Source organism: Bubalus kerabau, chromosome 9 (genome assembly GCF_029407905.1).
Source record: "Bubalus kerabau isolate K-KA32 ecotype Philippines breed swamp buffalo chromosome 9, PCC_UOA_SB_1v2, whole genome shotgun sequence".
NCBI lineage: Eukaryota > Metazoa > Chordata > Mammalia > Artiodactyla > Bovidae > Bubalus > Bubalus kerabau.
Window position 1 is genome coordinate 79044591 of NC_073632.1, and position 71820 is coordinate 79116410.

The 71820-nt window shown below is 40.2% G+C and overlaps 2 protein-coding genes and 3 non-coding genes across 8 annotated transcripts; 4 read left to right on the forward strand and 1 right to left on the reverse strand.

The window, feature by feature from the left end:
- Positions 1 to 4495: 4495 nt before the first annotated feature.
- SLC18B1 (solute carrier family 18 member B1) lies at positions 4496 to 38969 on the reverse strand. 3 transcript variants are annotated; one of them, XM_055535663.1, is made up of 16 exons: positions 38818 to 38969; positions 38297 to 38634; positions 37116 to 37459; positions 36577 to 36716; positions 26917 to 27012; positions 26527 to 26600; positions 25646 to 25793; positions 23227 to 23383; positions 16524 to 16660; positions 12434 to 12535; positions 11034 to 11125; positions 9463 to 9558; positions 7298 to 7372; positions 5616 to 5709; positions 5468 to 5520; positions 4496 to 5243 (listed from the first exon to the last, which is right to left on the reverse strand). In XM_055535663.1, the coding sequence occupies exons 3-16, from the start codon at positions 37174 to 37176 to the stop codon at positions 5177 to 5179; spliced, it is 1392 nt and encodes a 463-aa protein (XP_055391638.1). In that variant the 5' UTR covers positions 37177 to 37459; positions 38297 to 38634; positions 38818 to 38969; the 3' UTR covers positions 4496 to 5176. The 3 variants fall into 3 exon arrangements, with proteins under 3 accessions (XP_055391638.1, XP_055391639.1, XP_055391637.1); XM_055535664.1 differs by lacking the exon at positions 37116 to 37459; XM_055535662.1 differs by having other exon boundaries at positions 37116 to 38634.
- Positions 38970 to 49729: 10760 nt separating this feature from the next.
- RPS12 (ribosomal protein S12) lies at positions 49730 to 53213 on the forward strand. 2 transcript variants are annotated; one of them, XM_055535666.1, is made up of 6 exons: positions 49730 to 49820; positions 49942 to 49992; positions 50177 to 50293; positions 51440 to 51542; positions 51984 to 52085; positions 53126 to 53213. In XM_055535666.1, the coding sequence occupies exons 2-6, from the start codon at positions 49979 to 49981 to the stop codon at positions 53186 to 53188; spliced, it is 399 nt and encodes a 132-aa protein (XP_055391641.1). In that variant the 5' UTR covers positions 49730 to 49820; positions 49942 to 49978; the 3' UTR covers positions 53189 to 53213. The 2 variants fall into 2 exon arrangements, with proteins under 2 accessions (XP_055391641.1, XP_055391640.1); XM_055535665.1 differs by having other exon boundaries at positions 49771 to 49834.
- Positions 50513 to 50585, forward strand: LOC129620272 (small nucleolar RNA SNORD101). Its single transcript, XR_008698465.1, has one exon. It is a non-coding gene; the product is annotated as a small nucleolar RNA SNORD101 (small nucleolar RNA).
- On the forward strand, positions 51826 to 51902 carry LOC129620278 (small nucleolar RNA SNORD100). The gene has a single exon (XR_008698471.1). It is a non-coding gene; the product is annotated as a small nucleolar RNA SNORD100 (small nucleolar RNA).
- LOC129620277 (small nucleolar RNA SNORA33) lies at positions 52880 to 53009 on the forward strand. Its single transcript, XR_008698470.1, has one exon. It is a non-coding gene; the product is annotated as a small nucleolar RNA SNORA33 (small nucleolar RNA).
- Positions 53214 to 71820: the final 18607 nt, after the last annotated feature.

Here is a 71820-nt window from a genome sequence, read left to right on the forward strand (position 1 = left end):
ATGTTTGAATGAAAAGTATTAATATGATGTTTGCAAAAATTTAGTAAACAGAAATTTCAATTAAATAGAGTTGGGAGATCAGAGGGGAAGCTCTCATACCCTGCAAGGACCAATGGGAAAAAGAAAAATTCATCTTCTTTCCTGGCAAGGACTCTCCCAATGAAATCCTAAGGCCTGTTTGTTTACCAGTGCCCTTCCAACTTCCTTTTTCCCTTTATAAAAGTGTTCTCCTTCCCTTGCTGTGTGGGGACTTGTGCATGGCTCACCATGGCTACAAACCCTGAATTGCAGTTCTCTGTTGATTCCAAATAAACCCATCTTTGTTGAAGAAATATCTGGCCATCTATTTGTTTCGAGTCAACGTGTTCAAACAAAATATTTACCTACACTGGCTTTAATTCTCTTAAAAGAAAAAAAAAAAGCTCTTTTCAAATTCTGATTTGAAACTGATTTCATGCCAACAAGAAACTGAAATCAGCCAACAACTGATTTCATGGCTGTAATTTTTGAAACATATAACAATGGGACTTAGCTGATTTGGTGTTCAAACTTATCTTGAATGACAAAAACTTAAAACTGATAATCATGTACTGCTTTTTGTATTTGTTGTGCTACTGTTGACCATGATCAGTAAGAAATAACATTCCAGACTATTTTTGTACTGCTGATGCAATGGCACTAAACTATAAACTGCAAGCTATTACTGAACATCATGTTTCTTAGATTGTCACCTATAAATAAACTGGGATTCAAAGTGGATCTGTCGATTTTCTGAAAGAAAGGTCAACTTAAGAAAACGCACAACATGGAAGTTGCTAGTTAAGTTTTATTTTGGGCAAAATGAGGACTGCAGCCTGGAAGACTGCACTTCAGTATATAGCTCTGAGAAACTGCTTCAAAGAGACAGATGGAGGAAGGTCAGTATATCTATGATTTTGGTGAAGTGGGAAATACATGCAATCAAGCACATATTTTTCCAGAAGTTGCTGCTAGTCAGGAGGAACAGTTTCCACCATGAAGGATTTTAGTGCTTTTCTAGATATGAGGAGATACAAGAACTGGCCTCATAAAATAGGCTCCTGAAAATGTCTAACGATGTGAAGACCTGTCCTGCCAGTTTTTTCCCCCTGAGCACAGAGTGCCTCACTTTTGCTCTCCACAGTGAACTCCTTTCAGAGGGTGTTGAAACTCAGTAGAGGAGGCAGCAAATAATTTAATCTTCGTAGAGATAGAGGGTAAGTGCCCATGGCAAGTGCCAATTTGTAGTTGACAGAAAATAGTGCAAATATTTTAAGAGTTGCAGGTTGTTCTTAATGGAAAACTGAATATGTAAAGTTTTGTTTCATTTGTTAATACTTTAGATAACATTTTACTTTTTCTAAGTATGCTGTTTCAGAGTCTTACTTTCCTGCATATTTATTTCATAAATTGAAGACATATGATACTGATACCAAAGGAAAAAAAAAACATCATAACTAGTCTTTAGATCATTCCCTTTTGCAATGATTGTTTATAAATAAAAGATACCAGCTCTTCACTTCTCACTTACTAATTGTATTTAGTGAAAATCATTTGGCAGTTCAGTATTTGTTACCCACCTCTCTTGCCAGCTAGATATGAGAAGGTATGTTTAACATATTTAAATCTGGATAACTTAATAAGCAAGTAAATAGACTATTTCATTGATGTGTAATATTTAATATTTGTTGTCCAAATCTAATCTCCTATGTAAAATATATGGGTTATTTGGGGGGGAAACTAATCATGCAATTACCTTACAACTCAACAGCTGTATTCCTGGGCATTTATCCCAGAGAAGACATTTTCACACAAAAACCTGTACATGAATGTTAATAGCAGCTTTGTTTTACCTAAAAACTGAAAACAACCCAAATGCCCTTCAGTGGGTGAACAACCCAGCTGTATGCCCATATCACGTAATACTACTCAGTGAGAAATGACCTACTGACACATGCAACAGTGTGGATGGGTTTCAAGAATCTTATGCTGAGTGAAATACGGCAATCCCAGAAGATAACATACTAAATGATTTTATTTATGCAGCATTCTTGAAATGACAAAATTACAGAAATGGAGAACAGATTAGTGATTGCCAGAGATTAAGGAAGGAGTAGGTCTGAAAGAAAAGTGGCAGCCTGGGCAATCTGAAGACTGGGAATCTTTCTTTATCTTGAATCTACCAATATAACCTGGTTATAATATTGTACTATAAGAAGGCAATGGCAAGCTACTCCAGTACTCTTGCCTGGAAAATCCCACGGATGGAGGAGCCTGGTAGGCTGCAGTCCATGGGGTCGCTACAGGTCGGACGTGACTGAGCGACTTCACTTTCACTTTTCACTTTCACGCAATGGAGAAGGCAATGGCAGCCCACTCCAGTGTTCTTGCCTGGAGAATCCCGGGGAGGGCAGAGCCTGGTGGGCTGCCATCTATGGGGTCGCACAGAGTCGGACACGACTGGAGCGACTTAGCAGCAGCAGCATAAGTGTTACAAGCTGTTGCCTTTGGGGGAACCTGGATAAAGAATAAGATGATCTCTGGGTATTATTTCTTATAACTACATGTGAATCAACAATTATCACAAAATTTTTTAAATTTAATTTCTAAAAATCTGTGATTTTTATTTATTTGTCCTGTTTATTTTTTCTTTGGATTAGTCTATGTCATATATGTATATAGGGTGCAATATGATCTTAACATAAAAGATATTTTTTACTTATATTCTACATTCAGCCTCATTAAAAAAAAAAAGGAGTTCTTTTAAACTGGGTAATTTTGTTACATTTAGAAGACCACAACTCAGTCGATAAATTATCTGCCTCAATACAGGAGACCTGGGTTGGGAAGATCCCCTAGAGAAGGAAATGGCAACTCACTCCAGTATTCTTGCCCGGAGAATTCCATGGACAGAGGAGCCAGGCGGACTACAAACCATGGGGTCGCAAGAGTCGGACATGATTTAGCCACTAAACCAACCAACCATAAACACAAACAAAGATTCCCCTTGAAAGTTTTGACCTACTTCTTGGTTTCATTGTTCAAAGTTCTGCTATCATTTCTCATACTTCTAACCTTTCTGTCATTTACTTTAATATTTCAAAATCATAACATGAGGAAAGTGCAAAGTTGGTTTGGTACAAAGTGGCTTTAAATACACCAGGACCCACAGCACGTATGGACAGCTGTGTTTGGGGAGTGGGAACAAAAACTTCTGTCGCCGGACAGCCTGGAATCTTTGCGCTGACTTTGAACTTCTCTCCAACAGTCAGCAGCGCGCTAACGGTAATAGGCCGACAGTCCTGAGTGACGTCTGGACGCCAGGTCGGGGCGTTTCAAGCTACAGCGCCACTGCCCTGCTTTGAGCCGCTGACGGATCCCGGCGGTGCTTTAATAGCGGCCCTACGTGGCAGAATTGGGAACTGCAGGCACTCGGCGGCATCCTTGACCCCTGCGCGGAGGAGCGGCAGCTCCGTATTTTCCTCTAGCCTTCGCCAAAGGAAGAAAAGCACTGGAATGGAGCCAGGATGCTCTGGGCCTGGCCCTTTCCGCACTGCACACGAGTGCAGCGGGCCGGGGTCACAGTGGTCCTAGAGCCGCTCCAGCAAGCGGGGGAGGAGTGATAGGCCATTTGTGCTTGGCTTGGCACTCCCTGGACCACGTCCTTTTCTCTCTACATCATCACCTTCTTGCTTGGTACTATTAATGATTTTCTCAAAGCTTCCAAGATCTCCCTCTACCCCTAGTATGCAAACACAATGAGCTTCCTGAAATATGAATCAAATTCTGGCATCCTCCATTCAAAAGCCACTCCCTCCTCACCTCTCCAAATTCCTGTTTACTGGTCTCCAACCTTGTGGACCACGGCCGCCTTCTCTTTGACCATGTCAAGCCTTTTTGTGCAAACTGAGGAGGGCTCTTCCCTGTCAATGGCTGCCTCATTGTCATCCTTCAGATCTCAGTTCAAAAGCCCCTCCACAGACAGGCCTTATCTAAAGGAGGATGCTCACACCTAATCAACTCCAGCCAATTACTCTCTCATATCACCAGGTTTTTTCTGTCATAGATGGAGGTTCTGGTATTTATTTATCGTTTATCCCTTCCACTGAAATATTAGTTCCATAAAGGCTAGACTGTTTATCTTGATCACAGCTAACTTCGTAATACCAAGCACAATGTCTGCTTAGAGAAGGCATTCAATATGTTTGAATTACTAAATAGATGAAAAACCATTTAGTCTACTAAAAAATTGGGGGTGGTGGTAAATGTGGCTATGAAAATGGATCAGGAGGTATGAGAGTTGCACAGCAGAGATTCACTCAAAACAATGACATGGATTTTACATGAAGTCAGAGGAACCCCTTCCCTAACACAGAACAAGTATTCCTGTGGACTCACTTGCTCTGGAAATGGGATACATCTATTGGAAATATTTAATTTTTTTAATGATAGAACTAAAACAGAGACATTAAGAGAAATGAATAACATTAAACCAAGCATTACTTATAAGTCAAGATCCTAATTCACAGTATGTTACAAAATTGGAAGTGCTAAGTAATACTATTCTTGTATCTTTCACACAAACAAAATTTTTAGAAGAGCTGATGGCCATGATATACAATAGAGTTTTTACACCATAGGCTGGAAATTGCTTTTTGAACAAAAACAAACAAATAAAAACTCAGGACACAGAGAAAGCAACTACTTTAAAAACTGATTTCACAGTAATTTTTCTGTATATTTTGAGTTATCTTTACATTACCTATAGGCATGTCAAATAAATTCATTTCTTTTCCTGTTAATAAAAAAGGTACATTCACAGAATCAGTGCACTCAATCAAGTAAACAGATGAAACAGGACACCTAGAGTCAACACATCTTCAATCCAAGTCTAGCCACTCAAAACCACAAACTTCTGTTCATTTTCAATGAATCCTCTCATCTTTAAGATTTCAAATATGACTGTTCAGTAGGCCAGTTCTTCAGGACGACAGGATGTGTAGCCCAACACAGGATCACCCAAAACTATGTTAACATTTCCAGGATGCTCATGTGGAGTCCACGGAGTTTTGTGCGTAAAAATTAAGAAAGTCAAACACTAATGTTCAAGGCCAGGAGCATCCATCTTCTAGTCCTGTACTGCTTGAAATTCCTAAGGCTACCTTTCATCAGACAAGAGAGCAGTCCGTTCCTCCTCTGTTCCAAGGATATTTTGAAGTTCAGATCTACATTGAAGGAAAAAAGAAGCCAATCTCAATATTTCTCACCTTAAAAAAAAAAACTCAGTACCTACATCACTACCCAACTATTTCCATATATGTGTCTATCAGGTAATGAGGCACAGAGTGCCCAGAGATCTTCAGACTGGAAGAATGGGTATAAAATGTTGTTTTGCACTCCCACAAGCCAAATTTTAAAGGGAGGAAAAAAGGTCCAGAGTTGACCATACCTCCTCCTTCTCCTCAAGTGCTCCAACAGATAAAACAAGCCCATCGCTAGTCCCTTTAACACAATGAAAGATGTGGTTAATGTCAATTATCCAAGTCATGTTTCTCCATAAACATAAGAAAAATGAAAGGAAAAGACTAATTACTCACACTTGTCAGAGCCCAGAGACCCTGTAGAGCAGCTGCCCACTCGAAACCAATTTTCTCATAGAGAAATCCCCCCAGCGTTGGTCCTACAAAAGCACTAACAGTGGAAAAAAGAAAGAGAATTAAATAGAGCAAAAAAAAAGTTACTTCTTATGGGCTACATGACCTCTTCAATTCATCATATTGAAACTATGTGTGCATGCATGCTAAGTCGCTTCAGTTCTGTCTGACTATTTGTGACCCCATGGACTGTAGCCCATCAGGCTCCTCTGTCCATGGGAGTCTCCAGGCAAGAATACTGGAGTGGGTCGCCATGCCCTCCTCCAGGGGATCTTCCCGACCCAGGGATCAAACCCTTATCTTGTCTCCTGCTTTGTAGGCGGATCCTTTACCACTAGCGCCACCTGGAAAGCCCTGAACAGGGCACTGCTGCTGCTGCTGCTAAGTTGCTTCAGTCATGTCCGACTCTGTGTGACCTCATAGACGGCAGCCCACCAGGCTCCCCTGTCCCTGGGGTTCTCCAGGCAAGAACATTGGATTGGGTTGCCATTTCCTTCTCGAATGCATGAAAGTGAAAGGTGAAAGTGAAGTCGCTCAGTTGTATCCAACTCCTAGTGACCCCATGGACTGCAGCCTACCAGGCTCCTCTGTCCATGGGATTTTCCAGGCAAGAGTACTGGAGTGGGTTGCCATTACTTTCTCCAGAACAGGGCATTAGGTGTAAGAAAATAGAAAGTGAAAGTCACTCAGACGTGTCCGACTCTTTTCGACCCCGTGGACTGTATAGTTCATGGAATTCTCTAGGCCAGAATTCTGGAGTGGGTAGCCTTTCCCTTCTCCAGGGTATCTTCCCAACGCAGGGATTGAACCCAGGTCTCCCACATTGCAGGCAGATTCTTTACCAGCTGAGCCACAAGGGAAGTAAGAAAATAATTCTACCTGAAAAGGATGATGTTTTAAATGTTTAAACAATCCTAAAATTATGACTGCCTCTGAAAAGTTGGTGCCTTATATGAGAATTTTAAAAAGATGGCATGCATTCAAAAGAGTTTTTATTATATTCTCTCCAGGTATTTGTATTTAAAGTAACTCAGTACATACTGATTGATGATAGCTACGCAGCTAGCATATAATTATCTCTCTGGTATAGTACAGAGTGGGCTCCCCTGGTGACTCAAAGGAAAAGAATCCGCCTGCCAATGCAGAAGACACAGTAGATGTGGGTTTGATCCCTGGGTCAGGAAGATGCCCTGGAGGAGGGCATAGCAACCCACTCGGTATTCTTGCCTGGGAAATCCTATGGACAGAGGAGCCTGACAGGCTATAGTCCATGGGGTTGCAAAGAGTCAGACACGACTTAGCAACTGAACAACAACACAGTACAGAGTAAAAAACAGATACAAAAATGAATGAATAAATGAATACATCTTTAAACCTGAGACATGCTCCTGTTAAAAGAACTTTAAAATATCACTTAAATAAGACAAAGTATATGAGAAAACTGTTGGTATAACCACTTATCTTGAAGTCAGATAGCATGAGTCAAAACTGCAGCAATTGCCCTAAGAGAATTATGCACCTTCTTGCAGCTCATCTGACCTCTCAGTGTTTGAATTTCTCCATCTGTAAAGTGAGAGTAGTAGTCTCCAACTTACAAGCGTGAATTAAATTCCAAAGCTACTCACCCAACTGACCACATTGCACCAAAGAGACCTGACACAAGTCCCAGGGTACTTAATCCTTCTTCAAATCCATTTTCACTGCAAAAAGAAACAAGAGTATATTCATGATTAAAAGGGAAACTTTCATGAAACAAAGGAATAACGTATGGTAGATAAATTAAACCAAACCAGGGATAATCTGGACAAACCCGACAGCAAGAGCACTCCATTTCTAAAATAAAAAGTTAACCTAATTTGAAGATATTCTCCTAGTTATGGTTACTCCAGGGTTTTCTAGAAATGCTTCTACTGTATATATAGGATATTATTATACTGTATATATAGGATAATATTAAGAATCATGACCCACATACATTACATGTTTATTAAAGTTTACAATTAAGAAACCTTGAAATGAACATGTAAAGAGAGCAATGAGCAACTTTCAGAAAGTACAGAAGCAGCTCCTTATTCCTATGAGGACTGTTGAATTGGCACATCAGAACCAAGTTATTTTCCCGCTCAAGTTCACTTTGTGTTCTTCATCATCACATCTACTAAAGACTGACGGCCAAGTGACAAATGCCTGATGTGCTATTCAGTTCAGTTCAGTTCAGTCGCTCAGTCATGTCTGACTCTTTGCAACCCTGTGAATTGCAGCACGCCAGGCCTCCCTGTCCATCACGAACTCCCAGAGTTCACTCAAACTCATAGTACTTCATAATAAAAAGATATATTTGGTCTTCTTCCCCATTCCTGGCACAGAGCTCCTAAAATTTGTGGACTTTCCTAAAAGATGAAAGCCATTTAAAAAAAAAAAAATTGTCTTTTGTTGTATTAATGAAATAATTTTGGGACCAGCACCCAGGTGGCATGGAGAATCAATATGGATTAGAGGGTTGGAACTTTCAGCCCCCACAAACTTCTTCCTCATAGGGATGGGAATGGGGCTGGAGATTAAATCAATTGCCAATTGGCCAATGATTTAATCAGCCATGCCCATGTAATGAAGCTTTCATAAACATCCAAAGGGACTGAGTTCAGAATGCTCCCAGCTTGGGTAGCCAGAATGCTTCCACGTGCCACAGTGCTGGGCCCAGATAGAGGCTCCATTGCTTGGGACCTCAGTGCCCTTTGTGTCTTGTCATCTGACTGGTTTCCTGAGATCTATGAGCTAGTCTAGTAAATTAATCAAATCCTAGTCATGGGAACTGCTGATTTACAGCCAGTGGGTCAGAAACACAGGTAACAACTTGCACTTGAAATTGGCTTCTGAAGCAGAGAGCAGTCTTGTGGGACTGAGCCCTTAACCTGTGGGATCTGCTGCTATCTCCAGCTAAGTGGTTTCAGAATTAATTGAATTGCAGGACACCCACCTGGTTTCAGAGACATGCTTGGTGGTGTGAGGGAGGAAAACACACACACTGGAATTGGTACTAAAATCATTTTACCTGGTCACTCTGTGTCCTTGTATGGACCTCCACTGTGAGAAGGAAATGATGCTGAGGTCTTTCCACTGTGCTTTGGCTTTATTTTAAAATTTATTGAAGTATGATTTACAATGTTGTATTCATTCCTAACTGGAGAAGGCAATGACACCCCACTCCAGTACTCTTGCCTGGAACATCCCATGGACAGAGAAACCTGGTAGGCTCCAGTCCATGGGGTCGATAAGAGTTGGACCCGACTGAGCGACTTCACTTTCACTTTTCACTTTCATGCATTGGAGAAGGAAATGGCAACCCACTCCAGTGTTCTTGCCTGGAGAATCCCAGGGAGAGAGGAGCCTGGTGGGCTGCTGTCTATGGGGTTGCACAGAGTCTGACACGACTGAAGCGACTTAGCAGCAGCAGCAGCATTCATTCCTACTGTACAGCAAAGGGCTTCAGTTATGCATATACATATATATATGCTTTGACTTTTTAAAAGTAAATCTGTACCAAGGTGTAAACCAAGCCAAGCTTCTATCCACAACCCATTTTACCTATCACTGTATTAATATTACTCTCTATCATCATTTATATTATTGTATAGTTGCTTATAATATTTATAACTATATTGTGTGACATGAAATCATGAAGATTTAGTAATGTAAAAAAATATCCAACATCCTACAAAATTGAGAAATTCAAGAAAGCTTGTGATGTTTACTGTTAATTACAACAGTTCAAGCAACGGAAGTAACTTACTGTGCGCAACTGAGAATCTCTGGGAAAGTTGGAATCAAGCCAATTCCAGCAGAGATACCATTTATGACTAATATCAGCACCAACAACCAGAGCTGACTGCAAAAAAGTTTTAGAGAAAAAAAAAATTAACATTGAAAGAGACAACAAAGCTTCATACCAAAAAGGGCAGGCAGGATCTTGGGAGAAGTTCCTTTCACAGATTACAAGACTAGTCTGATTCTTATTCCCATCTGATCTTTACATTTTGATGGAAAAAAAATCAATTCATTCTGCTATCCCAAGGTCTTTGGCCAAACATGTCACATGCCTGGAGTCAACTTGCCTTATCACCATATAAAATCCTTTCAAAGTTGATTAAAATGTCAATATTAACACCCCTCCTTCAAGCACTTAGTTTTAAAATTCCATTGACTGAAAAAGGGCACAAAAGGGATGTGGTAAAGGAAGTGACAGGAACCTGCTATTCCTTCCATGCCAGGCCCTATGTCAGTTACTTCATATCCACTGCTCTTTTGAATCCTTGCAGCGACCCTGCCATGTGAGTCTGTTAAAACAATTAAAGAAGACAATCTAGGTGATAGAAGCAAACTTTACTTAACACTTCATGAGGTGTATGGTCTCCTTTCAGAGGACTGCAAAATGGGATGGAAGGCAGGAAGCTTTTACAGGTAAAGAGTAAAGAACAAGGAAGAGAAAATCAGAAAATATCTGATTGGCCAGGGCCACACAGTCTATCTTGTCTAGGGTGAGAAAGCCAGAGCAGGGTTGGCGACTGGGGGGTGACTGGCTGACTGGATATACTGCTTTCTGGTCAGGAGGGACATTTACAGGGACATGAAAGGTTTGTAAGCTTTGGTTTGCTGATATGGCACCCTGGGCTGGAGTCACTCCATCCTGAGCCTAGAAAGCTATTCCAGTGGCATAATTATCACCTGTTTTGTGTGTGTGTGTGGATAAGAAGACCTAGGCTCTTCAAAGTTAAATGAGTTACCCAAGTTCACACACCAAAGAAGGCAGAAAGTCCAAATACAAACCCAAACATGAAGGACTCTGAAATCCTTGCTTTTTCCATGTCATGTTTTGTCCCAGAGGTACCTAAAAATCTCTAAGTAGCTCACTTTATTTTAGCAAAGAAATTATAATAAACAAGCTTTAGTAAGCAGCTACCACATACTAACAATGACACAGAAACAAAAACAATTTAGTTCCTACCTCAAGGAGCAAGAAGTGGTGAAAAAAAAAAAAAGAAAAGGCATATTCTAAGAACAATCAGCTAAAGGTAGATAACAAATGCTATTTTTAAAATAAAGTACAAATTGCAACTGAAACACAAAGGAGAAATAAGCATTTTTCTCATTTGATATAGATTTTATGCACTGATGTTTGCTTAGACCATTGCTAGCATCCAGTAATACTGTCAGTAAAACAAATATTTCAGTATAGTCCTAAATCTCATAATTATTTAAATAATAGGATTCAAAGATACTAAGCATATCAGTGTTACACCAAAATTTTTAAAAATAATTCTTAATAATATTTGGCCAAAAATTTCAAAGAAGAAAAAAGATTACCTCTTAATGTGCAAGAATGGGGCAGGTCCTAAGAGCATATAGCAACCTGCTAAGGTTACGTTTCCAAAAACCAGAAGCCATTTCCTCAGGTGCTGAGAAAGAAAGTCCAAAGAGACTTAAGAGGTTAAAAACCTCCCATAATCCAAGAATATAAAGAAATCATCAAGGAATACAAGTCATGATATTAAAAAAAAATCAGTACATTGAAGAAAACAAAATTTTACATGTAAGAGAAAACAGGGTAGATGGTAAACACAAAAGCAAGTACAATCAGTATACCTCAAGACAGGGTGTGAGCAAAGGACAAGATCCCTTGGAAAGGGAGTATATTCTGGATTTTGCAAATGATGAGCTGTTTCAAATATAACAATTTTAAAGAAGCAATCACCACAAGAAACAGCCAAGTAGATGCATTATCTAGAAAAATTCACATTTTAAAAAGTATCAAATGTTTTCTTATAAACTACTGAAATGCAGGCTAAACATTACAAGGGTATGATATCCGTTCAGTTATATATATGGCTACATCTTAAAACTAAGCTCCAAACACTTTAAGACACTTGCTTTTTGTCACCTGGATTACCAAGTAATCTCCACATAATCAGTCTTCATAAATATATACCCACGTGCAACGAAGAGGGAAAACATGAAAATAAGCACCAGTATCACAGAAGCTTGAGACTTGGTGAATAGTACTAAGCCCTCTATACTGGTCATCTAGACTGAATCATTTAAACCTAGTTAAAGGAGAATAGAAGAAATTTTCTTTCAGGATGGCTCTGGGATAACGATGCATACTGACATGACCAGTCCTTTCAGTCTCATAGAAAAACTACATTTTATCCTTTCAAGTTGGTCAAGTCGTAAGTACCTTTGAGCTCTGTCCTGATTATTAACATCAATCCATTTTTTTTCATTGAGGGAACTTTTTCCTTTAGAAAGTCTAATCCAGGAGTTTTTCAACAGTTTTGGCATAAGCTTCCCCTTTTCCCAGCTGAAGCAATTAAAAAGTGAATCTGCTCAGGGTGATGACAAGTTGGAAGATACTGAGACCTCATACTGAAACCTCTCCATCAGCTCAAAGAAAAATGAATATTTAAGAATTTAAATGTTCTCACTGCTCCCCCTCCCCCACAAAGATAACTGTGGGGATGGATATATTAATTAAGTAGATGGAGTGAATCCTTTCACAATGGGTAGACATACCAAATCACCATGATGTATACTTCAAATATCTTAAAGTTTTATTTGTCAACTATACTTCAATAAAGATAACATTTTAAAAAATTTGAATATGTTCATTCTGATCAGTAGCCCTGCAGAACTCCAGAAGTACAGTTGGACAACCACCAGTCTAAACATACAAAAGTCATTCGTAAATATCAATGAAGTGTACATACTGGCATTTTATCACTGAGTAGGCCCACCAGTGGTGAAGAAATGGCATAGGATAATGCCAAACCCAGGAATACCAGTCCCACATATCCAGCTGGTAAATTAAACTGTAAAAGAAATCCTGTGTTAAAGTTACATGGTTAAGTCATTTAAAAAAAATAAACATCTATCTTTTCCTTCTACATCTCTTCAGCTCTTATCACCTGCCATGAGGCTACAACTAACACTTAGCATCCTTCGTGATTTTTGTCTTATGCTTATAAATGGATTATTTTTTCATTATGGGAGAAGAAACCTAACCAGAGGTCAGAAATACAGGATGTTTTTGCTTTGTTAGCATTTGATAGTAAATATTGTATAATTACCCTTCTATGAAACACAGCATTTTTACATGTCAACCTGTGCTTTGCAAACATTGGTATACACAAAAAATTACCTGGAGAACTTGTTATAAGAGGTTCGTGAACCCCAGCCCAAGAATTTCTAATTCAAAAAGTCTGGGAGAAGGCCTGAGAATCTGCATGTCAAACAACAATCCCAGGTATGCTGTCTGTCCACAGACTAAAGTGCATTGCTGTAAAAAGCACTGATGATAATATCTACTCTATCCACCTCAAAGGGATATTAATATCTAATTAAAGAATTAGATGGTATGACACTTTTAAAAAGACTTTTATAATAGTAAGCTACCTCATAACTCTGTTACTGTTACCAACATGATATAAATGCCTTTATTGGTTATCTGAGTCATTCTCATTTTCCTTAATCTCCTTCAGTTCAGTTCAGTCACTCAATTGTGTCCAACTCTTTGCAACCCCATGATTTGCAGCATGCCAGGCCTCCCTGTCCACTAGCAACTCCCGGACTTCATTCAAACTCATGTCCATCAAGTCGGTGATGCCATCCAGTCATCTCATCCTCTGTTGTCCCCTTCTCCTCCTGCCCACAATCCCTCCCAGCATCAGAGTCTTTTCCAATGAGTCAACACTTCGCATGAGGTGGCCAAAGTACTGGAGTTTCAGCTTTAGCATCATTCCTTCCAAAGAACACCCAGGACTGATCTCCTTTAGAATGGACTGGCTGGATCTTCTTGCAGTCCAAGGGACCCTCAAGAGTCTTCTTCAACACCACAGTTCAAAAGCATCAATTCTTCGGCACTCAGGAAATGGGAACCCACTCCAGTGTTCTTGCCTGGAGAATCCCAGGGACGGGGAAGCCTGGTGGGCTGCCGTCTATGAGGTCACACAGAGTCAGACACGACTGAAGTGACTAAGCAGCAGCAGCAGCCTTCTTCACAGTCCAACTCTCACATCCATACATGACATAGCGTTGACTAGACGGACCTTTGTTGGCAAAGTAATGTCTCTGCTTTTGAATATGTTATCTAGGTTAGTCATAACTTTCCTTCCAAGGACTAAGCGTCTTTTAATTTCATGGCTGCAGTCACCATCTGCAGTGATTTTGGAGCCCCCAAAAATAAAGTCTGACACTGTTTCCACTGTTTCTCCATCTATTTCCCATGAAGTGATGGGACAAGATGCCATGATCTTCATTTTCTGAATGTTGAGCTTTAAGTCAACTTTTTCCCTCTCCTCTTTCACTTTCATCAAGAGGCTTTTTAGTTCCTCTTCACTTTCTGCCATAAGAATGGTGTCATCTGCATATCTGAGGTTATTGATATTTCTCCCGGCAATCTTGATTCCAGCTTGTGCTTCTTCCAGCCCAGCGTTACTCATGATGTACTCTGCAGAGAAGTTAAATAAGCAGGGTGACAATATACAGCCTTGACATACTCCTTTTCCTATTTGGAACCAGTCTGTTGTTCCATGTCCAGTTCTAACTGTTTTCCTGACCTGCATATAGGTTTCTCAAGAGGCAGGTCAGGTGGTCTGGTATTCCCATCTCTTGAAGAATTGTCCACAGTTTACTGTGATCCACACAGTCAAAGGCTTTGGCATAGTCAATAAAGCAGAAATAGATGTCTTTCTGGAACTCTCTTGCTTTTTCCATGATCCAGCGGAATTTGGCAATTTGATCTCTGGTTCCTCTGCCTTTTCTAAATCCAGCTTGAACATCTGGAAGTTCATGGTTCACATATTGCTGAAGCCTGGCTTGGAGAATTTTGAGCAATACTTTACTAGTGTGTGAGATGAGTGCAACTGTGCAGTAGTTTGAGCATTCTTTGGCATTGCCTTTCTTTGGGATTGGAATGAAAACTGACCTTTTCCAGTCCTGTGGCCACTGCTGAGTTTTCCAAATTTGCTGGCATATTGAGGGCAGCACTTTCATAGCATCATCTTTCAGGATTTGAAATAGCTCCACTGAAATTTCATCACCTCCACTAGCTTTGTTCATAGTGATGTTTTCTAAGGCCCACTTGACTTCACATTCCAGGATGTCTGGCTCTAGGTCAGTGATTACACCATTGTGATTATCTGGGTTGTGAAGATCTTTTTTGTATAGTTCTTCTGTGTATTCTTGCCACCTCTTCTTAATATCTTCTGCTTCTGTTAGGTCCATACCATTTCTGTCCTTTATTGAACCCATCTTTGCATGAAATGTCCCCTTGGTATCTCTAATTTTCTTGAAGAGATCTCTAGTCATTCCCATTCTGTTGCTTTCCTCTATTTCTTTGCACTGATCGCTGAGGAAGGCTTTCTTATCTCTCCTTGCTATTCTTTGGAACTCTGCATTCAGATGTTTATATCTTTCCTTTTCTCCTTTGCTTTTCACTTCTCTTCTTTTCACAGCTATTTGTAAGGCCTCCCCCGACAGCCATTTTGCTTTTTTGCATTTCCTTTCCATGGGGATGGTCTTGATCCTTGTCTCGTGTACAATACTACTCTTTAATTAAGCACATGGGATCTACTTAAGTCAGTATATGTTTTAACAATTTTTATGACATAATTCAAGCTAAAAATTAGCCTTTTAAAGACAGTAGTGAGATATAAAAGTCAGAAATATCCTCTTCTGATTTTAAAACAGGGTGGACCCCTTCCTTCCCTAAAAGACTGGTCGACCAATAATGGGACAGTAAAAAGCCAATTCAAACAACAGATAAGGCAGAAGAAGGGCAACAGGAAAAAAAAAGTGATAGAAAAACAGGGAAGTACATTTCTAAAGATTTTTATAAGTTATACATGAGCAACCTGGGTTTATGAAAGATTGTTAAAATTTTTTTCAAGGTTTGGACAGAGTTCTTAAAAGGAAGAAAAATGACTCTTAAGCAGACTCGTTGTTGACAATATGAATGGAATGTGTCATTGAAAACACAAGATATTTCTCTTATGCATTACCTCATAGATGCTCACTGCTTAATTGTAATATTATATTATTTTCCAAAACTTAGGCCTGACAGTAAAATTACAGTCCCCAAGTTTACCCGTAGAATACCCTAAACTGTCAAGTGACTTGAAGGGGTTGTGTTTCTGATAATGGTGCTTTCTTCATTCTAGGGCCTCAAAGTGAACACGGGCTGCAGCTAGTAGATTTCTGTCTTTATAAACACAGCTTAACTCTCTAGTATAATTACCTATCAGACCCAGTAATATACTCTATTGCATTATTTCTTAATAATCTTTTTTCAAAAATATCAAAGAACAAATTGCTATGACATCAAACTTTAAAATTCAGTCATTTTCAGCATTAAAAAAATAGAGTCTCCTGGTTCCTTTCTCCCATTTCAGATCAGTATAGTTCATAGTCTTTCACATATATGCAATAGACTAAAAGTAAATGGACCCAGAGGGGATCCATTAGAAAAGAAGGACATCTCACATTAAATGAGCCACTCAGAACCTCAAATGCCTCAATGGAATTTAAAACAGGAAAGTATCCTTGTTAAGCAGTCAGGATGCTGCCCAAGCCAGACCTATGATGACTAGAGCGAGGCCTAGGAGAAAGAGACCATTTACACAAATCAGACCCCTAGTTCTAGAGACATCACAGAGGGAAGGTACAGGCTATGTTGATGTATAGATTTCATTCTGCCTCCTCCTTGCAGCCACACCCAGAACTTTCTAGCAAGCAGGGCCTGAGAACAAGCAATTATGTGCACCTACCACAATGGGGAGTTTTCATCACCAGGCTACTCACCTTCTCCAAAACAAAGAGGGACAGTGTAGGATCAAGGAAGCCAAAACAGGAGCTGAATGAGGTGATGACAAAGGATAAAAAGGCAACCTTGGGTAAAGTGATGAGTTTCCAGAATGAGTGTTTCCCTTTATCAGACTCTTTGGGGTAAAAATTTAAAAAGAAATTAGAGTAATTAACATTGCTGAACTTAATCTTTCAGTCTACTTTCAAAAGTAAAATTGGTAGCGCCATCTTTATCCAGTAATTAAAACAACCATGCCTCTGAGTTTGCCTAAAATTGCACATTATCAACATTTGCATATAAGTTATTCAAACCTAGAGGCCATTTTCAGGTACTTAAAAAATAATTTCTCAGATTCAAAAAAAATCAACTGGAATCAGAGTATGAGGAGAAGTGGTCTTGGTTATAGTTCATAATCTAGAAGGCTTTCCCCAGATGGGAGAGAGAACACATAAAGTTGCCCTTGGTGGTAGGAAAAACCAGACACTTTATCAGCCAACAATGTGTGTGTGCTGAGGAGGAATCTGAGTCAATCAAAGAACACAAGACAATTTTTTTCTGCTTATGGAAAAACACTGGATTGAAAGGGACGCCAGTGAATCACGAGTACATTCAATTTGGCATCAAGGTCAGCTAAGAGCCAACCTCGTGTCAGTCGCTCAGTCGTGTCTGACTCTGCAACCCCACAGACTGTAGCCCACCAGGCTCCTGTGTCCATGGGATTCTCCAGGCAAGAATACTGGAGTGGCTTGCCATTCCCTTCTCCAGAGGATCTTCTCAACCCAAGGATCGAACCCTGGTCTTCTGCATTGCAAGCAGATTCTTTACTGTCTGAGCTACAGGAAATCCTTTGAGCTATAGGGAAGCACCAACCTCAGGTGCTGCCATTTCCCCAACAGCAACACAACTACTGCACTGTCCCAGGCACCAGGCACGGTTGCTCCCAAGCCTCCAATCATATCCTATAACTCCCTTCTTTTTCCCCTGCTAATTTTTCAATCTCTAGCCACTCTGTAAAGCCTCGTTCTGGTCCTAAGCATCCTGCAAATTTTACCTCCATTACCATGTAATTGAGCAACCTAAACTGCGTTTCATCTTACATGGTTTATTGTTTGATCACTTTCCTATCTTCCACCTAATGCGCTCAACAAAATCTTTGCTGAGTCAGATACCATGCCAAATCACTGGACACACAAAGCCAAAGAAGACAAACTCAGATCCTGACCTCACAGAGAAGTTACAAAAAGGTGTGGTGAGAGCCAGGATGGAGGGTAGCAATTGGAGCATATGAGAGGCTTGCCTAATAAAGAGGGAAAGCTATTTAAGAGAGAATTTATGAAAGTTGTAATATCTAAATTACTCTCTAAACGATGAGCTTGAGATGAGCAAGGAAAGAAGGAGGAAAGAATAATCCAGGCATATTATCCAGGAATGGCTCATTGTGAGACTCAAAAGTGAGGGGAAAGTATTCTGTTTGAGGAAATAAAAGAGCAAAAGTAAAGAAGGAGGGTGGAGATTGGAGTGTCGGGAGGAGAGATCATACTGCAGAAGGATGTAGTGATAAGATGATGCAGGACTTTGTAAAGTAGGCTAAGAAGCCCAGGAAATCACTAGAGTTTTCAAACAAGAAGTGAGAATCAGATTTGCAGTTCAAAGAGCTACACTTGTGGTCTCCTGGGAAATAGAGACAGGAGGCGAGTTAGGAAACTGTGCGGTGAGCTAGGCCAGGAAGCTCTGAGGGCCAGAGCAGCACTGACATATCCTCATTTCAACAGAACTCATTATGTAATAAATTCTTGGTAAATAATGATTTGGTAGGAAGCAAAGTACAAAAGAAGCATCAAGTGTGGTCCAGCTATATTTGTCAGGATAAGAGGGATACAGTTAAACTGTGATGTTGGTTTCTTAATTATTAGCCAAATAGTCAATGATGAAACAAACGCGAACCCAACCTGTTTCACTACAGATTTGACTTAGAAAAGGGCTAAGCCCACCATGTGGCTCAGTGAGGCAGGCCAGTAGGGAGACTTCATTGGTTATGGATTTTGGATTGTATATTACCAATGTTTAAAATAACAATGATAAAGGACCAACTTTAATCAATTACATTTATTGTGTATATAGAAGTATTACGGGTCTATGGCATAAGACAAACTATTATGAAATAAATAGTCCCTTTCTCTGAATGCAAGGTGGGAAAGGGGATTATCACCATAAGAACATACAGGAATGTCCATGAAAATGAACACATCATGAGTTTAGCTAAGCTGTTGAAGAAGCCCAAGTAACGAAAACTTAGGGTGATACCTGTTTCCAGAGACACATAGCAGAATTACCCAGGGAACTTTTCCAACCTCCTTAAAGAACTCTCTGCTTCCTCCATTTCTGATACATTCTTCTTGGAGGACATGACTCCATAGTTGACAATGCCTGCCACAGGAAGCTGCTCTGAGAGGTAAGGAAGCGGAGAGGCCTTCAGGTATGAAGGGACAGGAAAAATGCAGAGCACTGCGGCACTACCAACTCAGCATTTAGATCAATGATTGAGAGGGTTCAGGGAAACTTTCCAGAAGAGGTCATACAATTAAAAGTTTTGAAGGATGAGTCAGAGTTAGGTAGAGTGGAAGTGGGAGACAGTCCAGCTCATATGACTTGCCTGAGAAACCTCTAACAACAGCTTCTACTGGCTTTCAAGGTAAAGCTCACAATTCATGGATTCAGGAATTTTTATTAAGAGGATTGTCATCCCTACAGGGGGCTTCCCCAGTGGCTCAGTGGTTAAAAAAAAAAAAAAAACATCCACTGGTAACACAAGGGACGCAGGAGATGTGGGTTCGATCCCTGGGTGGGGCAGATTCCCTGGAGGAGAGCATGACAACCCACTCCAGTATTCCTGCCTGGAGTATCCCATGGACAGGGGAGCCTGGCAGGCTACTATCCACAGGGTCTCAAAGAGTGAGACATGACTGAAGGGACTGAGCACCACACACAGGCATCCCTAGAGGGGTGGGAGGAGGAAGTGGTGGTGGGAGGGAGACTCAAGAGGGAGGAGATAGGTGCATACTAATGACTAATTCACATTTTTATATGGCAGAAATCAGCACAACATTCTAAAGCAATTATCCTCCAGTTAAAAACATACATTTAAAAAAATTAAATTAAAAAAAGAGGATTGTCATGTACATGACTGTGTTTTAAAAATATTTCTTTAGGGACTTCCCTGGCAGTCCAATGGTTAAGACTCCGCATTGCCACTGCAGGGGGCATGGGTTCATCCCTGGTTCCCTGGTCAGGGAACTAAGATCCCACATGCCAAACAGCATGGCTGGGGCGGCGGGGGCGCGGGATTTTTCTTTAGCACAATACAGAAGAGGAGACTTGGCAAGCAGATATAAAGGATGAGAGACAGCGAGGGACTGAAATCGACTCTTAGTAACCCAAATCCACAGTGTTTATGGGTTTAAAAGGAAGTAAACGAGTGGAGTAGAAGTTACAGAACACAAAATTCTGCCAATATCATCAAAATAAAAGGAAATTTAACTTTCCAGCCTTACCTATAAGCTTTCCTAAAACCATAATTTTTAAAAGTACTCCTTAATGGGAACACCTAAATCTATATTTATAGCTTTAACATTATAAATTGTGAGATTTAAAAAAATATATATCAGGTTTTCCCATTCAATCTAAATACAAGATCCTTACTTAGATAAACAGAAAGTCTGCCAAACCATTTTGTTCATAAAAACATAGCAGGCCTTAGGAAGCAAAAGAAAGCATAGTGGGCCAAACAAAAGCTAGTGGAGGTGATGCAATTCCAGCTGAGCTATTTTAAACCCTAAAAGATGATGCTGTGAAAATGCTGCACTCAATATGCCAGCAGATATGGAAAACTCAGCAGTAGCTACAGGACTGGAAAAGGTCAGTTTTCATTCCAATCCCAAAGAAAGGCAATGCCAAAGAATGTTCAAACTACTGCACAATTGCACTCATCTCACACGCTAGCAAAGTATTGCTCAAAATTCTCCAAGCCAGGCTTCAATAGTACGTGAACTGAGAAATTCCAGACGTGCAAGCTGAACTTAGAAAAGGCAGAGGAACCAGAGATCAAATGGTCAACATCTGTTGGATCATAGAAAAAGCAAGAGAATTCCAGAAAAAACATCTGCTTCTGCTTCACTGACTACACTAAAGCATTTAACTGTGTGGATCACAACAAACTGTGGAAAATTCTTAAAGAGAAGGGAATACCAGACCACCTTACTTGCCTCTATACAGATAGAGATATCTGTATGCAGGTCAAGAAGCAACAGTTAGAACCAGACATGGAAAAACTGACTGGCTCCAAACTGGGAAAGAAGTACATCAAGGTTGTATATTATCACCCTGCTTATTTAACTTATATGCAGAGTACATTATGTGAAATGCCAGGCTGCATGAAGCACAAGCTAGAATCAAGGTTGCATGAGAAATATCAATAACCTCAGATACACAGATGACACCACCCTAATGACAGAAACTGAAGAGGAACTAAGAGCCTCTTGATGACAGTGAAAGAGGAGAGTTGAGAAAGCTGGCTTAAAATTCAGCATTCAAAAAACGAAGATCATGGCATCTTGTCCCATCACTTCATGGCAAATAGATGGGCAAACAATGGAAACAATGACAGACTTTATTTTTTTAGGCTCCAAAACCACTGCAGATGGTGACTGCGGCCATGAAATAAAAAGATGCTTGCTCCTTGGAAGAAAAGCTATGACCAACCTAGATAGTGTATTAAAAAGCAGAGGCATTATTTTACTGACAAAGCTCCATATAGTCAAAGCTATGGTTTTTCCAGTAGTCATGTATGGATGTGAGAGCTAGACCATAAAGAAGGCTGAACAATGAAAAACTGATGCTTTTGAGCTATAGTGTTGGAGAAGACTCTTGAGAGTCCCCTGGACTGCAAGGAGATCAAACCAGTCAATCTTAAGGGAAATCTATCCTGAATATCCATTCAAAGGATTGTTGTTGAAGCTGAAGCTCCAATTCTTTGGCCACCTGATTCAAAGAGCTGACTCATTAGAAAAGACTCTTATGCTGGGAAAGACTGAAGGCAGGAGAAGAAGGGGACGACAGAGGATGAGATGATTGGATGGCATTGCTGACTCAATAGACATGAGTTTGAGCAAGCTCCGGGAGATAGCCTGACATGCTGCACTCCATGGCGCTGCAAAGAGTCAGATACGACTGAGCAAATGAACAACAACTGGAGCTTTAAGTTAATTAAAGATGCAGGAAATTTTTAATTGAGGAATAACAGGAACAAAGAAAAATAAGTACCAAGTAACTAGGCTGACAGTGATTAGAGGGGCTTCAAAAGATACCATGTTGTGGGAGTGAGGGGCAGAGAGGAGGAGAGCAGGCCAGGACTCAAAGAATTACTGATGCTGGGGCCAGTCCAGCACCTAATCACAGAAGTTCTAAATACCACATCCCACAATTAACTAGTAAGCCATCTTTTTTCCCTATATGATGTTATTGATAAAGAGTAAACAGAACTCTTTCCCCTATTGCAAGAGAATCTGATCTGGTGTCAGTTTCTTAGTTGACAGCCAAGTGTTCACCTGTGAACCCAATAGGAGGCCAGTCTGGGATGCCTGACTACAGAAACAACTATCACTATGCACAGAAAGATGACAGGCTCTCCTCCAGCTCTCAAGCTAACTCGGTGGCTGTGTCACAGTAGGAATCTGATAATGGTAAAATACCGACTCCATTACTAGGCAATCTGGCTTATAATGAAAATAATCCCTGACTCATAAATTTCATCTGTACAGAAAGAACTATAAACCAGCCATCAATACTCGATGCTTTGTGCCTCCCTGAGCTTGGGGACTCTTGTACCCAGAACGTGCCTTGTGGAGACCCAGGCAGCTGTGCCTATGGAGTTGTTATGGGATAGGTTGACTCCTACAGGGCATGAAGCTTCAGAGCCAAGATGATTCCCATTACTGCCTGATGTGGCCCTGAGTCCTCACACTTGAGCTATGCTGCACACACAGCTACAAGAAATCTGCGGAAGGAAGGTCTAACTTTGTCCTCCTGTCACAGTGCCTTTGGAGAAGACAATGGCACCCCACTCCAGTATTCTTGCCTGGAAAATCCCATGGATGGAGGAGCCTGGTGGGCTGCAGTCCATGGGGTCTCTAAGAGTCAGATACGACTAAGCGACTTCACTTTCACTTTTCACTTTCATGCATTGGAGAAGGAAATGGCAACCCACTCCAGTGTTCTTGCCTGGATAATCCCAGGGACGGGGGAGCCTGGTGGGCTGCCATCTGTGGGGTCACACAGAGTCGGACACAATTGAAGTGACTTAGCAGCATAGTGCCTTGTAATGGAAAGATTCTTGACATTAAAAGATGTAAAGAATCTTTAATTTAGAATTCAGGAAGACATCTGGTGGGCATTGCATATGTTTTATGATAAGAAATTTAATATTTGCTAATTTTATAGGTCAGAAAGAGTTTATGACAATTTATATAAACTAATTGCCTATTGCAACATTTCTGAAAAGAGAATTGATTCTTTCAGCATGCACTACAAATCTATTAGTGATTATATAAAATGAAAGTGAGTATATGTTAAACTGGTCTCCTACAAAGGCATAAAAATACTTAAATTTAAGATTCTTAAAATGAGCAATAAATGAGGTCTTACCATAATTGGGTAAAATACACATGTTGAGGGGAACCATCAGCAGAACTATGCATCCCAGAAAAATGAAAGGCACCTCATAGCCAAAGGACTGATACAAAAAGCCACCCAAAGGAGGCCCCAGCACTAGTCCCAGTCCAGAGAAAGTCTCAAGACTTCCCTAAAAATGGGAAAACAAAAGAAAATTGAGTTAATATGTTTCATTTGAAAAATGGACAAAGCATTAATGGAAAGTTCTGAAAAAAATTCTATCCACTTTACAATTTATACACACACCACCCACCAAGATAGACCAAAAATTTAAACATGCACATTGAAATTATAAAAGTACTAGAAAAATAAAATATGAGAGTTTTTTCCTAATCCTTACAGTGAAGCAAATTTTCTAATTATGACATAAAAACTCAGAAGACACAAAAGAAGACTGATAACTCTGATTACATGAATATATGAAAAACTATGGACAGCAAAAAAAAAAAGACAAACGAAGAATGGGGAAAAGTACTGACAAAAGACTAATTTCCCACAAGCACCATGACAGCAACTATTAATGAATGAGACAAATCAGCAGTACTATGGGGAAATGGGCAAATGTTATAGTCTATGCTATGCTATGCTAAGTCACTTCAGTCATGTCCGACTCTGTGTGACCCCATAGACGGCAGCCCACCAGGCTCCTCTGTCCCTGGGATTCTCCAGGCAAGAACACTGGAGTGGGTTGCCATTTCCTTCTCCAATGTATGAAAGTGAAAAGTGAAAGTGAAGTTGCTCAGTTGTGTCCAACTCCTAGCGACCCCATGGACTGCAGCCTACCAGGCTCCTCCGTCCATGGGATTTTCCAGGCAAGAATACTGGAGTGGGGTGCCATTGCCTTCTCCGATGTTATAGTCTGTTCACACATAAAATGAAAACAACTCATGCTAATGTGAACTGACCACCTCTAACTTGCAGGACAGCAAAGCCCTACTCCAAACATGTTCAGCCACAAAACCTTGTTTTACAGAGCATGTCAACTGACTAGCATCTTTCTGAACCCCTCTGAAAAATATACTTTATGGAAATGGAAATAGTATATCTGTTACAGTGGCCACCATGGCATGAAAAATTGCCATAGAACCTAAAGCGAATTTATCCAGATATACAATACATATACAGATATATGTACTTACATTAACTGTATAAATACATATGGGTATATGCTTAATAAAAGTGTGGATATTTATATTTATACAGCAAATAGTTTACCTGATGGTCAAAACTTTCAAACTGTAGTATTAATACAGGTAAATGAGGGAACATGGTACTGAGCTGATTAGATCTGAGGTCTCTGAAAGTGAAAGAAAGAAAGAAAAGGAAGTGAAGTCGCTCAGTCGTGTCTGACTCTTTGCGACCCCATGGACTGTAGCCTACCAGGCTTCTCCGTCCATGGGATTCTCCAGGCAAGAATATTGGAGTGGGCTACCATTTCCTTCTCCAGGGGATCTTCCCGACCCAGGGATTGAACCCGGTTCTCTCGCATTGGAGGAAGATGCTTTAACCTCTGAGCCACCAGGGAAGGTGAGGGTGGTGCCTATTCTCATATACAAACCAGGAGTCCTTCAGGAATGCCTGGCTCCAGAGGAGAGAAGGCAGCAGATAAAAGCTGGGACAAGAATCTGCTATGTCACTAATACTCCGTGTCAAGGCATCTGGGCAATATATGAGAATGTATGTCAATATGATGCTACCAGGCCCTGGATTTTTATGGTAAAGTAAGTTGGAGAAGACTCTTGAGAGTCCCTTGGACTGCAAGGAGATCCAACCAGTCCATCGTAAAGGAGACCAGTCCTGAGTGTTCATTGGAAGGACTGATGCTGAGGCTGAAACTCCAGTACTTTTGGCCACCTCATGCGAAGAGTTGACTCATTGGAAAAGACCCTGATGCTGGGAGGGATTAGGGGCAGGAGGAGAAGGGGACGACAGAGGATGAGATGGCTGGATGGCATCACTGACTTGATGCACATGAGTTTGGGTGAATTCTGGGAGTTGGTAATGGACAGAGAGGCCTGGCATGCTGCGATTCATGGGGTCATCCTTTCCATGACTCTGGGAAAAGTGGAAGCAGGACTCTAGTATAAATCTGCTTCAGACAGCCCAGCCACAATCTAGGCTACAGAGAGATAGCAAATATTACTATGGAGGCTTTTTTTTTAAGAGGTAAAAAGGAGTATTTGGTTTTGCCATTTAGGGGCTTGTAAGGCCAGGAAAAGCACATTTATTGACAGCCTGCTGCTGAAAGTAGAAACTAGGGTAAAAGGTAACAAACACAGAGAGTAGAAAAAAAGCAGGTCTAGAAGAATGGGCCCCAGTTTTGGCTTGAAAGGTCAAGCAAACATTTTAGCTACACTAAAAGGAAAATAGGAACAGTGTATAAAATACTTACTAATACTGTAGCCACATTGTTTGGAAAAGCCTTTGCAACGATAGAAGAAGAGGCAGTTATTGCTGCCTCGAAACTTATTGCATCAGTTATTCTCAGTAGAAAACACATAGCAATAAACACTGGTCCTTCTGGAACTTGGTCCAAGAGACTAAAAGAGAATAAAACAATCCTCAAATGCCAAATTGATTTTATTTTTTTTTTCAACTGTACTCACTGAAAACAGTAACACCTCAATCATAGTTATTAAAATAAGTCACTTTAGAATACAAATTTTTAAGAGTTTCTTTGTTATATTTTTAGTAGGAGGAATTTGAGTCATAATAACAGCCTGATTGTCCTTTTCTACTGACATATTTGATGGCTTAAATAATAATACTAAATAGGCCTTTTGAAAAATGTAGAGTCAATCTAACAAGAACCTATGCAGAAAGACTTAGATTTAGGTCTTCCCCAAACAACAACAACAAAAAAAGCAAAATCAGGAACCTGAGAAAGACTTCTGATACATTATCTTAACATCTATATTCTGATCTTCTTTAGCTGATTGTTTAGACAACAAACTCACCTTTTTGCTTGAGCCAAAAAAATTTGTGACTCAGAAAAGTGAGTTAAGTTTCTGTCACTCAAGTCACAGAAGTCCTAAAGAACAGATTCAGCAGCCAACTTAATGGTGATCCCCTAGAGGATTTTTTTCTTAAGATCAATGTCATTCATTTCATTCTCCACACCATCCAACTCCCTTCACCATTAGTCATATGCCAGGCATTTGATAATCAATGGTAATGACTGATTTAAAGAAACCATTAACCATTAACCATTTTAAACTGAAGATAAATTAGGAAATCTGTTCAGGCTCCCAAACGTATCAGAACATGACTTACCCAAAGAGAACTGTAACTGCTCCTGAGACAAACATTCCTGCTACAAACATAAATTTTGCTCCAATATGTACAAGCTATAATAAACGTAAAAGAAAAGTGGTAAATTGATGACTGCTACAAGTCTATACTGACATAAACAAATCCACTGTATCAGAAAACAGAAGATTTGGGGAAGATATATACAGTTAACAAAATGTAATTCTTTAGTGGAATGACAACACGCATTCTTACAAACATGGAAGAAGTTAAAAATCAATCAACCATAAGAATGGAACTGTCAACTGAAGCACAGTTCATAACATACGATGCTGGTTATTTCTGCATCAGTGGAAATTTTAGACTTGTAAATTAGAATAACTCATTACACCATTAAAAAAAAATAATACTTACATATTTTCCAAATACCAAAGATGCCAGAAAGTCAAACAAAGCATAACATCCAAAGATGGTACCAATAACTGTATTGCTGGCTCCTTTCTTTTCAGCCTTTAAAAAAACAGAAAAGAAAAAGTTTGAAAGATAAATTAGCAATAGTATGGGGAAAAAATGGAGCTACTAGATCAGAGGATCATCCTCCTGTAACCTTTATCTGTAAAGCAATTTCAAAGATTATTATTTCAGAATAAACAGGCTAAGAAAGGAAAGGAAACTGTAGTAAAAGTTCTCTGACATGAAAATAATTCACTCACCAAGCCTAAAACAAATTGTTAACTTTATGATTCTGAGAAAAAAAGAGCAAAACTGGAGGTATCACACCTCTTGATTTTGAAAATAGATTACAAAGGTGTAATAATTAAAACAGTACAATACTGGCCTAAAGACAGACATATGTATCAATGGAACAGAACAGAGAGCTCAGAAATAAACCTAAACAAATATGGGCAATTCATCTTCCATGAGGGTGCCAAGGACACACATTGGGGAAGAGATATTCTCTTCAACAAATGATGTCGGAACAACTGGACATCCACATGCTAAAGAATGAAATTGGATCCCTATCTTATACCACTCACAAACTAAACTCAAAGCAAACTAGACTTAAACATAAAATCTGAAACTGTTAAACTTTTTGAAGAAAATGGAGGATGGGGGACTTTTTAAAAATTATTTTTATTGGAGTATAGTTGGTTTACAATGTTGTGTTAGTTCACTGTACAGCAAAGTAAATCAGTTATACATATACACATGTCTACTCTTATTTAGACTCTCTTCCATATAGATCATGACATTGATCTTGGCAATGATTTCTTATATTTGACACCAAAAACCTAAGCGACAAGACAAATCAAACAAATGGAATTACACTGAACTAAAAATCTTCACAGCAAAGAAAACGATCAACAGAGTGAAAAGGCAATCTACAGAATGGGAGAAAGCAATTTGTAAACCATCTCCATATAAGTAGCTAATATCCAAAATATGTAAGACTCTCCTACAATTCAATAATCTATTAATAAAAAAACACCACAAAGAACATGACTTAAAATGAGAAAAGGATTTCAACAGACATTTCTCTAAAAAAGAGACATACAAACGGCCACCAGGTATAAGAAAAGCTGCTCAAGATCACTAATCATCAGGGAAATGCAAATTAAAATCATAATGAGATATCATCTCACAGCAGTTAGGATAGACAGCAATAATTGAAAGCACAGAAGATAACAAGTGTTGGTGAGGAGGTGAAGAAATCAGAACCCTTATACATTGTTGGCAGGAATGAAGAATGGTGCAGCCTCTATGGAAAACAATATGGAGGATCCCCAAAACATTAAAAACAGAACTACCGTATAATCCAACAATCCCTCTTCTGTGTATATACCCAAAAGAATTGAGAGCAGCATCTCAGAGATATTTGCAATCCCATGCTCACTGTGGCACTAGCTAAGATAATACAGAAACAACTAAGAAATAGCTAAGATAATATAGAAATAACCCAAATGTCCATCGACAGATGAATGGACAAAGAAAATGTGGTATATACATAACACAGGATATTATTCACCTCAAAAATAAGGACATCTTGGCATCTGCAACAATATGGATGAAACTTGAGGAAATTATGCTAAACAAAGTAAGCCTTCATAGAACAAACACTGCATGATTCCGCTTGTATCAAGTATCTACAATAGCCAAATTCATAAAAGCAGAGCTTAGAATGGTGGTTGTCAGGGACTTTGAGAAGGGGGCAGTGGGGAATTATAGCTCTTTGGATATAAATTTTCTGTTAAGTAAGATAAACTCATGTTATGTCCTCACCACAAAAAGAAGAAGAAGAAGAAAGAAAAAGTCCACAAGAAAACCCAAGGGATTTTTTGGAGGTGCTGAATAAGTTTAGTATTTTGATTGCAGTGATGACATCATAGATGGTGTGCATATGTCCAAACTCATCAAGATAGATATATTAAATAAGTGTAAATTTTTGTATAACAATTATACCTCAATAAAGTCTGCCCCCAACCAAAATAAGAATTGTTAGCTTTAGCAGGCCAAAATCAAAATTAGAGTATAAACAAAACAAAAAGCCTTGGTTGAGGAAAGGTAAGCTCTGCTTCTCCTGTAGAACTAAGCCAACAGTTGATCTTGAAATGCTTTCTTTTTGGTATCTTTAAGTTCATAGAAAATATATTTATTGGTCTCTGCCTCCAGTTCTTGGCACAGAACTCTGACTATCCTTGTAACTTCCTTAGTGATAAGAACCCTAGGAGTAATAATGTTCTAATATTTGGTCTTTGACCCTGGTTCCTGACACCAAGCTCCTAGTCCCTTGGCATCTCCTGGGTGACTCTTGGTGATTCCTGCTTGGGGATTAGTCACCAGAAAGACCAAGCCATGATTAGAAGCTTAGAACTTCTGGTCCCACACCCCATTCTCCAGAGAAGGGCTAGAAACTGAGTTAATGATTGATCGTGCCTATGTGATTAAGTCCCCATAAAAATCCCTAAGGTGTGGAACTTGGGGACCTCTGGGGTCAGTGAACATATGGAGGATCTGGGAATGTGGCTCACCTGCAGGGGACATGGGAGCTGCATGCCCCTGCTACATACCTCCCGCTCTGTATCTCTTCCATCTACATGCCCAGCTATATACTTTATCACATCCTTTTATAATAGTGTTAAGCAAGTGTTTCCCTGAATTGTGGAAGCCATTCCAGCAAGTAACTGAATCCTAGGTGGAGAAGTGGGAGGGTCATTGTGTCTTGCCTAAAGTTTTACCTATAAGTTCAAAGGATTTGCTAACAAAAGAAACCATTTGTTACACACAAATAAATAATTTCAATTTTTTATAGGTTTGACTTAATTTCAACATGCAGTCATTAAAAAAAAAGAGAAAGAAATAGAAACAAGAGAGAGAACTAACAGACAATACACCACCAAACTGAGCCAACAACCTACATCCAGATTTGAACAGTGCTGGGAAGTCCCTTGTTAATAGCAATCTGGAGTCACAATGGGAAAGGGTCCCAAGTGGTGTGTCCACCCCATGGGTGAGACTTCAAATTGTGGTTAGGGGCTCCCACTCATAATCCCAGGCCTCAAACTGATATCATCATCAGTTTGCATGCAAAGCAGCAGCTCTGGTTTTGGGGTTCTTTGTTAACTTTTACACTGCAGTTTGCTTCACTTTGTGAGTCATAGGATTTTGTTAGACCCCAGGGACTGGCCAGATCTTCAGAGGCTCAAGAATTCCAAGACCCACTCCTTTTCTTATCTAAGCACTAGCTGTGCTTGGAGGCAGGATCCACGGTGTCCAGGCAGGTCAGAAGTAGGTCAGAGGCCCACTGTCCTGCTTCTGAAGCCTGAACAAGGTTTCCTCCATTTTAATTTCCCTAACACATGGGAGGGCTTCCCAAGTGGTGCTAGTGGTAAAGAACCTACCTGCTAATGCAGCAGACAAGAGGCACAGGTTCAATCCCTGGGTTGGGAAGATGCCCTAGAGAAGGGCATGGCAACCTACACCAGTATTCTTGCCTGGAGAATCCCATGGACAGAGGAGCCTGGCGGGCTACAGTTCATAGGGTCGCAAAGAGTTGAACATGACTGAAGAAGCTTCACACACACACACACACGCACACACACATACACACACACATGGGAACCTGTAACTTGTAGCCACGTTGGATGGAAGTTGGGGGTAACATGGAGACCTACTACTTGCAATTGGCATCTGAAGTGGAGGGCAGTCTTGTGGGACTGAGCTCTTAATTTGTGGGGTCTGGGCTAATACAGATCAGCGTCAGAACTGAATTGAATGGTAGGACATCCAACTGGTGTCACAGAGAATTGCTTGGTGTGGGGAAAAGACCTACACATCTGGTGTCAAATGTGTTGTGAGTGTGGTAGCAGTGTGAGCATAAAGGTGAAACACAGGGGAGGAAGGTTTTCCAACTCAATATCACATTTAGTTACAGGATCAAATGCCACTAAAAAAACCAAAAAACCCCCAAACAACCACTTTACTTTGCTGGTCAAAAAAATCTAACATAAAGTTCCTTAAGCTAGTACATGAGTTATCCCAAGGACCGTTCAGACCATTCAGTTCTCTATTTCTGATACCAACTACCTAACAGTTCGCAGAAGATAAAGTTTCCTTTCCTGACATCAATGACACAGATGAAAGAAGCTCCCTCTCCTCCCAACATGCTGCTGAAACATTTGGAGTAATGTATCGCCCATCAATGATTCCTATGATTGTTTATAGACTGCTCTATCATGGCTCCTAAATTTGCTACAGGTGGTGCTGCTGCTGCCGCTTTAGTCACTAAGTCGTGTCCGACTCTTATGACCCCATGTACTGTAGCCCGCCAGGCTCCTCTATCTATGGGATTCTCCAGGAAAGAATACTGGAGTGGGTTGCCATTACATTCTCTAATTGCTATAGATGATATAGTGTTTATTCTAAAACTGCTTCTTTTGAACTTCAAATGCTACTATTAGCTGTGTTGTACAACTGAACAGACAGAGGTCTGAAACCCTTTCTAAAACCTTGGAATTATGGTGGATCCTTAGATCAGGTTCGAGCTATAATCATTTAAGGGGTTAAAATATGAGTTTAATTTTTTAAGATAAGATTGGCAACTTGGCAAACCATGAAGCACTAAGTCTGAAACACACATCTGTCCTCTCGGGCAGTCAGTGGTCATTTATCCAGCACCTTCTATGCCTCACACAGGAGCCAGCAGTGAATATTTATAGTTAGAAGATGTGACTTAGATTCATCCTTTGCCAGAGCTTCAGCTTTTCCACAAATCACTCTACTCTGAATACAGAAATGTATGTGTACACACATACTCCCTTTAAAATATGTCATCCACAACAGCCTTAATTCTATTTATTTATCTTTTCACTCTAACTACATTTTTTAAGATAAAAAATAAGTTTATCACTTCCTATAGGAAGTTATGATAATCATTCAATCCTTGTCTTTAAAAATATATATTCTTACATTGTGTTTCTCAATAAACCCTACATTTCTCAAAGCATCATACCACAGGAATCCAGATAGGTGAACTCTTATCTTTTTCTAATTGTGGCCCTATCACATGGCTTGTGAAACTTCCAGACCAGGGATTGAACCTGTACCCCCTGCAGTGGAAGCACAGTCTTAACTCTTAGACCACCAGGGAAGTCCAGGTGAACTCTACTTTTCATTGCTAAACTACAGGAAGGAAAGGCCCTCTCACTCTGGGAAGCACATCCTACCCCTGAAGTACAGTCCCTAAGTGCCTGGTTGTGGGATAGAGTGGAGAAGTTGAACCTAGAGCATTCTAGAAACTGCTTGGGTGGGATTTCGGCCCATAATTTGATGAGACTCAGGATTAACCATTCCTTTTCCATCACTAATCATCATACGAGATAACGGTATAGAGAAAAGAGAGCTCTCACTATGAAAAATGTCTTCACTGGTATCCTAGCCAAAGGTTATGCTGTATGTAGACAGGAACATGGAGTCCATGTTTCTACCACACCAAGCGTCAGGGGGTGCCAGGGGGCTCACTGTGTCCCTCAAACTTCTTATGCTGATGTCCTAACTCTCAGTACTTCAGCTGTTGTTGTTGTTGAGTCACTAAGTCATGTCCGACTCTTTGTGACCCCATGGACTGCAACATGCCAGGCTTCTCTGTCCTTCACTATTTTCTGGAGTTTGCTCAAACTCATGTCCATTGAGACAGTGATGCCATCCAACCATCTCATCCTCTGTCACCCTCTTCTCTTCCTGCCTTCAATCTTTCCCAGCATCAGGGTCTTTTCTGATGAGTCAGTTCTTTGCATCAGGTGGCCAAAGTATTGGAGCTTCAGCTTCAGCATCAGTTCTTCCAATGAATATTCAGGATTGATCTCCTTTAGGACTGGCTGGTTTGATCTCCTCACTGTCCAAGGGATTCTCAAGAGTCTTCTCCAGCACCACAGTTCAAAAGCATCAATTCTTTGGCACTCAGCCTTCTTTATGGTCTAAATTTCACATCTTCACATGGCTACTGGAAAAACCATAGCTTTGACTATATGGACCTTTGTTGGCAAAGTGGTATCTCTGCTTTAAATACACTGTCTAGGTTTCTCATAGCAACTTAGAAGGTGACCTTATTTGGAAAGAAAGTCTTTGCAGAAGTAACCAGTTGAAAGAGGTCACGAAGGGTGGAGTCTAACCCAGTATTACTCGTATCTTTGTAAAAAGGGGAAGTGTCTTCAGAGAGACACATGTAGAGGGAAGATAATGTGAGAAGACACAGGGAGAAGTTGCCCACCTACAAGCCAAAGACAGAGGCCTGGGACAGATCCTCTCCTTATAACCCTCAGAAGGAACTGACCCTACCAATGACAATGATTTTGGACTTCAGAGCTGTGAGACAATACATTTCTGTTGTCCTCAGTCTGTGGTACTTTGTCATAGCAGCCCTAGTCACATAGAACAGGTAACTCTAAGGGAAGGTGTTATCAAAGGGGTCGATTGAGATGTGGAAACAAGAACTTCCCTGGTGGTCCAGTGGTTAAGACTCCATGTTCCCAATGCAGGAGGCACAGGTTTGATCCTCATTGGGGAACTAAGATCCCAATGGCCGAGATGTGGCCAAAAAATAGATGAGGAAAGAACATTCATTGGTCAAGTTATATCCATGTTGTTTGCTTAATAGATCTGAAAGTTATTTAGTTCTCAAGTCTGGCTGAAAATGTATAGAAGTTACAGCAACTAACATTTATTGGCCCCTCATTATGAGCCATGCTGATCTATATGGTTTCAAACAAGTAAGGGATGTACTTTTAGCTGGCCCCTTGTTATAGATGAGGACACAGACTTGCAAAAGTTACTTGTGTCATGGTCATAGTAGTCCTGTCCGTTTCCATCTTGCACAGGTTCCCACATTCTCTGTGAAAGTGGGATGGGGACTTAGCATGTTCGAGAATCACACACCACAGCAGCAACTGAATACTGCTTTTGACATGCAGATCCTGCTGCATGTTACGATGGCAAGAACGGTTGTCAAAAGCAAAATTCATTATCCTCTGCCAAAGGAAGAGGGGGCCAGGAAAAGGATGAGTAGAAACATTAATTCTACACCACAAATTAAAAAGGACCTTGTTTTTCCTTGACCTAATTAGCTCGTTAATAAGAAACATGATGGGGCTTCCCCAGTGGCTCAGTGGTAAAGAAATGGTCTGCCAATGCAGGAGATGAGGGTTCAATCCCCGGGTCAGGAAGATTCCCTGGAGGAGGAAATGGCAACCCACTCCAGTATTCTTGCTTGGGAAAGCCCATGGACAGAGGAGCCTGACAGGCTACAATCCATGGGATTGCACTGAGTCAGGCACAACTTAGCAACTAAACACAAATAAAACAGGAAAGAAAAACAGAATACACAGGGGGAAGAGCAAGTTTTGCCAGTGTGTTTGTCAACCCTAATGCTTTTTTTAAAAATGAAAAAGAGCCCACTCTTCATGTCTATACCTTTTAAAGTTAGAATGCTCTCTCTCCTGCCTCTTGCAAGCAAAAAACTAAATCAAATGCTTAAAAAAAAAGAAAGAAAGCACACACCCACAGCCTACTTTTCCTCTGTCTGTATTTCACTGCTGCTAAGTTGCTTCAGTCGTGTCCGGTCCGACTCTGTGCAACCCCATAGACGGCAGCCCACCAGTCTCCCCCGTCCCTAGGATTCTCCAGGCAAGAATACTGGAGTGGGTTGCCATTTCCTTCTCCAATGCACGAAAGTGAAAAGTGAAAGTCAAGTCGCTCAGTTGTGTCCAACTCCTAGCAACCCCATGGACTGCAGCCTACCAGGCTCCTCTGTCCATGGGATTTTCCAGGAAAGAGTACTGGAGTGGGTTCCCATTGCCTTCTCCACTGTATTTCACTAAGAAGAATCTAACACTAGTTACTCTCACTGAGTTCCAGCTGAATCGGACATGCCTTTCTAACTAGTTGGCCACTACTCCTGTTCTTCTCTGTCTTAATTCCACAGCTTCCATTCCTCATTTTCTTTCCCCAAAATCCATATCTGTCCAGTCTAATCTGTCTTGCCCAGACATCTCTGATGACTTCTCACTGACGACATCTTTGACCTGCATAGAAGGACCCTTGCCTTTGAGCACCAACCTGCGTATTCAGATCCTCAGCTCCCATGGACCTTACTGCACCCAGACACAAGCCCCACCATTGTCCATGGTTCCCTAAGAACATGGTATTTACTTTGCTAATTTTGTGACTGTCTCCTGTGAGTTTCTAACCTAGAGGACCCTTGCCTCTCTTGTTTACCTTGGGAACTAACATTTCTCAAGACTCACCTTGGGCTTACCCTGCCAAGTCCCTTTCAGTATTACTCCTCTCTTCTTCCCTCCCACATCTGCCAGCCTCACTCATCACAAAATTAACCATTCCCTTCCCTAGAGTCTCCTTACACTTTGGGCATCCTCTTCAAGGAGATTCAAATATTCTGCATCTTTCTTTTCATACTTTTTCCCTCCCAATGGACCGATGAGAGAGGGAAATTTTCCTAATTTTTTTCCAACCCTAATACATCCAATACCTAGCACATTCTAGGGTGGGAAATGGTTAAACATCCCACTCCCATTCAGTAAACAGAACTGAACTGGGCCAGTCACTTAACTTTGGGGTCTGTTTCTTCATTTGCAATAGGATGGGATTCTGAATATTCTGCCTATCTTACAGAGTTGCTCCAGAAACCAAATGGGATAAACATGTTGGGAAGTACACTGAAAACTAAAAAGAACTTAATGGGTACAGGGTTGTACTACTGTTCTTTTAGCAGAGAAGCCATGTTTATCGTCTTTTGTAGCACACAGAAGGAAGGACCACATGTTATCAAAGAAGTCAGAGGACTGGGAAGGACACCTGCATCAGAGCTGAGGCTTTCAAAGAGGGCATGAAGCAGAACACACAGGCATATTGTCTACACCCAGCCAAGACAGTGTCATTTCCTCCATACTACACCTCACCAACCTCCAGATTTCAGGTGGATTCTCTAGGGGTTATTCCTTCATGTCTGTGCCATTATCCATAGACCCGAACATCACATAAAATGCTATGATTAGAAAGACCTAATTAATATTAATCAGAATTCCTCCTCGGCACAAATATTGCAGCTAGATTCCATATAAAATTCAACTCAGAAAAGGGAGTGGACCATGCCTTCCTAATTCCAAAATATTCATAAACCCAAAATCCAGGAAAACTGTCACTGTCTTAATATAGATCTTTCGTAATAACATTGAAATCTCAGTTATTCAGTGCACTTCCTTTTTTTTTTTCTTTTTTATCGGTTGCAGAAGCCAAACAGACGAATCAAACTTCATGATAAGCAAAGCAATCTTCAGAAGGTCAATCATATTTAGGTGAATTACTTCTCAAGATGATGTTATTATGACTGATTTTTTTTTTCCTTCTAGTATCAAATATTCTATAAGAATTCTTCCGTTGGCTTAAGTTCTATACATTATCTTTGCTATATGCAGGTTTTCACATTCTCCATACTGTCAAGTGAAATTTGTCAAAGGCTTTTTAAAAACATTAATAGTTCATATGAATATCAAAATGTCTTACCTCCTTGGGGAAAAAGGGTCCAAGGATAGAATAGCACATCATGGAACCTAAGTTAATGGAAGCTGCTGATATCAGTACAAAAATCTGTTCTCTTGAAAGCCGCCTGGATGTCTCCATTGCACCTCCTGGAGGGCCATCACCTTGAAAGCAAATAGGCTGCAATTAAATACAGGTAATTGGGGCTACTGATCAAAGTACAGAAATGTCATTTCTGTGTACAGACAATGTACTCTGAAGGTAATATTTGCTGAGCTAAAGGCTATTTTGAATATAGCATATTTGGTCTAATGTAACACAACCCTTGTATATCACTGCAATTTTCAAAACATATCACTTTCATTTACATTACTATTCCCTATTAGAATTTCAGTGCAGAATTTATCAAACCATCTGCTTTGTTTTGCCTTCACCTTAAGGCTTATTTGTTTTACCTTTAATAGATTCTTTTAAGAATGATGAGGTCACAGGGTGCTCTCCAAATGGTACTGTCCTCTGAAGTAATGTACTTTCTCAGGTTGAAAAGTGAAAGTGTTACTCACCCAGTTGTGTCCAATTCTTTGGGACCCCTTGGATTGTAGCCCGCCAGGTTCCTCTGTCCATGGAATTCTCCAGGCAAGAATCCTGGAGTGGACAGCCATTCTCTTCTCCAAGGGGATCTTCCCGACCCAGGGATCAAACCCGGGTCTACTTCATTGCAGGTGGATCCTTTTACTGTCAGAGCCGCCAGGGAAGTCCACATTCACAGGTTACTAGCTTCATATGCTACATGGACTCAATCATGTTTTAATCACTTCCTGTTAGTGGTTTATTAAGGTGGCTCAGTGGCAAAGAAGCTGCCTGCCAAGCAGGAGATGTGGTTCGATCCCTGGCTCAGGAAGATCACCTGGAGAAGGAAATGGCAACCACTCCAGTATTCCTGCCCGGAGAATCCCATGGACAGAGGAGCCTGGCCGGCTATAGTCCATGGAATCTGAAACAGTCAGACATAACTTATTGACTGAACAGCAGAAAAATTATTGAAGTGTAAGTAGGAAAACACAAACTAAATCATTCAACTGGAAAAGTAATACTTACAGTGGCAGCTCCTGGAAAAACAAGTGTCATAAATCTATAAATCAGTAGTGTTTTACAGTAATTACTGGTCTTCTGCATCAATTCACTTAATATTTATTCTCAGGGCTAAATTACCATTTAATTTAAAGACATCAGGTCAATTACTCAGTTCCAAACACCCAGTAAATCTATTTGCAATTTTTAAATTATAAATGGTTTTGAGAGAAAAGAAGTTTAAGAAAATATATTTTGTATTTTCTGTATTTTCAGAGGCTGCCATTAAATCTGTGAGACAGAAGGAAGTCTTAAGAAGTTTTAAAAATTTTGGTAGTGGACAAGGAAAGGAGCTGAACGAGTTAAAAGGGTTAGGGGGATAACAGCGGGGCTGGAAATGTCACCATTTGCGTTTTCCTAAAGGGCATACTTATTTGAATGCATTCTTAAACACACACTACTTAAAAGTAGAGCCACAGAAAGTCATCAGAGACCACATCCTGTCACGCCAGTATCCAAACTTTAACCCTTTCCAGGGAGAAACAATACCCACTGCCAGGACCCTGCCTTTTCCAATCTCTCTAAAACAAACCAAGCTAAAAGCAATTCAATCGCTGTTAAAGACACGGAACCCAAGCCACAGAGGTGCAACTGGCCTCCGGCTCTCCGTCACCTCCTGGGGGGCGTGGGCCTTCGGGGTCTCCCGGTGAGTCCATACGCGGTCTCCGGCGCCTCGGCTCCCGGGTCCAAGCCCCTGGGACTCGACCTCGAACGAGCAGAAGCGCAGACGGCCACCTCTCAGCGCGGCCTAGACATCCCTGATTGCCTAAGGACAGCGCGCCTCAGAATTCTACGCAGACCTGGACAACAGCGAGGAGCTCCCGGAGGCGGGGCGGGGCGGAGAGGGGGCGGAGCAATGACTTTTTTTTTTTTTTTAAGGCTCAGCCTGTTATCCACCAACAGCCAAGACCTGTCCTGTCCACAAATACTCATGTCTTGTCCATTTTCTTTCTGTATAGGAAAGAAAAAAAAAAAATGAGTCTGTATTTCATATAACTGAACCCCATATCTTAAAATGAGTAAAATTTAGGAATACCAAGAGTAAGAAAGGAAGCTTATGTAGTCACAGAAAAGATAGGTAGTACATAAAATTAAAAACTGGCTTCCCTGGCGGTTCAGTGATTAAGAATGCACCTGTAATGCAGGAGACCTGTGATCCATCCCTGGGTGGGGAAGGCCCCCTGGAGAAGGAAATGGCAACCAACTCCAGTATTCTTGCCTGAGAAATCCCATGGACGGAAGAGCCTGGCGGGCTGCAGTCCACGGTCGCAGAGTCGGACACGACTGTGAAATTTAAAAATGCAAATGTGAATTAGAAAATTAGATTTATAACGACTCTTTTTTTTTTTTTTAAGTAAAATCAAGTTTATTTAGAGAGATGCATATTCCATAGGCAGAATGCAGCCCATCTCATAGGTGAGAGAAGCCAGGACATTTTATTGAGTGAGTTATTCTTTAGAATGGGTGAATGGCGTAGTGTTTGTAACCACTGAAGCCAGACATTAGTAACCTGGAAATGAATTAACTGATGTGAAGTACTCTGAGTTTAAAAAAAAAAATTGCAAGAATTATAATGAATGTTGAAGACACATGGTGGAGTTGCTGGGAGAACCACTTCTGGAAGGAGAGGCTCGCGGTTCAGTTCAGGCACTTGTCCTCAGCGGGACATACCCTCCTTCTGCATTCCTGGGATTCAAATAAGGAGGAAGGAAATTGAAAATATTTTTTAAATTTTTTTCTAGAAATTTCCAAAAAGTGAAACTTGAATTTGCCAAGCAGAAGCAACTATTTGTAAATTATTTAAATTTCATTTATAACATTTACATTGCATTGGGTATTATAAATCATCCAGAAATGATTTAAAGCACATAGAAGGATGTGCTATAGGTTATATGCAAAAGCTATGCCATTTTATATAGGGGACTTCAGCACCTGTGTTGGGGTGTTGGGGGTCCCAGAACAGATACCCTTGGATATCCAGGGATGACTGTACTAGCTGATTGTGACTTTGCGTCACAGGTCAGTTTCTCCATCTGTGTGACTGGGATTGTAACGCCTGTCATGGAGAGTGGTTGTGAGCACTGGTGATAAAGTATGTGAAGGGCTTGGCTCTGGAAAGTGAAGCCTGCTATGTTATTCTCATCCTCACAATTTTCTGGCACAAAAAAATAGAGGCTTCACTTATCTTCAACTGAGTTACTGTTTGGGAAGGGTTCAAGTTTAAGGAATGGAAAATTCTTAATTTGGGGCCAAGATAAAATACAATAACTTAGGACTATTGAGTTACTATCCTGTGCCAGGCATTGTGAATTCAAAAATAAGTGAGCCCCATCCAGTCTCTGCCCTTAGGTAACATATATACTCTCTTCTAGCAGATAAAACAGACACCGATTAACAATTTATTATAATGCAATGCGTTCTGTAAGAGAAACATATTGGAAGAACTGTTTACTTGTATTACAGTGTGTGTCGAAGATTATGTAAATATTTCTGGGAAAGCAAGTAGGTGAGGAGAGCCTGTAGAGACACTAAACAGGATTAGCTCTAGCAAAGTTTTCTTAAAGTGGACTCCAGAATCTTTTTGATATAACCCCTGCCAGTTTCTCCAATCTTATTTTACTCTACATTCTTGCTCCAATCTAACATCAAACCATAGAAGAGAATTTTCTTGAATTACTTATTTGATGACTGCATTCTCCCTCTCTCTTTTTCTTTTGTTCTTTCTTTCCAGACTGTTCTTTAAGCAGCTATTGGGTTGCTAAACTGGTCCTCTTACTTATTACTCTACTTTTCATCTCTTTCTCTTTTTGCTCCATCTTATAAGAAGTCTCCTTAACTTCATCTTCCAATCAATCCTTCAACTGAATTTTTAATTTGTTGTAGGCCTGGCGTGCTGTGATTCATGGGGTCGCAAGGAGTCGGACACGACTGAGCGACTGAACTGAACTGAACTGAATTTGTTGTCATCTCTTTCTCTGTATCCCTAGTCCCATTCTCTCCCCATCAACAATAATTCTTGCATGTTTAATACAAAATTTGTTTGTATATATTTTCATAAAATGTATATTTTTGTTTTGCAATGATCTCTTTTTAATTTACATAAAGATTTTGTGGTACATATATTCATACTCCTATCTTCCTCTCACATCTAACCTCTCCTTCCAATCCTTCCAGATCCTTAGTGTTATCGTGGAAAACATTATCATGTTATTATTTTTCTGCACCCACTGTAATAAATAACCATGAATTTGGCAGCTTAAAATAACACAGCCCTGCAGGCCAATAGTTCAAGATCAATTTCACTGAGATAAAATCCAAAATAATCTCTTAATCTCAAGATATTTAACTTAATCACACCTGCCCCCCCCCTTTTTTTTTTTTTACAAAAGGTAACATTTATAACTTGCAGGGATTTAGAATGTAGACTTTAGGATCCATTATCAGCCTACCACAACTATCTATTCATGTTTTTATATGTTCATCTAGACATATATACACATATGAAACATTTTTTTCTTTACAAACTAAAATGGAATAATAATATGGTCTTTATTTAAATGTTACCTCCTCTGAGTTCAGTCTTACCCCTCTATCCAAAATACAGCCCCTTAACCCTTTGTCTCTTCATCCTTCTTTATTTTTCTTCCTAGTATCTGTATCAATCCAGGTTGCCTGTTTCTATTAAAATAACTGACTTCTGTTCATTTGAGCAGAAAATGAATTTATCCTAAGTTATTTGGTAACACATCAGGAGGGTTGTATACACCACTCAGGGACTACATGCCTAAAACCACATCCAGTGTTTATTGGTTGTGTGGTATAGATCTTTTTCCATCCTCTTACTCTTAACCTATCCATGTCTTGGATATTAAAAATGCATCTCTAATAGACAGAATATGATTTTTTAAAAAATCCATTCTAATGATCTCTATTTTTTTAATTTGAGCAAATAGCTTATTTACATTTAAGGTGAGTATTGATATGGTGGGATTTAAGTCTACTATTTTTTAAAATTTTATTTACTTATTTATTTTTGGCTGTGCTGGGTCTTCATTGATGCTTCTGCTTTCCTCTAGTTGTGGCAAGTGGGGCTGCTCTTCGTTGCAGAGCACAGGCTCTAGGCGTGGGGGCTTCGGTGGTTGTGGTGCATGGGTTCAGCAGTTGCGGCTTGAGTACAGGCTCAGTAGTTGTGGCACACAGGTTTAGCTGCTCTGCAGCATGTGGGATCCTCCTGGACCGGGGATCAAACCCATATCTCTCCTGCACTGGCAGGCGAGTTCTTTACCACTGAGCCACCAGGGAAGTCCCCTAAGTCTACTATTTTATTATTTGTTTTACATCTTCCCATCTGTTTTCTTTTTTTAATTAGTTTCTTCTTTATTATGGTCTTTTTGTTTAATTGAAAACAAATTTTGGAATTTATCTATTGTGTTTCTAGCTATGTCATTTTGTGTTATTTTTCAGTGGTTGCTTAGTGTTTTCAAAACACATTCCTAACATTTCTGGTCTATTTTGAGTTAATATTGTAGCACTTTATGCAAAGCATGAGAACCTTACCACCATATAGGTCCAGTTATCCAGTGTCAGCTTCCAATTATTTATGTTCTAGTTTTTGTAAGTATTACAATTTTTTGCTTTAAATAGTTGTATGTATTTTTAATTAATAGTTGTATGTATTTTTAATAAGAGAAAAATAATGTATCATGAATAATACTTTGTAGAAACTCTGGATTCTCTTGTGTTCTTTCAAAGAGTATTGATTGCTTTTTCTTTTCTAATTTCAGCAGAGTTAAGCTACCTTGACTCAAACTTTATAATTAGATAGCATCACCGACTCAATGGACATGAATCTGAGCAAATTCCGGGAGATAGTGAAGGCCAGGGGAGCTTGGTGTGCTGCAGTCCAGGGTGTCAGAGATTTGGACACGACTTGGTGACTGAACAACAACAATGAACAATACTCGTGTGTACAGGGGCCAATCAGAGATTTAGCTGAGTCTCTACACAGAATCACTACACAGAATACTGGTCTTCACTTTTCTGGCTCTCTCCTATCTGGGACTACCCCTCCCCTCCATTTTTGGCAGCTGTGTTTGCTCTAAACTCTGTCCTCTGATTTTCAAGGCAGTAAAATTGAGGACCTCTGACTATTAGCTGCTCCACGTGGTGCTGACAGTGGGCTCCCCTCATACTGAAAACCATAAACATGGGAATGCAGCCAGTGCCATTCCTTTTCCCAGCTGTCAGTCTCCAACCGCACTCTCCACTTCTGTCTGGTTTGGGCCATCCTCCAGGATCTGCAGGTAGTTGTTTCCAAACTTTTTAGACTTACATTTGTTATCTGCAAGAGGGTTAGTCTTGCAAAACCACTAGTAATGAATATTTATTGTATTTTATTAAATTATTTAACTGTGATGGATAGGGTGAAAGATCTTCATTTAGTCATATAGTAAGCCAGACAGTTTGAGAAGCGCTAAAACTCAGCAGTGGCCACAGGACTGGAAAAGGTCCGTTTTCATTCCAATCCCAAAGAAAGGCAATGCCAAAGAATGCTCAAACTACCGCACAATTGCACTCATCTCACATGCTAGTAAAGTAATGCTCAAAATTCTCCAAGCCAAGCTTCAGCAATATGTGAACCGTGAACTTTCAGATGTTCAAGCTGGTTTTAAAAAAGGCAGAGGAACCAGAGATCAAATTGCCAACAGCCGCTGGATCATCGAAAAAGCAAGAGAGTTCCAGAAAAACATCTGTTTCTGCTTTATTGACTATGCCAAAGCCTTGGACTGTGTGAATCACAATCAACTGTGGGAAATTCTGAAAGAGATAGGAATACCAGACTACCTGACCTGCCTCTTGAGAAACCTATATGCAGGTCAGGAAGCAACAGTTAGAACTGGACATGGAACAACAGACTGGTTCCAAATAGGAAAAGAAGTACGCCAAGGCTGTATACTGTCACCCTGCTTATTTAACTTATATACAGAGTACGTCATGAGAAACGCTGGGCTGGAAGAAGCACAAGCTGGAATCAAGATTGCCGGGAGAAATATCAATCACCTCAGATATGCAGATGACACACCCATATGGCAGAAAGTGAAGAGGAACTAAAAAGCCTCTTGATGAAAGTGAAAGAGGAGAGTGAAAAAGTTGGCTTAAAGCTCAACATTCAGAAAACGAAGATCATGGCATCTAGTCCCATCACTTCATGGGAAATAGATGGGGAAACAGTGGAAACAGTGTCAGACTTTATTTTTGGGGGCTCCAAAATCACTGCAGATGGTGATTGCAGCCATGAAATTAAAAGACGCTTACTCCTTGGAAGGAAAGTTATGACCAACCTAGATAGCATATTGAAAAGCAGAGACATTACTTTGCCAACAAAGGTCCGTCTAGTCAAGGCTATGGTTTTTCCAGTAATCGTGTATGGATGTGAGAGTTGGACTGTGAAGAAAGCTGAGCACCAAAGAATTGATGCTTTTGAACTGTGGTGTTGGAGAAGACTCTTGAGAGTCCCTTGGACTGCAAGGAGATCCAACCAGTCCATTCTAAAGGAGATCAGCCCTGGGAGTTCTTTGGAAGGAATGATGCTAAAGCTTAAACTCCAATACTTTGGCCACTGCATGTGAAGAGTTGACTCCTTGGAAAAGACTGATGCTGGGAGGGATTGGGGCAGGAGGAGAAGGGGACGACAGAGGATGAGATGGCTGGATGGCATCACGGACTCGATGGACATAAGTTTGAGTGAACTCCGGGAGTTGGTGATGGACAGGGAGGCCTGGAGTGCTGATTCATGGGGTCGCAAATAGTCATAAAAGTTCCTGTAACCAAAATCTCTGGAGTTACTTGTTTCTATCATTTCCTAAACCTGATTGCTCAGCAAACCCTTTTATTCTCTGAGCCAACTCGTTGCTACAAAGTATATTCATTTTGTAGTGGGCGGAGGTGGGGATGGGGGTTGGGAGGGTTATGTAGACCATAGGTTACTCTGTTGCATGCAGTGTACTATAATTGATACAATATTATCCAAATTTTCTATTACTTGTCCTAATATAAAAAAGGAACAGCTGTCATTTACAAATAAAGAAACCATTTGTAATCCGGAGACAGGGGAGGGAAGCTGACAGCAACTACAGCTAAGTGTCATGTGGCTGAAGTCATACAATATGGCAAAATGACTATGGCAGACCACATAGATGCTCAACATTTACTAAAAGTTAAAATTAGTGTTTAAATGATGACATAGAATGTCCAAACCATGTGCTAAAGAGCATCTCATCAATTCTCTGCTTCATTTTACAGCCGAAGCACTTTTGAGACCCAGAGACTAGAAGTACGTTGACCAAGACTACAGAGTCAGAAAATAGTATAGAGTGGAATCTATATGAAGGATTCTTAACTACCAGTCTGCCTTTTAACTTCTTTGTTGGGGTTAAAACTGGTTGTGTAAGAAGGACTTTTTTTTCCCCCTTTAATGTATGTGCTTAGTTGCTCAGTCGTGTCAGAGTCTTTGCAACCCCATGGATTGTAGCCCACCAGTCTCCTCTGTCCACGGGGATTCTCCAGGCAAGAATACTGGAGTGGGTTGCCATGCACTCCTCCAGGGGATCTTCTCAACCCAGAAATCGCATTGCAGGCAGATACTTTACTGTCTGAGTCACCAGGAAAGCAGCTCCCCACCCCCCCGCCCCTTTAATATTTTAAGTTTTAAGCACAGCAGCAGACCCGCCTTCATTCCAATGATTCTTCAATAAAAACTGCAGTTGTCGAGTACACGTTAGCGCATCAGGACCCATTTTTCAAAAAAAAAAAAAAAAAAGTTACACAGATAACAGCAGAGTTGGTCTATAGGAAGCAGTATTGGGAGCTGAAATTTTCACACCCAGGTTCTCCTTGTTGGCCAAGTGAATAAATTGCCCATGTTGCTGGTTTATTAGTTTATTCATGAACATTAAGTATTGCCTCTAATTGTTTCGTTCCTACCAATCCTGAACCAGGCCTGTGGTGAGCTGCCACAGCACCCAGAAAGCTCTAGGTGGCATCTGGTAGCAAGAAAAACAAGGGCTGAGGAAACATTTTTAGTAACACTTCAGAAAACTTACACATTATTTTTACAAACTGCTACTTAGAGACTTCATTAATCTATTCCACTCCACTCTCATTCATCTATTTTATTCTTTTTTATGCTGTTTCCTCTCACCAACTGCTTTCTCCTTTGATTCGTCCTTTGATATAATCGGAATCTGCTAGAGCTATTTTTCAGCTACAATTATTTTTCTTCAATATGTTTAAAATCATATGCTACTTAAGCCAAAGCTAGACCTATGTTCTGGAGCTTCAGCAGGATAATAGTTTTGAGTTGTTTTCATGTTTTTAGCTTCCATTTACATCCATGATATTTATTTCTACTCCCCAAAGTGGAAACATTTAAAAGTTTTCAAATTAAAAGTGGTTTTCTGGGATTCCCAAAGCCTCCAACTAGCTCACAACAGGCATAAATTTGTCACAGTAGATGTCAACATGGCTTTCTTTTTGGTGTGCTGACTACCCAGACGCTTCTTTAATCTTATTTCATTCCATGAATTCATTTAGTACACACTGGTTTAGTGACTCCAACATGTAAGTCACGGTACTAAATGCCAGATGCTTTAGGACAGGAGAAAGGTTATATTAAGAACCTTTCCATGTATTCTCCTGTGAAGTTATTTATAAGGTAAGTAACTATGTCACTGGAGAAGACTCTTGACAGTCCCTTGTACAGCAAGATGATCAAGCCAGTCAATCCTGAGGGAAATCAACCCTGAATACTCACTGAAGGACTGATGCTGAAACTGAAGCTCCAATACTTCAGCCACCTGATGTGAAGAGCTGACCCATTGGAAAAGACTCTGACGCTGGGAAAGATTGAGGGCAGGAGGAGAAGGGACCGACAAAGGATGAGATGGTTGGAGGGCATCACCGACTGGATGGACATGACTTTGAGCAAGCTCTGGGGGTTGGTCATGGACAGGGAAGCCTGGCGTGCTGCAGTCCATGGGGTCACTAAGAGTCGAATGTGACTGAGACTGAACAACAGCTACTACTTCACAGGCAATGGTGAACACTTTTAACAATTATCTGTTTTTACTCCTCATAATATTCTAGTATTATCACTTTACTGGCTCAGAAAAATATGCCATTTGCCAAAGGGCACAGAGTTAGCCGGAATTTGAACTCAGCTCAGCTATGCCCCACCACTCCCTGATATAAAATCTTTCCTGTGCACTGGTTTAGCTTCTGTTCCCACTTTTGGTCTTTTAAGTAAAGCTTTTTTCAGTTCAACACAAACACCTTTCCTAGCATTTAAACTGTTCTTCATCCCCTTCTTTTTTGACATCTGTCGTGGGTTGAACTGTGTCCCCACAAAATATATAGGTCAAAGTCCCAACCCCAGCACCCCATATCAAGACCTGATTTGGAAATAGAATTATTCTATATATAATTAATTTGGACACAGAGACAGATATGCACACAGGGAGAACATCCTGTGAAGACTGGAGTTATGCTGTCACAAACGAAGGAACATCAAGATTGCTGGCAAACCTCAGAAGTTAAGAGAAAGGCATGGAACAGATTCCCCACCTTAGCGGTAACCAGTCCTACAAATACCTTGATTTCAAACTTCCTGTCTTCAAAATTATGAGAAAATAACTTTGCGGTTTAAGCTACCAGTTTGCCATACTTTGTTATGGCAGCCTTAGCAAACTAGTACATCTACACTTAGACGATTCAGAAACTCAGATTTCTACTGCTGTGTCTTTTTCTGCTTGACACTGCAATATTCCCCTTCTCTGTTTATGTGATTTTTTACATGATGAAGGTAGAACCAGTGGTATCATTGCCAAATGTGAGATGTCAAGAGTTATCTTTGAAATCTTGATCTCCCTCCCACATTTGGGCAATCATCCAAATGGCTGAAGGCTTAGAAGAATCAGCTTTGAAGTCAATTGGGCTCAAATACCAGTTTCCACATTTACTAGCTGTGTAGCTTGGGCAACTCCTTAAGCCTAAGTTTCTTTCCCTATTAAAAGGGCTAACACCAACACTACCACATGAAGTTTCGATGATACTTAAGGGAGAAAATATAATAATTAGTACATAAACTGACATCTAAACAAAATTACCTATTATCATTAACGTTTCTAAAACACACAAACTTTAGAATTTATTTTTCATAGGTATTTCAGACACATATTTGTATACATTATTTAAGCGTTATAATCTGCCAGTATGAGAGTGACTCTAGCTATTAACTCCCCTGAAGCCTTCAGGTGTTATCAACTTTGGCTCAAATCTTAAAATCACCACAAACAGGAGAGCAGCAGGAATAAATATACTCATCTTTATAAACTCTGTTCCCCACCTCCCAAAAGCTCAATAAGTTAAGTGAATAAGTGAACAACTTTTTAGGATGAGCTATGGATGGAAATAAGTAGGTTCAACATGTATACAACAAAAGCTTGAAAGTTAATATTGAACAACATGGATTAAAATTCCACTATATCATTACTCTGGCTAACTCTACCTCACACTCTGAACATGTTACTCTTTTTTTTTTTTTCCACAGTACTCAAAAATTTAACGTTATCTGTTTGCTCTTCGTTGTTCGCTGGATTCATGGGTGCTAGAATCCCAGGGACGGGGGAGCCTGGTGGGCTGCCGTCAATGGGGTCGCACAGAGTCGGATACGACTGAAGCGACTTAGCAGCAGCAGCAGCACCTATCAAACGCTTAATAATTGCTGTCTTGGCTACTTGTCAGAAGAGGAAGTTACAACACAAGAAATGACATCAGGCTGTATTTCATTACCATGTATTTCATTAGCGTTCGAAATGCTGGTGGGGGAATGGTCAGTCAATGCAAAATTCAGAATACTGCTTTCCGAGAAAGTCAAAGTTAAAACTGACTTCTTAGAGAAGATTTCACTAACTCCGCCAGTCCTGGAAGGCGAAATTAACGCCGGATTTCTCAAAGACTACGTTTTCTTCTCTGTATTCCCAGACCCTGTCCCTATGTTTGGTACACTGTGTTTCAAATGCACCTGCTGAATCCCGATTTGGGCGGGATTACGAATCCACGGGGCAATTTAGCGTTAAAAACAAAACAAAACAAACCCCCCCAAACCAAAACTTCTTTTAGAACCAACTACATTAGGGAACCGTAACCAATCATTAGGCTGGCCAGGGGTTTCACTTAACAGTGGTCAGCAAAGTGGAATTTGAGATGTGCTTCAGAAGTAGCGAAAACGTGTTGGCTGTCGTTTCAGGAAAACACAGACACACAAGCACGCGCGCAATCACCCACAGACTGACAAATCACGAACATTCAGAGTGACTTAGAAACGAAGCGAGAGTGTGCCGCTCAGGGAGGCCCAGTTAGCGGGGTCGACAGGAAATTACAATTACGGCGTAGTAAGGGTTAAAATTTGGCACCCCACTCCAGTACTCTTGCCTGGAAAATCCCATGGACGGAGGAGCCTGGTAGGCTGCAGACCATGGGGTCACGAAGAGTCGGACACGACTGAGCAACTTCACTTTCACTTTTCCCTTTCATGCATTGGAGAAGGAAATGGCAACCCACTCCTGTTTTTGCCTGGAGAATCCCAGGGACGGGGGAGCCTGGTGGGCCGCCGTCTATGGGGTCACACAGAGTCGGACACGACTGAAGCGACTTAGCAGCAGCAAGGGTTAAAATTAATTTTCCACCTCAGCCTGGGGTGCCTGGGCTCCCAGAGCTTTAAAAGATCGCGCGGACAGCAGAGCCAGGCCCTTCTCGCGCTCCGTAGAAGAAGCTCTCTGGGCCTCCGCAGGCCGCGCCTCCAGCGGGAAATGACGTTAAGAAGCTGCCCGCGTTAGTGCCTGCTTCGTGAGCCAATGACCGGCCGAGCAGAGTCAGAAAGTTAGTAGGAGTCCTGTCTCAGGACCGCCTCAATCCGGAAAACAGAAATTCTCCAGGCCCGGCATTGCCAGAGCCAGCTCTTTCATAGCAGGGAGTGCGCACGCGCCCAGGGGTCCTGGGAAACCCTTAAATACCGTCATGCAGGCTCATTCGTTCTCTTTCCCTGCCGCCGCGGAGCCGCGCGGAGGCGGAGGCTCGGGGTGAGTGAGGCAAAGTAAGGGTGTTGGTTATGCAGCGTGGCTGCATTTTACTTGGAGTTGGCGTTGAGTATGTGGGACTAATTGGGATCATTTCTTTAACTTATTGCTGTTTGTTTTGCAGTGCATTCAAGATTCGGCTCCACCCGTAACCCACCGCCATGGCCGAGGAAGGGTGAGTCCAGGGCTGGATGGTGGGGCGGGCAAAGCGTGGGCCTGGATCCAGTCGCGTGGTTTCTAGATGTGCCCTGGAGCCGTAAGCGCATCTGGCCTACCTTGCTGATAACTGTCGAGTCCAAGGCGTTAGATTGTGGGCGAGAATTTACCACATTAAAAAACTTAAAATTTTTGTTTTTTAGCATTGCTGCTGGAGGTGTAATGGACGTTAATACTGCTCTGCAAGAGGTGCTGAAGACCGCCCTCATCCACGATGGCTTAGCACGTGGAATTCGCGAAGCTGCGAAAGCTTTAGACAAGTACGTGTATCAGTCTCAATACTGTGGGTTGTTGGAACCGGAGCAAAACTGCAGCTGAGGGAAGAAAGCGTGAAGTTCATGGTGTTAGCACAAAAGTTCTGAATGACATCCGTTCTACAGGAAACATAGGAAAAGGTATCAGCTCAGAACTCTAATGGCCCGCTGAGTGTGTGTTTTTGAATGGGGACGAACGTTTGATTCTTGAAGTAAAACTACAGTGTTTGAATGATGACTTAAGTTGTCGGATACCCCTTCACTCTTTGTATGAGTGAAATCTCATAGTCTGACAAACCTGTAGATTTGGGGGCTAATTTCACTGTTAGTTCGGGAATAGATGGGAACCTTCATTTTGAACTTTGGAGACTTAAACCACTAAATTACTGTGGCAGAAACATTGGGATTTAGCATGAAGTTAGTAAGTGGTAGCTGTAGGGGTCAATGTGGATGAGAAATACTTGTAAATTTACTCAGTGAGGTCTTGGGGCTGGTTATCTTGGCAAAACAACTGTTTAAGGTTTAAAGCCAAAATTAATGACCACTAAGCTGAGTGAAAGCTACAGTCCATGGGGTCGGGAGGAGTCGGACAGGACTGAGCGACTTCACTTTCACTTTTCACTTTCATGCATTGGAGAAGGAAATGGCAACCCACTCCAGTGTTCTTGCCTGGAGAATCCCAGGGATGGGGGAGCCTGGTGGGCTGCCGTCTATGGGGTTGCAGAGAGTCGGACATGACTGAAGCGACTTAGCAGCAGCAGCAGCAGCAAGCTGAGTGAATTTAAATCTATTAATTTGGAGTAAATTTGCCAGTGGAACCAGCCTTTCTTGGAAAGCTGGTTAGAATGTCCTTTACTATTCTGCAGGGAAATGCTGTGCAATATTAGATTGGGCCCAGTAACAGGTAACAGTTAAACAGTTGCTATATGTGAAATTTAGAGTTTTACAAGTTATTGAAGATTAGGTGGTTCTATAGACAGATGGAAGTAAAGAAACAGTATGCTTTCTGGCAGCTACTTCAAACTGAAGTTGTGTTCTCCAATGCCTGGTTAGGTTTTTGCCAGTGTATCCAATGCAAAGATAATTCTGTTACAGACTGCAGGTGGATTTAGACCCAGATTTTAGCTTCTGCTGTTGGATTTTGCATTTCAGGCGCCAAGCCCATCTGTGTGTGCTTGCATCCAACTGTGATGAGCCTATGTATGTCAAGTTGGTGGAGGCCCTTTGTGCTGAGCATCAAATCAACCTGATTAAGGTAAGTTACTCTTTGGATTTTGTTTTTGTGAAAGAGAAATCAGCTTATTGTAAATTAGACCAGTTACAGACCTGTGTCCACATAAAGGCTATCCATAATGATTTTTGTCATTCCAGAGAAAGTTTTTAAAGAATTCTTCTGCAGGTCTGAAAAGCATCACAAACTTGGCATTTGTTGGCTATGCTAAAGCTAGTTAGGGAAGCATTTTTATTCCTGAAGATTTAAATGCTAGTTTTACGTTGATACAGAATAACCTGTGTAGGGTATTGATAGGTTTCTTTGGGCTGTACATGATGACAACTGGCTCCCTCTACTGAACCGTGGTGAGGAAACTGCCATGTCACCCTATCTGACTACAGCCACCTTTCATCTAATGTATTGTCAGTAGTATTAGTGCCTACTAGTGTGGTGATTTATTTTTGTTCTTATTCCCCCTAATAGGTGGATGACAACAAGAAACTAGGGGAATGGGTAGGCCTCTGTAAAATTGACAGAGAGGGAAAACCTCGTAAAGTGGTTGGTTGCAGTTGTGTGGTGGTGAAGGTAAGCTGATATTTATGTCTGGCATAAATGTTGTACTGGGTAACCATGCTTAACATGGGATATATATCAAGGTCTGTTTGGAGAAGTGATAATAGTTACATTACCATGCAAAACTTAAAAGCTTAAAAGTGATCGAGGGTTCATTATACAAAGTATGACTGTTAAATTTTGTGGTTAGATTTTTGTCCCATCCTTGTGTATATTACAAACACAAACAAGTGATGGTAAAATTGTCAGAAATGACACAACGTGGAATTTTGTGTGAATTTTTGAATGAGTTTTATGTAGATAGCTTCTGTCCAAGTGACGTTAGTGTGTCAGATGATTGTTTTTCAGTGTGTTAGTCATGCAGTCATATCTGACTCTTTGTGACCCCATGGACTGTAGCCCACCAAGAGCCTCTGTCCATGGAATTCTCCAGGCAAGAATACTGGAGTGGCTAGCCATTCCCTTTCAAGGATAATCCTGACCCAGGGATCAAACCCGGGTCTCCCACATCACAGGCAGATTCAAAACAAGCAAAAACATCTTAGTGATTGATTCTGATATAGAAAGTGAAAATGAAACTCATGGTGCTGGATAATACAGTTGTATCAGATATAAATATTGAATGTAATAGTTCTCAAAGTGTAAATGAAATAACAATTTTTGTCCAGGCCACAGGTGTTAGTTTCAGCAAAAATCTCCTGGTCAATAATGAGTTAACCCTGTAATAAGTCACTTAAAAGCAAAGGCGTAATTCTCAACAGACGTAGAAAGTCTTTCTTACAAAAAAAAGGAAATAAGCCATAATTAAGCCAGCCAAAGAATCTGCTAACCTGAATGTGTTTCTGCAGAAATTTAGAAAATGCTGGCAATAGGAAAGCCATGTTACGAGCCTTAAAGACAATGAAGTCATTAAGGTCCCTGAAAATGGCTACAAGGCATTTTAATGGTGGGAAATACTTAATAAAATGTGCTTTTTTTTTGTAAAGCTTCACTAACTACTGCTAACAACTTGGGAGTTTGTAAATTTTAGTAAAATCACATTTGTTTTTTAGGACTATGGCAAAGAATCTCAGGCCAAGGATGTCATCGAGGAGTACTTCAAATGCAAGAAATGATGAAATAAAAAACTGATTTCTTGTTTTCCATCTCTGGCTTTTTATTTGGGGTAGGAAAATTAAAGTGTGTTAATGAAGGACAAAAGATTCATTGCAAAATAACTGGACGCATGCTGTTTGTCCTGGTTTCTAAGTGAAAGCATTTTTTGCAACCAGTAAGTAATTTCAGTTGGCAAGTAGAGCCCAAGTGAAGATAGGCTTGGTGATGGTCAGGGTTTTATTGGGTGGATATTTATGACTGACCCATAGCCTAGAAAAGTGAACTGGACAAATCAGCAAAATACAAAGGGAACTGGATTGGATTTAGGCTGTGGGGCACTAGAAGGTACGTGAAGCACAGGTGTGCTTTTGTACAGCCCATTAGGGCAGGTCAGGGTTTCTTATTTAAATATCAGTCACAGAAACATGTGCGTTCATGTACTCAAGTCCCCAAAATTCTCAGGGAAAGGCAATGGTGATCTGTGTACTTGAAGCCTGAGTCAAGTTGAGATTGTAGGAATATGAAATTCCCTTATAGATAACCAAGTGGGGTACTTTGAGTTTCTTTTAGTTTACCAGTCTAAATATGCAGTGACAGGGCACATGGGAAAAGGAATTAGTTTTAATTGCAGTTTCTCTATGTCTTAATATATTCTCTGTACTGTATTTGGTGCCATTTGAGTGTGTTTATGTAGTGGGAAAACCATATGTTTGATCTTTTATGGGAAATAGTGTAATTCAGGCTAGGAAAAATAGAATTACTGCAATGTGCCTTTTCGTACTGACTCACTGGCCCCTCTCAAAATTAGTGCTAGGAAGGCTTTGTTTGGCCTTTGTTACTCTCAGTTCAGTCATTCAGTTGTGTCTGACTGCAATCTCATGGACCTGTCCATCATGGGGCAGTATGATGGCACAAAGCCCTTGATTAAGGGACATGAGTTTGCGCAAACACCAAGCGATGATGGACAGAGAAGCCTGGGGAGCTGCAGTAAATGGGGTTGCAGAGTTGGACAGGACTCAATGACTGAACAACTGAATTTTTTCCCTTTTTTGTGTAAGAGTAAGGGGCTTCCCTGGTGGCTTAGCTGTAAAGAATCCACCTGCATTGTGGGAGACCTGGGATCAATCCCTGTATTGGGAAGATTCCTTGGAGAAGGGAATGGCTACCCACTCCAGTATTCTGGCCTGGAGAATTCCATAGTTTGAGCAAGGCAGGCTAGTCTATAGGGTTGCAGAGTTGGACACTGAGCGACTTGCAGAGCAAGAGGAAGAGCTATTGATCTAGACTGAGTGGCTTTACTAGGCTCTGCATTAAGTAATTAGCTAGCTTTTGTGCTCCCCAAGCTAGATTGAGTGTCCTCTGCTCCTACCTTATTTCACAGTCCATAGATGTCAGGTTTCAATGGCCCCAGTGTTGGATCTGCACTGCTCAGTTTCAGTGGAGTGATGTTCTTCATAACCTGTTCTACCTCTCCTGAGGTGCATCCTTTAAAACCCAGCTCTAAGAATTACAGTTGTGATTTCTGGTTGTGACTTGTCTGTAGTTTATATGAAACTGAAGTCGCTCAGTTGTGTCTGACTCTTTGCGACCGCGACCCTGTGGTCTGTAGCCTACCAGGCTCCTCTGTCCATGGAATTTTCCAGGCAAGAGTACTGGAGTGGGCTGCCATTTCCTTCTCCAGGGGATCTTCCCGATCTAGGTATCGAACCTGGGTCTCCTGCATTGCAGATAGACACTTTTACCATCTGAACCACCAGGGAAGCCCAGGTTTATATGAGGGAGCTCATCCAAAATGTCAGGGAAGAAGCAGGTGTCTTTAGTGGTGAAAATAATTCGCATTACCAAAGGAATTCTGGCCAGTCCATTACACGATACTGTTTTTTTTCCTACCGGGGAGAGTGAGACTTCCAGTTCACTTGAGCTGCAAGAAAACCTCCATGGCAGTTTTTTTCCTGTTCCTAATTATTTGTCTGGTCCTGACTTTATTAAAATTTCTAGTATGTGTATTTTTGGTAAGCCACTTCAAATTCTTAACAAAGAACAACCAGGACATCCATAGAAAAACTGTAAAAACGCTGTATCAGGCTGAGACCTCTTGAGGTAGTGAAACCACTGAGGTTAACAGGCAGGAAGGCCAGGGGTCTCCAAACGAGGAAATAGCCTGCAAGTGTCAAACATTTTTACCTCTCAAGTGGCAGGAGTAAACAAACTAGCAATAATTTTTCCCTTCTCTATACAAATTTAAAAGGTTTCTCTTAAAATACTGTGTTGCCATAATGACACTTGGTTTCATCTGAAGTTAACTATTCTCAAACCTTGTGATAACCAATGCATTTTCTTTTAGAAATGTTTGTCTTAAGCTATGCTAATGTGCTATGCATTTACCCCAAACTCTGTCTTCAAGTCAGTTCTGCCTCATGGCTCAGAACCTACTTGACAAACCAGTATATTATACTCAGATACTGTTCCCCTACTGTATGTAAACGAAACTATTTGTATGGTAATCTGTCTTTCTACAAGATTGAAGTTAATCATTTTATGGCCCAGGATGAACCATTTGGTGCCAAGATTATCCCAAAATGCATCTTACAGGTGAAGGGCCTGGCGCCATTCTGAGTTTTAAGACATTCCTTTCTTTAATTAACAGACTGCTAGTGACTATATAACATCCAGCTGAAGACTAGCAGGGGGGTACTCTTTCTGCTCCCTTCTGATGCCTATGTCAGAAGCTTTCTCTATCTCCTTTATACTTTAATAAAACTTCATTATACAAAGCTCCGAGCGATCAAGCTCATCTCTGGCCCCGGATTGAATTCTTTTCCAGAGGCCAAGAATCGCGGCCGTCTTTTCATTCAGCAACAACTTTTCACCACTATATAGACAGAGGTGTTACAAAGCCTGGAAACATGGAAATATCTGTTAGTATTACTGAAGACTAATCTAAGCCTTAATATGGTGCTTGAATTTGCTTTTTTAATTTTCTTTATAGATGAGTGTACAAAGAGCTGAGCTCAAGGAAAATGTTAGGCACAAGCAAGATTTGAATGCACCTTACACTTGATCCATCGTGGGAAGAGAGGATATTTAACCAAGGAGGGGAAATAAGATCTTGGCCTTCATTCCAGGCTGAGGATGGGGCAGGATGATGGTACAGAGGGATAGGGCATTGTCCCAGCTGGGGTCTTCATGAAGCTCAAGCCGCAAGGCAGAATTTGAAGCAGTAATGTCTAAGAGCAGCGGAGGTGTCGTGGCTGGGCTGTAGAGGTGCCCAAAAGGCCATCACACCTTCCCAACCTCCCGGCGAGAACCTGTTGGGTGAAGTCTGAATCGTTGCAGGTGCTCAGGTGCTGGGGGAAGAGGAGTAGTTGGGGATCAAAGTCGAAGATGAATTTCCCAGAGGGTGATCAGTTTGGGCTATATAAATAATACATCAGTGTTCAGAAGGACTGGTGGTGATGTTGATCTTGGCAAAAACTTCAACCCTTTTTAAAAAGCACTGCGTACACTACAGATGGCATCAGTTCAGTTCAGTCGCTCAGTCGTGTCTGACTCTTTGCGACCCCATGAATTGCAGCACGCCAGGCCTCATGCCTAAATTAATGCTTTATCACGTGTAAGATACTTTAGCTTTTTATCCAAAACCTACAAGGCCGAGTCACAGTCAGCTGATTAGAATTGCATTGCAACCTGGGTTTTGTTTGAAAAGACTTAGAAATGAGGGAGGTGGGTTACCCTGAGTTTTTTAAGACCTGCACTAAAATGGACAATTTTCTAAGCTCTCTCCTAGTTTGTATGAAGCGTACCTTCCTTAAGAGTGTTGACTTATGTTCAGTGACTACCTTCACCACATACATTCCTAATTTGTTTTCAGTGGCACATTGGCTTTGGGAAGGGAGTGAACAGGAGAAGAAACCGAAGTGTTTTTGTAGGTAGAAGCTGAGCCTCAAATTTACTGTTAAGGAGCTAAACTGGGTTGTGAAACAAAGACTGGTGGTTATTCCATGGCTCCGCCAACCTGGAAGATTCTGTTAACCTTGCGTTTTCTGATGAAAAAGGGTACATCTTAGTGGGATTTTACGGTGCTATAAGGACAGAATGGAAGGGCATTTTCTTTATTGCTTATTTTTTAAGAAATATTCAGAAAATGTACAGTAAGACCACATTTTGTAAAAATTAAAGGAATATAAGGGCACATCCCTGCAGAAGATCAAGGTTTTAATGGTTGTTTCTGGAAAGGTGGGTGTTTTGCTGCTTTTGCTTTTTTTTTTCTTTTTTTTTTGCTTTAATGTGCATTGCATTTTTAGTAAAAAAAATTCTTGAAGAAATGAAAGAATGGTGCAAGATATTCTTAGGGTTAATTTTAAGTAGCATTAATATAAAGCTTTAACAATTTTTTATGTTTTGCGAACACGTGGTTTGTCTAATAAAAATAGCATTTGGATGCATCAGGACGGGTTTAAAAGACTGAATTCAGACCTGGCCAGCAGAGGGCGGTAAGAAGCCAGTGTCAGAGCGATCTATCCGTGTGAAGACAAGCATAGACTGTACTGCAAACTCCCGGTAGAAAAAGATTCTCCCACCCCCTGGAAAATTGTTGGGCTTTAGTGTACTATTTCTGGTTGCGCTTGCTTTTTTGTCGTGATTTTGCAGAATCCACACTCCCTAGCTGGGGAAGTCAATAGTGGTGACTGACTACAACTAAGAAATTGAAACTCCACATGTTCCTAGAGGAAGAGGTTTTGCTCTGTGATAGTCGATTGTGTATTCTTATTAAGCCTCTTTCTCTGCCACTATACCAAGAATTTATCTGATGCCATCTGAAAGCCAAAAGGTGTCAGAGCAGGCCTATTCTGAAAAATGGGCATAATTTCAAAAGCAGCAAAGCCACAGCTGTACTCTGGATTATAACCCACTGTATAGCTCCATGGAAGCACTGACTTTGTTCTGAGCTGTATCTCTGGTGCCTAGAATAGTGCTTGGTGTGGTAGGCATTCAAATATTTTCTGTCGGATGAGTAGATATGAACTGCCAATTTATGTTTAGTTAATTTGAGAGTTCTCTAGAGTCATAGGCTTAAATTCCTCAACCATTTTTGACACTTTAATTTCTTATTATTTTTTTTTTTCTGGCAACAGGATGACTCCAAGTTGGGCCCCTTCTAGACTAGGATGGTGCCAAATTGTCTGAGCTTCCCCTGTCTCCAACTCTCCTCTAGGGAGCAGGGCAGAGAAACATATCCTATCACAATATGGGGTACATGGCTCTAAGAGTCTGAAAAAATAATTTTAAAAGCTATTATGAGACCAGGGAACAGTAAAAAGCACATGAGTTCAGGCAAACTTTTTACACTGCAGTAATTTCTTTTTGAAGCCTATTTATTGAGACACATTCCAACAGTACAGTATTGTACAACTGATGTGAATTAAACCTTACACAAATGTAGTATTTGTCTTTATTTTTTCTTCTCTCAACTGCCCCCAACTAAAATTTACAAACAGATGTAAAAATCCCATTTGAACCTGGTTGGCTTGTTAGAGAAATATGGGGTCAAAGGCTTGTGACATTTTGTAGGGCTGACACCAGGTTAAAAGGAGCAAAATGCACATAAAAAAATAAATATGAGATCCATAAGGGGAAAATAAAGTATTAACATACAAAACGCTGCAAATTAAAAATCCTGTCTTCTCTTTTAGATTTGATGCTTGGATATACTTTAGTGAGTTCCAGGGGTCAGCAGATGTGTGGCTAAATGGGTGTTGTGGCTTGCTGGGAGGTACCTACCCACATGTGGATCATAAAGTGATACAGTTATGCCATTATTTTAGTAGGGAGTATACATGTATAATTTTAAAGAAGAAATAAAACCTTTTCCATCTCCATCCACAAGCTGCATTTTGAAATAAAATAATCCAGTTCAAAATTTGATTCCAGATTTCTGTCATGTAAAGAGTCTAGAAATTTTATTTTCAAGAAAATACGAAAATGATAATGCGGATGATGTTAACATGCAGAAGCAAAGTTCAAAGCCCTATGTGGAGAGGAAACTGTGAGTTTTTTTTAGATTTTTAAATAACTGGTCAAGGCATAACACTTGTTATTACCTTTATTATTGCCTGCCTAGTGTTGCTGTGTAAAGTGAGGCTCATTCAAAGGATCCCAGGTTGCATTGCTGCCCTGTGGAGTCTTGCTAATAGACTACAGGGTGGATGGAGGTTTAGCTAACATTCAGTTACAGTTTGAAACTATCCTTCGGGTGGTAGTAAAAATAAGACAGGTTAAGAAGTGAGCTTCTCTTCAAAGAAATTTCTGTGTTTTGGTAAATCTTCTGAGGACCTTTCTCCTATCAGGCTAGTAGAACAGTGGACAACAACAGTGTCTTTAATGAAGCAGTAACCTGCCTGTTGGATGAATCTCAGGACTCTCCATTTTCAGGTAAGATTACAGATTATTTGTGGCAAGTGAAGGTAACATTTTTAAAGCAAACTGTATTTCTGAGGGATGCAGGAGAGAAGGCAGAGAAAGACAAGACTGGAGAGGAGTGATGGGCGGGTGGAGAAGGAGACAGAAAGGAAGAGAGATGGAAGGAGGGAGATGTGGGGAGGGGAGAAAGAGAGGGAGAGAGGGAAATGATGCATATCAGGTTATTATGAAATAGTTTAAAAGATTTATTTATTCTACACATTATTTTCTTCAGTTGAAAAAGAATGTCAACATTCACCTTTGATTTTAGAAGGTCAGCATTCACTTAACATTAGAAATCATTCATTGAAAATAAATATTATTTAGTTGCATCTTAGCTGGCCAGTCACACTTCTATTGCATTGGGTACTGCCCCAGTAGTTATTTTCCCTGGTGGGTCTCAACTGAAATGGTATCTGTATGCTTTAATCATTGCCAGTCCCCAGACTTGTACTTATGTGTTGAAATTTTTTCTCAGCAGCAAAGTAAAATATTTTCCTCTACCTATACAGTTCAACTCTGCCTTCCTAGTAAGGCATTCACATTGGGCAGTTACCAACCAGTTTGGATAAGAGATGCAAAGTCTTATTTATTGCTTTATCTAAACTGGAAAATAATCAAAGAAAAATTTCCCCAACATTTAAACAACATGTAACAAAAACAAAACCCCTATGTAGCATTGAGTGGAACGGCATGTAAACTGTTCCTTTACTCCTATAATTCTATGATTCCTTCATTTCTGCTTTGGTACTTTGATAATGAAAGTTAAACAACTGTGAAAAGAAATACAGACATTTCCTTAATCTTGACATTTTGCGTCCTAGGCAGTTCCCAAACTGCTTCCTGTTTGATTTTAGTCCTTTGAAGAGGGTCTACCAGGAATGGGTTCTTACGTAATTCTGGGTTCTGGATTCTATTTAAGATGAATCATTTAGTGTAAAAAAATTATATTTCTATAATATCTATCATGATTACCTCTCAGCTTATTTCTAAATGATACAAAATTTAGGGAATTAGACAAAGTCTTCTACTTAATGGCACAAGTGATATTCTTTAATACAATCATCTAAAATAATCATTAATGGTGACTGTGGTAAATTATTCTCTAGAGTTAGTAGAATCATTACTGGCTGTGTTATTTTCTAGAAGTAACTGTGTATGCCGACCAAAATGTGGCCTTGCTACTTTCTTCCTGTATTTCTGGAGAAGATGCTCTGTCTTGACCAGAGAGGACTGAGCTGGGAATGTAGGCCTGAAGTCTCCCATTGCAGACTCTACTTGCATTTAGAACCTGAATTTTTTCAGTTGGAAAGACCTGAAAAATGATCTCATTTGGTTCTCTTATTTTCCATCTGAGAGGACAGAGCCCCATATCCCAGGATATGCTCCAAGAAGCCTCTGGACATGTGGCTAAACTGATGATAGAACAGTCATTTTGTTGAAGATTAAAATATTCTCTGTTTAATATATGTGGAAGGAATATACTTTGTAAATTGATACGGGTATATTGGTGAAGAATATCAGGGATGAGCATCATAAACATACTATGAGTCCAGAAACGCTTTTTAGTGCCTGAACAATAAGCTAACAAGGGCAATTTGTTAGCTTCCACGGAGGTGTGTACAGATGTGGAAGAATTTCTTTTACAAAGCCAATATGTGTAAGCATCATCTCGCTCAGGCCGTCATTTGCACTGTACACTTGGAGTTTGTGCAGTATTTTCCTGATCTGCATTTGTTCCCTTTAATTTAGGCCACCAGCAGTGACGTAGGACAATGGAGCCTCCTGAATTAGGGACTTAACAACAGAATCCTTGCTGGGCCCTTAATACACAGGTGAGCTAGCAGATTCAAGGAAAGACGAGGGGAGCCATTTGTCCAGAAATGAGTGATGTGAAGAAAACCTGCCTGCAGGTGAAATCATGAGAGAGTATTTTACAAAAGATTACAGCTAGTTCTTTGCCTTGCCATCAAATAAAGTAAAAAATTAATGTAATTTTTGGAAGGAGTTATAAATAAAGGAATATTGCTATCTATAATTGGTTGTTAGGGGAATTGGACTTTTAAAAAATAATCCAGGATTAGGTATCCATTCCATAGTGTTGACAGAATGTTGCTAATATTTGCAGAGAAGAACCTGCTTTTTAAAGATCTCTTTAAGATGAATGAGCCTAAGACATGGATTCTCATGCTAGACTAACGTGCAGTTCCTGTCCACAAATATCTGGAGAGACAATTGCATTAACATGCCAGTTATTGATTTGTAGTGATAACAAGAGCAGAAGAAAAACTATTTTTTTGAGATAGGGAATTCTAGTGGATATGTTTTCAGATTCTGAAAATTAGAGACAAAAATAACCTTTTGAAAAGTGCCTGTATTTTCTTGTATTTGTGCTTTGGTGAAATTCCAGTGTAATTTCTGTTGTTGTTAGCTTTTGTCTTCCACTTCCTTGTTTCCCTTTGAGTGTTTCTAAATTTGGATTCATTGGAGAGAAATAGAATGACTTAGCCAATATTACAGTTTACCATACATGATTGTTATTTTTAATATTTTTAAATGTTCTATTTATGTTTACATTGTACAAAATAGATCATTAAAATTTAGGTAATATGAAAACCATATTCAAAAACATCAGAGCTATCAATTTAATGTTTAGATAAAGACTTCAAAACTTCTCAGGAGTAGCTTCTATCTAAAACATACCAAATTTAAAATTATTATAGCGTTGCCATCTTGAATAAAATTGGTTTTTATTTACTGAATGAAAAACACTTAATAAACGAGACAACAATCTCTAGTTCTCCACTTTGCATTCCTTTCGAGGGTCATTTCAGGACATTCTGTGCAGTGACCAGAAGAGGGCAGCATGACCTCAGCTGTGGGAAAAGCTGCGCAAACCAGTGCTTTCTGAACTGAGAAGGCTGGAAGCTGACGAAGAGCAGACTTACAGCAGCAGGTGCTGCAGTGTGTCTATCAAGCAGGATACACAGGAAACAAATGTGAAATAAAACTGTTTAATGCCTCTGAATGCTGCGGATTTTTACGCATATTTTCCAGAGCAATCGCCCCTTCCCTTGTAAAAATGAAATGGGTCAGATGTTGAGATGTTTATGGGATTTATAAAGCTGTACATGCCTAACTAAGACCTTGACTCCCCAGCTGGGGGATTTCTAATCTCTATTTTTTTTCTTTTTTTTTCCTATGGAGTCGTGATTTTCTAAGAACAGTAGACTCATCTTCCTCATTTCTTCTCAAATTTCTAAAGTGATCTTAATGATAAGGAATAAGGAACCTAGATCTCAGGCCAAAAAAATTACATATATGCATTTGAACTATTACCATCTGTTTTGTTGCAATATTATAATACAGGAGAGAAAAGATTAGATTGGTAAATCTATGGACCTCAAGATCTTAAGACCTCAACTTCTATTTAGTATACAGTTTGCTTTCCTTGAGGGGGCAGCTTCCAGGGGATACAAGCCTGCAGTGTTGAACTGGGATATATTTTGGCGAAATACACATATATCAATATCTATATCTCTATATCTATCTATCTATATACATAAATTTGCATGTGTGTAAAGAACTTGTATGCTTTCTTAGCTTCTTTCAGGAAATTTAACCATGGCGAATTACCATGTATTGGTTTTAACAAAAAGAGGAGAAAATGAGGGCAGAAATTGAGAAATTTTCTTGCCACCTATGTTAGGTCTTTACTCTGGTTAGAAAAGAAAAGATTCAAAGGATTATTTTCCATTGGTGAGTTGCATTCCAGCCTCAACTTTCATTAAAAAATTCTATATTCTTTAAAGTTTCATTTAGGAGATATTTCCCAAAAACCTTACCTCTGAAATATGGATTTCTGTTGCTGATTTTCATTTACTTTTCATTTTTAATTTCCTCATGTCTGCATATAATCTGCTCTGGGTAGTGCTTGCCTTTCCCCAACCCCGGCCCCATTTTGAGAAAGCAACCCTTCCTTAATGGCATAAATTTGACTTGTGTGTTCTAAATAGAACATTTTATTAATATGTTCATTTTTTTCCATTAAAATCTTGGGTTAACAAATGCATAAATATAGCATTTATGGATTCAGCAGGTGAACTTGAAATCTAGTTTACCACTTGGCAGCTAATATCATTGGCAGGATTACTTTATCAGAAATAATGACTTAAGTGTGAATTTGAATAAATGAAAACCATAGACATTTAATCATAATGCGGTCAGAGGTTTATCCTGGCTTCCATACTTAGTGTGTGTGCACTCAATTGTGTCTGACTCTTTGCAACCCCATGGACTGTAGCCCACCAGACTCCTCTGTCCTTGAGATTTCTCAGTCCAGAATACTGGAATGGGTTGCCACTTCTTCCTTCAAGCGATCTTTCTGACAGGGATCGAACCTTTGTCTCCTGCATTGGCAGACGGATTCTTTACCACTGAGCCTATACTTAGTAGGGAGGGAATATCTGATTTTAAAACCCATTCCACATTTCTTTTTCAATATGCTGGGTCTCCCCATTAAATAATTGTAAACAAAGACACTGGTACTAATTTTCATCCCTTTTGACAGATGAAGAATTTAAAAATGGGATTTGACAGGTTTTTGGTTTTTGTAAGGCTGATGTCTGGGCATCAGATTGGTTAGTATAGGTTGTTATAGTATCCATACTAATCCGCTTGATAAGGGTATTGCAGTGCGCGTGCACACACACACACACACACATATACACACACATAATGATTGCTCAGCCCACACTGGCTTTATGGTCAGTAATTGGGGTGGAGGCTTGGGTGTGAATCCTGGTTTTCCTGGTTAGTTATCATAAGATGCTAGAAAAGTCATTTAGTTTATTTAAATCCCCATTCTTTTTCTCTAAAATAGAAATACTATTACTGTTTCATAGTTTTGTGTGTATGTGTGTGTGTGAAGATTAACTGAGAAAATATATGTAAAGTGCTTAATTTAGTGTCTAGAAGATAAATGATGGTGGTTATTATGATGATAAAGAATTATCACAGCAGATTTGAATACATATAAAAAGTATAATCAGACTACTTTTTCCTTCCAAATCCCTAACCTACGTAAAGATAGCTTTAAGATCTGTTAAAACCTTGGATATCCTCTAAGGAATAGGTTATAACTTTTCATTACACAGTGCTTGAGACAATATATTTGTGTAACCTTCTCAGAAAAGTTTTATAAATAGCTTTCATAGGCCATGGACTTTATTAGGGTCCTGTTCCTAAGGGATTCATAGAAGCTGGTCTGAAGATTATTTAAAAAGATTATAGAAAACTGTTCTGCCCAGTGGGAGTTTATGTCTGTTCAGACTTCTATTCTTGGCTTCAGCTCTCAACTGGCTTTGTACCTCCATAGATAACATGCGTGTTGAGTTAAGAGCATTGGTTGTGGTCATTTGGAACTTTTATTCTGAACAGTATTTCCCAAACAAGAAAATTTTGCTCTGTACTAGCATACTGGATGTTTAACACAATGTGTTCACTCTATTTCTGTAGAATTACTCTGTTGTTTTTGCCTAAGAAACAAAAAAAGTATTTTGAAAATCTTGGTCTTTTCCTTGAAAACCCTTTGACTTTGGGTCCTTTGTTTGCTTGTTTGTTTGTTTTCAGTTACAATTTAGGTCTTTGAGCAAAGAGGTCAGATAATCATTCTTCTTTCCCTGTCCTTCCTTCTGGTTGCCCATTTGTGCTGCCCATATTAGCTTATAAATTGCATACTTGAGTAAGAGTTTCTTGAAGGTTGGAAACATTCTTCTTATGTACTTTCCCTAATGCCTAGTAAGATATTTTGTTCAAATGATGCTTAACAATGAAGATGTGAGTATGAACTGTAGCCATATTTTGTGTATTAGGGATATAAACACTGCCAAGAATGATTAGGCTGAAATGGAGGCTCTTTATCCTGGAAGGATGACAATTGAATATTATGATGGGGAATACGTATGGTATAGATTAACCAACAGTCTTCCCATTATAATTTAGGCTAATTTAGAAAAGAAATAAAATAGAAAGCTACTTTATATACTGAGTAGTCAATATGTAACTCCAAGTGGTGATATGGGCTAAGAAGAGTAAGTTTCATTAAGTATAGAGGCAAAATGTAGAAAGAATAGTTAATGGAAGCTGCTTTTAAGAAATGGAAGCTGTTTTAAGAAATCTCTGAACTTTAAAGCTACTGTGAGCTGCTGCCATCTTGGCAGTTCCACCAAGATTCAGTTCAGTTCAGTTCAGTTGCTCAGTCATGTCCAACTCTTTGCGACCCCATGGACTACAGCACGCCAGGCTTCCTTGTCCATCACCAACTCCCAGAGCTTACTCAAACTCATGTCCATTGAGTCCATGATGCCTTCTAACCATCTCATTCTCTGTCAACCCCTTATCCCACCTTCAATCTTTCCCACCATCAGGGTCTTATTCAGTGGGTCAGTTCTTTGCATCAGGTGACCAAAGTATTGAAGCTTCAGCTTCAGCATCAGTCCTTCTAGTGAATATTCAGAACTGATTTCTTTTAGGATGGACTAGTTGGATCTCCTTGCAGTCCAAGGGACTCTCAAGAGTCTTCTCCAACACCACAGTCAAAAGCATCAATTCTTCAGCGCTCAGCTTTCTTTATAGTCCAGCTCTCACATCCATACATGACCACTGGAAAAACCATAGCTTTGACTAGATGGACCTTTGTTGGCAAAGTAATGTCTCTGCTTTTTAATATGCTGTAAGGTTGGTCATAGCTTTTCTTCCAAGGAACAAGTGTCTTTTAATTTCATGGGTGCAGTCACCATCTGCAGTGATTTTGGAGCCCCCCCAAATAAAGTCTCTTACTGTTTCCATTGTTTACCCATCCATTTGCCATGAAGTGATGGGACTGAATGCATGATCTTAGTTTTCTAAATGTTGAGTTTTAAGCCAAAATTTTCAGTCTCCTCTTTCACTTTCATCAAGAGGCTCTTTAGTTCTTCACTTTCTGCCATAAGGGTGTTGTCATCTGTGTATCTGAGTTATTGATATTTCTCCCGGCAATCTTGATTCTAGTTTGTGCTTCATCCAGCCTGGCATTTCACATGATGTCCTACTCTGCATAGCAGTTACATAAGCAGGGTGACAATATACAGCTTCGAGGTACTCCTTTCCCAATTTGGAACCAGTCTGTTGTTCCATGTCCAATTCTAATTGTTGCTTCTTGACCTGCATACAGGTTTCTCAGGAGGCAGGTCATATGGTATTCCCATCTCTTTAAGAGTTCCACAGTTTGCTGTGATCCACACAGTCAAAGGCTTTGTTGTAGTCAGTAAAGTAGAAGTAGATGTTCTTCTGGAACTCTCTTGCTTTTTTGATGATCCAACAGATGTTGACAATTTGATCTCTGGTTCCTCTGCCTTTTCAAAATCCAGCCTGAACATCTGGAAGTTCACTGTTCATGTACCTTTGAACCTGTCTTGGAGAATTTTGAGCATTATTTTGCTAGCATGTGAGATGAGTGCAATTGTGCGGAGGTTTGAACATTCTTTGGCATTGCCATTCTTTGGCATTGCCTTTCTTTGGGATTGGAATGAAAACTGACCTTTTCCAGTCCTGTGGCCACTGCTGAGTTTTCCAAATTTGCTGGCATATTGAGTGCAGCACTTTCACAGCATCATCTCTTAGGATTTGAAATAGCTCAACTGGAATTCCATCACCTCCACTAGCTTTGTTTGTAGTGATGCTTCCTAAGGTCCACTTGACTTCACATTTCGGATGTCTGGCTCTAGGTGAGTGATCACACCATTGTGGTTATCTGAGTCATGAAGATCTTTTTTGTATAATTCTTCTGTGTATTCTTGCTACCTCTTCTTAATATCTTCTGCTTCTGTTAAGTCCATACCATTTCTGTCCTTTATTGTGTCCATCTTCGCATGAAATGTTCCCTTGGTAGCCCTAATTTTCTTGAAGAGACCTCTAGTCTTTCCTATTCTATTGTTTCCCTCTATTTCTTTGCATTTAATGGTAAGGAAAACTTTCCTATCTCTCCTTGCTATTCTTTGGCACTCTGCATTCAAATGGGTATATCTTTCCTTTTTCTTTTGCCTTTAGCTTCTCTTCTTTTCTCAGCTATTTGTAAGGCCTCCTCAGACAACCATTTTGCCTTTTTCCATTTCTTTTTCTTGGAGCTGGCCTTGATCACTGCCTCTTGTACGATGTCACGAACCTCTGTCCATAGTTCTTCAGGCACTCTGTCTAGCAGATCTAATGCCTTCAATCTATTTGTTACTTCCACTGTATAATCACAAGGGATTTGATTTAGGTCATACCTGAATGGTCTAGTGGTTTTCCCTACTTTCTTTAATTTAAGAGCAAGAATCCCTCAGAAGAAATGGGGTAGCCATCATAGTCAACAAAAGAGCCCAAAATGCAGTACTTGGATGTGATCTCAAAAATGACAGAATGATCTCTGTTCGTTTCCAAAGCAAACCATTCAATATCACAGTAATCCAAGTCTATGTCACAACCAGTAATGCTGAAGAAGCTGAACTTAATGGTTTATAAAGACCTACAAGACCTTCTAGAACTAACACCCAAAAAAGATGTCCTTTTAATTATAGGGGACTGGAATGCAAAAGTAGGAAGTCAAGAGATACCTGGAGTAACAGGCAAATTTGGCCTTGGAGTACAAACTGAAGCAGGTCAAAGGCTAACAGTTTTGCCAAGAGAACACACTGGTTATAGCAAACACCCTCTTTCAAAAACACAAGAGAAGACTCTACACATGGACATCACCAGATGATCAATATCAAAATCAGATCGATTATACCAGCCAAACATGGGGTAGCTCTATACAGTGAGCAAAAACAAGACCAGGAGCTGACTGTGGCTCAGATCATGAACTCCTTATTGTCAAATTCTACCAAGATTGAGTCATTCTATTAGACCGGCAGGTCCCTGACTTTGACAATGGTGTCGTTTGGTTGCTAAGTCGCGTCCAACTCTTTTGAGACCCCATGGACTCTAGCCCTCCAGGCTCCTCTGTCACTGGGATTTCCCAGGGAAGAATTCTACAGTGGGTTGCTATTTCTTCTCCAGAGGATCTTCCCAACCCAGGGATCGAACCCGCATATCTTGTGTCTTCTGCATTGGCAGGCGGATGCTTTCCTATTGAGCCACAACAGGGAAGCCTGACTTTGACAATCAGGCTGTCTTATTTTTTAGGAGTCAAAAAGAATGGAATGTATAAGTATTTTATTCTTGTCCCTAGCACCCTTCATCATCCTCACCTAGCAATCCCCTAACCCTGGTTAATACAGTACTTCTGGTCCATCCATGAGCCACATAGTCATACACCACTGCAGAAAAGCATACAGCCAAACCAACAGGTTTCATGTTGAATATATAAGAATGCAGGTAGAAGGTTAAAATTGTGTGGCAACTTGATGTTTCTTCCTGACTGTTTCTATTTTTTTCTTACTGAAATAAGCAAGGTCACCAGCCAGAATCAGCATGCGGGGTGAGGTGAAGATTTGAGGTGAGAGGAGAGTGACAAAGTCCACGGGCAAAGCATATGATCCCAAATCCCCTTCAGATATTGTCCCTGTTACTCAGTTCTCATTTAGAGCAGAACTACCCACAAGAGTTGCTTATATTCCCTGTCTTCAGTTCTGCTTCCAGTTCATCTTAAAATCACTCCAGTCATGTATTCACTCAGAATTTCTCTGAAACTTCTCAGGGTCACTGGTGAGTTCAGTTCAGTCACTCAGTCATGTCCAACTCTTTGGGACCCCATGGACTGTAGCATGCCAGGCTTCCCAGTCCATCACTAAGTCCCAGAACTTGCTCAAACTCATGTCCTTGTTGTTAAACTTAATGGTCACTTCTCAGCCCTTATCTTTTTTTTACTTCTCTGTAGCATTTGACAGTTGACCACTCCCTCCTCTCTGAAATACTTTCTAGTCTTCTGTTTTTTCCTACTTCATTGGCTCCTTCTTCTTGGTCTGAAGAATCTCCAAGTCTTCATCCTGTCTCTGACCCAATGTTGGAGAATGCAGGTTTCATCCCTCGAATCTCCTCTCTGTCCACACACACTCTTAGTGGTCTCATCCACACAGATGTGGAGGGCTTCCAATGTATATGTCTGTTGCAGACCTTTTCCCTGAACTCTGGAAGCATACTCACACTGCTTACTTGACATCTGTGGTTGAATATGTAACAGGCTTCTCAAACATCTGGTATTTCCTCGAAAAACCTCCTTCCTTCCTGATTCTTCCCCATTGCAAATAATTACAACTTTAGCCTCTTAATTGCTCAGGCTAAAAAGTTGGGAGTCAAACTTGCCTCCTTTCTTTCCTATATACTCCACATTCAGTCTGTTAGAATATCTTATGGACTCTGTGAGAGAGGGAGAGGGTGGGAAAATTTGGGAGAATGGCATTGAAACATGTAAAATATCATGTATGAAACGAGTTGCCAGGTCAGGTTCGATGAACCATACTGGATGCTTGGGGCTGGTGCACTGGGATGACCCAGAGGGATGGAATGGGGAGGAAGGAGGGAGGAGGGTTCAGGATGGGGAACACATGTATACCTGTGGTGGATTCATTTTGATATTTGGCAAAACTAATACAATTATGTAAAGTTTAAAAATAAAATAAAATTAAAAGCCTCTGCCCCCCCCCCCAAAAAAAAGAATATCCTGTTGCTTTCAAGATACAGACAGCATGTGGTCACCTCTTAGTCCCTATAGAGAATAGAACAATCTGATGTCACATGATTCAAGTCCATGGTGAGCATCACAAAAGTAGCAACATGAGTAAGGATACATTTTGGAGAAGTTTATAGACCGATGTTGATTTTTCTTCACTACCAAACTCCAGCCAGTCAAATATTCATGGAGAGGTGATGATAATACATCATTTTTTCATTTTCTTGGCATCTACACCCTCCAACCTTAATACCGCCTTCATTGTTAAATTTATTTAGCATTCCTGTGATACTTACATGATACATATTTGCAAAATAGGATTAACAAACAGACTATCACAAGTTCACCTGTGTCACAATAGCTCTGAAGGAGAAGCCATCTATGGAGGATAAATAAGAGGCACTTACATGGTCAGAGGAACTTAAACAGAAGGGAAAAAAATCAGATGCTGCAGAACTTGGGGGCAAGTTTTTGTATCAGTTCTACAAGGGTAGAGAGAAATTCAGGAGAAAATCTCATATTCACCTGTGATGGGGAAAGCAGGAGGCTGGGCACTCAGGGGATCATAGGCATAGTTTTTCAACCCTGTGTGTATTGGCCTTGTGTTTGTATTTGTAAGTATGCACAGAGCTCATAGACTGAACATAAAGAACAAATTGTTCTTTATTATGGGACTTTCCTGGGGTCCAGCGGTTAGGATTCTGTGCTTCCATTGCAGGGGGCATGGGTTCAGTTCCTGGTCAGGGAACTAAGATCCTGCATGCCACAAATAAAACAATTTTTAGAAATTATAAAAGAACAAAGTGTTCTTTATTATAATTTTAACTTAGTGCAGCACCTAACAAAGGGCTTTGCATGTTAAAAATACAAGCACTGGTTGAATGAGTAAATAAAAATCTACTGAAAAATGAGCACTAACTATAGTATATTAATGTTGGGTTGGCCAAAATGTTCATACGGGTTTTCCTGTTACTTCAAATGGAAAATCCTGAAAGAACTTTCAGACCAACCCAGTAAGTTAACACTTGGTCTCAGTGTAATGTTTTGCTTATTTAATGCTGTCTTGATTAGAATTTGTTAATTGAAAATAGCCAGTTATTAAATCTACCCAAGAGATACATTGAGATACATATCTGTTTACTTTGCTAAAAGTTAATTGTTGTGATTTTATACACCTTTTGAATCTACCACTAAAGGAGTTACAGAAAAATCTATATTAATCTGTCAATCATTAATATACAGCCATTGTGACTTACGTGTATAAATTTATAAACTAGATGCTCTTGTTGTCAAGTTACTGCTTATTTATAATTTGCATCCTGTATTTCCTTGGCCACTTCTAACCTGATCAAAAGTACAGACCAGTGAAAATCCTGTGCCTCTACTGGGTGAACAAATAAAAGATGTATCTGCAAATGGAGGATCAGTAGCATCATTTTATGCATTTATGAATCATGAATCAGAGTTCAGCTTTAAATCAAATTATTAGAATTTTATTAATGCCTC

Bases quoted from the DNA above. Each gene is read 5' to 3' on its own strand.
- SLC18B1 (XM_055535663.1), bottom strand. From the start codon at position 37,176: ATGGACAGAGGAACCTGGCGGGCTACAATCCAAGGGGTCCCAAAGAAT. The intron at 27,013-36,576 runs GTAAGACATTTT...GTTTTTTTAAAG, and splicing joins GACCCTTTTTCCCCAAGGAG to GCTGAAAAGAAAGGAGCCAG. The intron at 7,373-9,462 runs GTAAGTTACTTC...TTCTTTTTGCAG, and splicing joins GAGATTCTCAGTTGCGCACA to TGAAAATGGATTTGAAGAAG.
- RPS12 (XM_055535666.1), top strand. The intron at 50,294-51,439 runs GTACGTGTATCA...TTTGCATTTCAG, and splicing joins GCTGCGAAAGCTTTAGACAA to GCGCCAAGCCCATCTGTGTG. The intron at 52,086-53,125 runs GTAAGCTGATAT...TTTGTTTTTTAG, and splicing joins GCAGTTGTGTGGTGGTGAAG to GACTATGGCAAAGAATCTCA.